General features: G+C 35.5%; 3 protein-coding genes and 2 long non-coding RNA genes across 26 annotated transcripts; 1 reads left to right on the top strand and 4 right to left on the bottom strand.

The window, feature by feature from the left end:
* Nucleotides 1–5129: 5129 nt before the first annotated feature.
* On the bottom strand, nt 5130–6933 carry LOC140875862 (protein PHYTOCHROME KINASE SUBSTRATE 1-like). The gene has a single exon (XM_073279684.1). It carries the CDS (start codon nt 6669–6671, stop codon nt 5223–5225), a length of 1449 nt encoding a protein of 482 aa, XP_073135785.1. The 5' UTR covers nt 6672–6933; the 3' UTR covers nt 5130–5222.
* A 755-nt stretch (nt 6934–7688) lies between these two features.
* On the bottom strand, nt 7689–11070 carry LOC140889809 (uncharacterized). Of its 7 annotated transcripts, none has more exons than XR_012152165.1 (5): nt 10801–11070; nt 9202–9267; nt 8887–8988; nt 8701–8765; nt 7689–8008 (listed from the first exon to the last, which is right to left on the bottom strand). It is a non-coding gene; the product is annotated as an uncharacterized lncRNA (long non-coding RNA). The 7 variants fall into 7 exon arrangements; XR_012152167.1 differs by adding exons at nt 9742–9814; nt 10467–10600 and having other exon boundaries at nt 7689–8988; nt 9202–9631; XR_012152162.1 differs by having other exon boundaries at nt 8701–8988.
* A 10040-nt stretch (nt 11071–21110) lies between these two features.
* On the bottom strand, nt 21111–22934 carry LOC140875994 (uncharacterized). The gene is made up of 3 exons (XR_012148631.1): nt 22774–22934; nt 22480–22554; nt 21111–21620 (listed from the first exon to the last, which is right to left on the bottom strand). It is a non-coding gene; the product is annotated as an uncharacterized lncRNA (long non-coding RNA).
* Nucleotides 22935–23613: 679 nt separating this feature from the next.
* Nucleotides 23614–27339, top strand: LOC140885405 (probable hexosyltransferase MUCI70). Of its 15 annotated transcripts, none has more exons than XM_073292395.1 (9): nt 23614–23740; nt 23832–23894; nt 24071–24526; nt 24921–25007; nt 25310–25659; nt 25911–26122; nt 26235–26491; nt 26578–26756; nt 26840–27339. In XM_073292395.1, the coding sequence occupies exons 3-9, from the start codon at nt 24307–24309 to the stop codon at nt 26888–26890; spliced, it is 1356 nt and encodes a 451-aa protein (XP_073148496.1). In that variant the 5' UTR covers nt 23614–23740; nt 23832–23894; nt 24071–24306; the 3' UTR covers nt 26891–27339. The 15 variants fall into 15 exon arrangements, with proteins under 15 accessions (XP_073148496.1, XP_073148504.1, XP_073148543.1 ...); XM_073292403.1 differs by having other exon boundaries at nt 24084–24526; XM_073292442.1 differs by having other exon boundaries at nt 24264–24526.
* Nucleotides 27340–28071: 732 nt separating this feature from the next.
* On the bottom strand, nt 28072–34172 carry LOC140882709 (cullin-3A-like). 2 transcript variants are annotated; one of them, XM_073288867.1, is made up of 2 exons: nt 33655–34172; nt 28072–30275 (listed from the first exon to the last, which is right to left on the bottom strand). In XM_073288867.1, the coding sequence occupies exons 1-2, from the start codon at nt 33816–33818 to the stop codon at nt 28235–28237; spliced, it is 2205 nt and encodes a 734-aa protein (XP_073144968.1). In that variant the 5' UTR covers nt 33819–34172; the 3' UTR covers nt 28072–28234. The 2 variants fall into 2 exon arrangements, with proteins under 2 accessions (XP_073144968.1, XP_073144978.1); XM_073288877.1 differs by lacking the exon at nt 33655–34172 and adding an exon at nt 30752–30956.
* Nucleotides 34173–72089: the final 37917 nt, after the last annotated feature.

The following is a 72089-nucleotide window of genomic DNA, read 5'->3' on the forward strand; positions in this document are numbered from 1 at the left end:
TGAGCTTTTCCAATGTTAAATCCTCATCACCAAAACCACTTTATAGAAAATTCTTCCATGTTCAATATCTTTGTATATGAGTTGAAGAGAGCTCACTCACAAACATACGAGAGACATGCTTTGCAAGATTAGTTGAGTGAGAGTCTTAGCACATAGACGTTAAAGATTGTGTTTGTAGTCTTGGCATAAAGACGTAAAACATTATGCGGATTGTGAGGTTGAGACCTAAAATCGAGAGTGCCTAGGAGTTCTTGTTTAGGCATTGGATAAGTCCTAAATTGGATTGGGTTTGTACAAATGAGTTTGTATAAATCAAAGTCTTCTAGTGGATCCTTCCGAGGTGGAAGCAGGGGTGACGTAGGAGATTGAGCTCCGAACATCCATAAACAAATTTGTGTCTATTTGTTTATCGCATTTACATTATTATTGTCACTTTTTTAAGATACATTGTTGAAACATTTTATGTGTTCTTCATAGACCATAATATAACATACAAAATGTTTGATAAAATGCTTCAACCAAACTGTTTTTATTATTTGAACTTGCATTATTTCAAATTACTTTCAAAATGTTTATTTGGTTTCTACGAAGGATTATTTCGAGTGTATTCCGCTTGGTTTGAAAACCAAACTCGATATAATTCATCGTTGCTCGGTTTATTTTTGAACATTTCAAGAACGAGCTATTGTAGCTCTAAAATATTTTTTAGTGTGTATTCATCCTCCTCTACACACGTATTTTGATCCTAACAATTGGTATCAGAGAGGTTGTTCTTGAAAGATCATATGAAATTAATTTTGATCTTCAAATTTTTGTTTTTAAGATTTTCTAACACATATATGCATAGTTGACACTTTTTGACAGCTTGCAGCGACTTTGGAAAAAATGACATAACTCTTTGCTCGAGTGTCCAAACAACAAACCGCCTTTTGCGTTGCAAACTCGTAGAGGATCGCAGTGGTATAAAATTTGCAGCCTGTTCATGCGCGGAAAAATGCAGTGTATTCGTTGAAGACAGACCATGTGCGTTGTGGCAGAAACTGGAAATGGACATAGAGATGGTGTTTTTGTCAAGAAGCTCAAGGATGTTGCACTCATCAATAAAAAGGACTTATTACCTTGACAGAGCCACACACCATCAAGAAAACTTGGTACACTCATTTTAATATTAGCTTTTAAAGAGTTTTTGAGTTTGATTGTCATCTTGATATTCTACTTGTGCTAGCATGTCTTGAGTTAAAGAATGTCTAGTCATTTTTCTTACAATTGTGATTGTGCTTAGTGACTAAAGGGACACTTAAATGCTTCATGAATATTTCAGTTGGCATATCAATCTTGATTTTGTGATGCTTGATAGTTTGATATAATTTGGTTCAATCTTGATGAAGCTTGCTAATTGTCAACTTGTTTATTTGTTGTGCATTGCATTTTTTTTTTAAAAAATGTCATTTAGTTATCCCTCTACTTTTATCGATTTCAAAGTTTCAAAAATATAGGGGGAGAGCTATTTATATTTTTAAGGGGGAGAAATTTTTTTTCTTAAAATACACCTTTTTTATTCACACAAAAAGGTGGAGAAATATGTTAGATAAAAATAACGTTCATATTTTTATCCAAGTTTTGTGATCATAAAAAAGGGGAGATTGTTGGGTTGTGAAACACAAACAATCTTGATTTTGATGATAACAAAACTTGTTATTGTGTTTCTAACATATTTAATCAAGTGTTGTAGTTAGTAGATCAAAGTTGAAAAGTTTGAGCTGGAACTCAAAGTTATTCAAGCTAGCGCTGTTCAGTAAATCGATCATATCTCACAGCTCGGTGATCCAAATGACTTGAGGCCAAAACGGTTGGAAATCTTACTCAAATATCTACAAGTCATATCTCAGGATAGAAGAGTTAATTCGGACGTTATCAAGGAGAAAAGTTGGTCGCAACATCGAGCTGGATGCAAATCAGATCAAAGCTATAGCAACCAGATCAAACAGACCAGTCCTGGTATTTTGGCCATAACGTACAGCTCACTTATTCAAACGGGATGATTCAGTATGTGTTACGAAGCTACGACAATGATCTACAAATCAATTTTAAGAATATCAATCTGAAACGGATCTTAAGAAGCAGATAAAGCACGATGAAGTTTCAAGATCTGCACAGAAATTCTGCAGAACAGAATTTCTGACATAGCTTAGTATTTCGAGTATATCTCTCACATACGAACTTGAAATCGAGCGATTCTAGATTCTGTGGAAAGCCAAGAGAAAGGGATACAACTTTCATGTTCATCACCTTGCCCATAAATCAGTGAATCAAGAGCTATAATCAAATGAACAGATCAGATGAAGCATGGCCAAACCAGATCAAGTCAACAAGACCAGATCGAAGTTGCTCTATACCAGATCAATTGAACCACACCAGATCAAAGCTCGACCAGATCAAAGTTGGACCAGACCAGATCAAAGCTTGACCAGACCAGATGAGTTTGACCAGATCGAATCGGTCAAACCAGCCCGATGAACAGTAAATTCAGCTCAAACTTAGAAAAGTGCCGGCTACTCAAATATGACTGTTGCAACTTCAGAAAGTGTTCAGAAACATCCCAAACGGTCATATTATTGAATCTAACGTTCAAATTATTCTTGGAGCTTATAAATACAACACTTTGAAGATTAAACACAAGCTTGGGCATGAGATTCAAAGCGTGGGCAGCCTACATAAAAAAAACAAGCTAGAATGAGAGCAAGCCCAAGGTGTGAGAAACTAGAAGAAGAGATGAGCTTTTCCAACGTTAAATCCTCATCACCAAACCCACTTTATAGAACATTCTTCCATGTTCAATATCGTTGTATATGAGTTGAAGAGAGTTCACTCACAAACATACGAGAGACATGCTTTGCAAGATTAGTTGAGTGAGAGTCTTAGCACAAAGACGTTAAAGATTGTGTTTGTAGTCTTGGCATAAAGACGTAAAACATTATGCTGATTGTGAGGTTGAGGCCTACAATCGAGAGTGGCTAGGAGTTCTTGTTTAGGCATTGGATAAGTCCTAAATTGGATTGGGTTTGTACAAATGAGTTTGTATAAATCAAAGTCTTCTAGTGGATCCTTCCGAGGTGAAAGAAGGGGTGACGTAGGAGATTGAGCTCCGAACATCCATAAACAAATTCGTGTCTATTTGTTTATCGCATTTACATTATTATTGTCACTGTTTTAAGATGCATTGTTGAAGCATTTTATGTGTTCTTCATAGACCAAAATATAACATACAAAGTGTTTGATAAAATGCTTCAACCAAACTGTTTTTATTATTTGAACTTGCATTATTTCAAATGACTTTCAAAATGTTTGTTTGGTTTCTACGAAAGATTATTTCGAGTGTATTCCGCTTGGTTTGAAAACCAAACTCGATATAATTCATCGTTGCTCGGTTTATTTTTGAACATTTCAAGAACGAGCTATTGTAGCTCTAAATATTTTTTTAGTGTGTATTCACCCCCCTCTACACACGTATTTCGATCCTAACAATCATTTATTTATTTTGCAAAACTTTTTATTAATATACTATTTGAAACAAATTTGGATTTTTTCTATTTATTTAAAATATTTTATCAAAATTTGTCAAAATGCTATATAATTTTTACCATAAATATTTATTTATTTTTCAAAACTTTTTAATATAATTTTTCGTTTGCAATAATATATTCTTTGATCGAATATTATTACAAAATTTTATATTGGATTATTGAAAATACATGGATGAAATGAAAAAAAAATCATATAATAACATATGAAATTTATGTATAACAAATTTTGTGACAATTTGGCACAATTAATAGTATAAAGGGAGTAAAGTGGAAGTTATAGGCTAATGAATAAATTTAAAATGTGAAAAAAATTAAAAGAAAACTGGCTAATGAACAAATTAATTAAAAAAATAACTCTTAATTAATCTCATTACTTATTTAAATAAAAATAATTTATATTTAATTTTTAACAATATTGCTGCTCAATTTTTTTATGGTGTGTAACAGTTAGACATTTCGATTTGTGTCATTTAGTAGTCAATAAACATTTGGGATTTTTTCACCTTCCAAAAGTAAAATAGTTTACATTATAAAAATATTAGCCAAATATTGTGTGTGAAATTTTATATTATATAGTATACATAGTTTATCAATAATTAACTTTGATGTAATAATTAGATATAAATAAAAAATTAAATTGATATTCATTACTATGCAATAAATCACCTCTTAAGGTTTGACTAAATTTTTAATCTTTTTTTGCCCTTGTTTTTATCTCATTTTTCCATAAATTGCCATAAATATTTTTTGATTCCTACACAATTTGGGGGCAAAGTTATAAATTCACAATGAAAAACTTTGTCAACCATTCATACTTTTATAATAGAAATAAATAAAGCATATATAGCTCCCAAAAACTTGAGGTAAATAAATATATATATGATATGTAAATGCATGGGTCGTTGGCGGATATATGTGAACCACAAATAGAAACGTACGTACGTATCTCTTTCCTCTTGCATGGTTTGTATGATTTGAGTTGTATTATTGCTATGAATTAGAGGCTTTAGGTTGGTTTGAACAGCTTACACGTGTCAATCGGAGCCACAATTGATGCTAATTAGTTTTTAGGTATGTCGGACGGTCTTATGGATGGATCTAAATATCTTATCAAACAAGTCGAATATTCGGCTCTTATCTACAATAAAAAATAATACTTGTGACATAAAAAATAATATTTTTTTCCCTCATAAATCGTATACATATATGAGATCTCTCCTATAAAATGGATTCATGAGACCCTCTCATTAAAAATTTGTGTTAGTTTTTTAGCTATAGCGTGCAACGAGTTATAATTTGATATCGAACTTGAAATCTAGTCCCAAACATACTAATTTATCCTTCTTTCTCAAGAACTCTTCTACAAAAAATGTTATGACATGCACAATATATACCATGTTTGGCCATTTAAAAACATGGGTAAAATCAATCAATTCGGAGCCTTGTAGTCAATACCATTAACTGAATCAGCCAAACAGGTACAACCAAAAAATTGGATATGATCAAATTCCCGTAGTTTGGATAAAAACGAGCCTTAATAAACACACTTGTTCTTTCCCATTTACAGTAATATATTCACTCAAGAACTTGGTAAAAAACTACTGGCAATTACATGGAACATGAATATGACAAAGATTGCTAAGTGTACAACAGATGCGCAGCGGCTCCGGCGTGCGGTTGAGATACAACACATGCTTCGAAAGATTGCTGTCTTTTTCTTGGATCAAATCCTGGAACCTTAGACGACGTGTCTGATTTGAGGGGATTTCTTGTGTTTGATGTCCCCTTATGATCATGTGATTTATGTGCGTCTCCGGCGACTCTAACAGCTTTCTCACTTTTACAGCCCGAAAGAATGCCCGTGCGCCGTTTCGGCACTTGTTTGAGTGGGCTGTTTCTTGGATTCGGGCATGGTTTTCGAGGATGATTCGGGGTGACGGTGACGGTGGAAGTGGTGGCGGTGCTGGTGGCGGTGGCGGTGGTGGATCTCAGCTCTTCGAAATCCGAAAAGACGGAGAAATCCGCCGCGCTGGCCGTGACAACGCTCCACTCTATACTGGCTTCACTTGGGGCGTAGCAATTTCTAGGTGTTATGCAGCCCGACAGGCCACCCGATGCCTGCCTGGAAAGGAATGAATTACCTTTCGACAGGCTTTGGATTTCGAATAGATCGTCGCTGTCGTCGCTGTCGCTGTCGCTGTCGTTGTTCAAATCGCTGCAAATCGGAGGGATATTCTTGATTTCTTCGGTTACTCCTCCTGGAACAAGTGCATCCCAAGTCAACATTGACAGCTTCTTGTCCAGGCTCAGGCTGTTCTTGCCCCTTCCCAGAATCGGGGACGCGAATACATCCAACGATTTTCGCTTAGGGGCATCGTCTAATTCTTCGGCTTGTGTTTGCATTATTCTAGCTGCTGCCTGATTTCCAGCCTTGGAATTGAAAACAGGGAAGCTAAAATGGCCCTGCTCTTTCATCTCGGATTCAGGAAACTTGGCTCTCGAATCATGTTCCAACGACAGGGATTTGATCTTAACCGAATATGGATCACTGCAGGTTTTAACCAGATTACTACCACTCTTAATGGAACAGTTAATATCCCTGTCGAAATCCCCTGTCTCCACAGAATTCTTGTCACTACAAGAACAGCTGCAGCCAATGTTGGCAAGAAAGCTCTTCCTTTTCATCTTCTTGGCCTTCTGGTTCTTCGGACCACAATGCAACATGCCGCTCCCACTGTTCCAGCTGCTCGACTCAGATCGAACACTCGGGGTGGCGGCGGCTACCTGATCCGGATCTTTTGTTACAGGCAACAAAACTTGAATGGGGTCATCTTTCTTGGACTCGTCTCTGTTCCCGACCTGAATCGGGCTATTGTAATTAGCCGTGCCTTCATTGAAGTACTTCTTCGCGTCGAAAACATCGATCTCTCGATCTTCTGTCGTTCTAATAGTCCTTCCAAGATTATAAGCATGATTATCGCGTTTGGAAGCTCGTAATTCGAGCACGAAGGTTTCCTCCACTCCATCCAAGTACGAGGAAAAGGAACTGTCCCTCAACTTGGTGCTACTTTCTGAAGCAGTACTCATGTTGTAAAATTTCGAAGAAATTTGGAATTTAGAGAATTTTTTTGATGTAGATATGAGGAGAGAGTTGGGATACAAACAGGTGAAAAAGTGGTGTCTCAAAGGAAACTTTGGCTTAATTTGAATCACATCATCTGCGTATTATATATGCACAAGCTTAAGTACCCTTGAGAGAAGACTGCACAAAAATGGATAAAATTGTATTAGGATTTTGTCATAAATCTTGGCATGTTCTTACATGTAATCCTCCTATGTCATTGTGTTTTATCTCTTATTACGCATGCACTCATCTATATTTAGACAATACATATCATGTTGATCCTTTTTACTTTTTTAGGCTTTTGTATATCAACATTTGGTCTCAATCAGATACATATATGGGGGGAAAGATGTTGCCTTTGATGAATGAGAGTCATCATTGAAAATCTTGAAATTGCTTTTTTAGATAAAAAATAATATATATAACCGAAGGGGGGAAATGAGGGGAGAATGGACTTTAGAGGGATTGAGACATAAAACACTATTTGATTTTGATCGCATCACATGGCGAGTCGACCACTTAACTTGCCCTCATGTGATCTGATTGGGTTATCCATTTATTTATTTCTTGGTAATTAACACTGAAAATGAGTATATTGATTTAATTGATTTAATTTTAAGAGAGCATATATCAGTGGATCACCAATAAATACATGTTCATTGCTTTTTTCGAATATAAAAAATAGTCAAAACAACTAGCCTTTTTTATTTTAATTAATAACAATAACCCATTTATCAAAAAGGTTAATTGGAACGATTAAATGGATGGATTAGATGTTCGAAATTTCGCTGTCTTGAATGAAATACTAAGTTGATAAAGGCCAAGAAACGAAAAATGTGGGTCAAGAAATGGATACCGACACTCGTGTTAGCTAAAACCTATAAATGCTCGAAATCAATACAGCTACGGCCTATAATTCCAAATCTCAATTATATCTGAATGGAAATTCAGAAGATGACACCTCGCTAGGCCCGCCCAATTGCAGGAATATTTAATAAATGCTATAAAAATCTAAGCAAAACTCATTAAATATTTAAATTTCAAGAATCTTCTTGGGAAATGACATGACAAAAATAATCATATTTGAATAATTGGTCTACAATGTGCAATAAATTCGCGAGTACATTGTAACTTGGCTCGATCTCTGAAACTCCAAGCAGTGAAATGCATTTTAAATTCATCTTCGGATGTATCCATACGAGCCTTTCAGCAGCTACTCTCACTTTCATTAAGTGATGAATCAAAATCTACCTCAGCGTGTACTCGAGTCCAAATGAACTCATTTCAAATTTCGAGCGAGCTAAAAATATTGATATTGGAACATATCAGCAACATCCAAGCAATATGTTGTATTCCAACATATCAGCAACATTCAAGCCATATGTTAAAGACAAAATAATAGTAGTCGTTGTTGAGTTGAATGAGTATTTAAATAGGTAACTAACTGATCCGGCGGAAGAAAACAATCTCAGAAAAATGAAAGATGGCGATGAAAAGCGCATGAGAGAATGATATGAAGGTCCACAAGAAGAATATATAATCCTATCATTTTCGGGATGTGATTAGCCAAATGTACAACCAATAATATCTCTACATATCCTGCATGGATGCAATGGGTCAGGAGGTCCACTATCCTTGACTGATTGTTAATCCTGGCCATCTAATGAATGAGTTGGGGACTCATAATTAATGGGATTGTGAAGTTGCTAACTATCGATCGGTTACAAGTATGGGCGAAAGAAACTGATTTTAATGGCAGAAAACAGCTAATAACCACCAACATTTAGTTGCACCGGACAAACATTCTTTCTGGAATGATTGAAGTTATCTGTACGAATATCAATAGCTGTGTGTGGAGAAATGACACTTGAATTGTCGTAAAGGATTGGAATTATACAGTTACTGATTGTTGAATTTTTTTACACAATTAAAAGCATCTTCGTCTAGACCATCAATTTGCAAGAAACCATAGATAACAAGAATCAAGATCACCTTTCACTTGTGCGCTGGCCACTTCAATGAAAAAACTTCGTTTTGGATTCTTGTATATCATAACACTTGTATCAGGAATGAATCGAGTTCGAAGAATTTGGTTTGTTAGTAACAAATGACATTTGACAATGAGTATAAGATCATATGAAATTCCTTGGCACGTGATAAGAGTATGGGTTTCTTTACCTTCAGCCTTGGCAGTGGTTAGACCAAAGTACAGAAGATCTCCCCTTATGATTCCTTGTAACGACGCTTCTCGGGTAGCTTCCTCGTCTTGTCAGGAGGCAACTTAAAATAAAGGTTAAAATGTTAACTTTGCATGATGCTGGATTAAAAAATGCAAATACCAAACAAGAACAACCACAAATTCAGTGGCTTGTACATTTTTCTTGAATCATAACACTAAACAAAAAACACTAGCCTTGAAGAGTTATTTTTTTATACCATGTTTGCAGTGTAAAAGCAGATGAAATCAAGTTAACTTTGGCTGCTGATGTTTACCTCAACATCAGAAAACATGACCACAATCCTCAAACCTCCCTTCCTCATATAATGCACCTAGAACATCTGCAGCACATGGCCACAGAGCCGGAGAAATCATTATTCATTTGAACTGTTAGTCAGGATGATTAAAATAACACGGATCTATATGTAGAGTAACTAGATGAAAACTAACAAAATGCTCAGTGTGATGTGAGCATCATTTTTAGTTGTGCGTACAATTCATCTAACACTCCTAATGCATGAAAAATGCTGAAAGTACATTGTACATAAAGAATTAACATGGTTTAAGTTTGATAATATAAAATCCAAGAGAATGTAAGAAAAAATAGATGTTTAGTCTATAGATCCTCTCCCTCTCTCTCCTCCGTAGTTGAGCCAAAGATATCAAAGCAAATGTCCGTCATTGATAAGTTACGTATCTGAAATTCTGTCCCACAAAATTAACTAGTATATTAGTATAGGGCAAGTGAGAATTGAGTGATTTCTCAACTGTACAGATTCTAAACATCATCAAGAACTGAAGAAAGTCATTCTTACCAGAAAATACAGATTCAGATGTTCCAGCAAGTATAACTAACCTAGCAAGATTTGTCGACCACTCTACCTAGATCTGATCAATTAGCAAATAAAAATCACTACATTTTACAAGGAGATTCAAAGATGCTTCCATGCACCTTATGCTCAGTGGAGCTTATAGAATGAAACAGCAGTAAAAACTGGGGGCGAAGTCAGTACTAGTCCTATGATAAGGCAGAAAAGAAGCAAGAAACCGATCCTTATACTTTAAGTAAAACAATTTTAGAAATCCAAACATCATGAAAGAAATAGCATACCACAACCATCGTGTTAGTCAAAGAAAAGGGAATAATTGGAAGACTGGTAACTAAGGGTTGCTACAACAAATTTCACTCTTACTTTATCTAGATATGTAGCAATGGTTCCCTTTGTGTTTTTATCTTTTCACTAAAACATTGACACACACGATTCTCTATCTTGCGCAAGTACGAATTTACAGATGAGGAGTCAACAAATCTCGTAAATTTATGCCGTATTATACATGCCAAAATGACTCTTATCAGGAGAAGCTCTTTCAAATGGAAAGAACAAGCCCAATGCATCCAAATTAAACATCCAATTAAGTTCCATCAATATACTTTCTAACCCAACAAAGTACATGAAACATATGCGAACTGAATCTCAAAATCATAAATCCACAAAAAAATGCAATCAACACGTGACAAGAAAGATATAATGAACAGTACACTTGATTGCAATGCCACTTTGCATGGAATCTTTATTGTAATCCATCTCAGAAATTCCACTCAACTTCACGTCCTCCCATCAATCGAATAATCGAGCAAGGAAATCAGAGAAAACGAAGAACATCTTCTGTGAACTGACTATTCATTCATCAGCATTACAAAAACGTAGAGTCACATGTGTTTGTGTATAAATTATACGGCTGTCTGCTATTTACTTTCATCTAACTAGCTTGCTAACCATTTTAAACATCTGACTAATTACCTAATCAAGCAACCAACTTGTAGACATATAATGAGTCAACTACAAAAGACAAATGAGGCAACGGGTAAGTACCTGATATTGCCTCACAAATCTCGCCCTGATAATGAATCAATGCATAAAACCTTTTAGAAAAAACAAATCGAGATTACTCAATTAATATAACTCTATTAAGCCCTAACTTGTCCGTCTTCCATGATTAACAAAAAATTCAGGCTTTCACCTCCGGTGAATTGACGGAGGAATCGAATTGAATTCCGTCTTCATGAATTTAGAAACGAATGGTTTCGAGTGCGAAAAAGGGAGAAACAAAAAAGCGAGAAGATTTGGGGAACCGGAAATCATTTGTTCAGCTGAGCTACATATGAAAATGGGAAAATTGATTTTTATTTTTATTTTTTTTAGATTTTGATGTTTTAAGTTGTAAAATATTGCAAAATTTAAGCTTTATTACGTTGTTTTTAGTTTTTTTTTAAATAAAGTTTACTTCTTCTTTTTTTTTTTTTGATTTAATATGGTGATGTTTGTACAATATTGTATATGCTTTGAATAAAAAATAGTAAAATTGTTAAAATAAAAAAGTACAGAACTAAAACTGAAATTTGATATTAAAAAAAATCGGCAAAGTTGACAATTTAAATTTTAATAAATAGCCTTGGTCAAATTATTTTTACAAAACTAAAAATTACTTCAAATAAAAGAAGATTATTTTTTTTTAAAAAAAAAGGTTTAACATGATTATTTCACTAACTGCTCAAAAAAATTTATTTTCAAAAAAATTAATTTACCAAAAATAAATTTTTTCATAAAATATTTATATAATGAATAACTAACTTTTTTTGGGTAGTTATAATGAATAACTAACTAATTATTGTAAAAATTCAATTTGATTCCAATTTTAAAATTTATTTGTATGCGTAAAAATTAATTTTGTACATGATATATTTGTTAAATAGTAAATTGATATACGAATTTAAGTTAAAAATCTAATTGATATATATTCATCGAATTCCGATCAATTTTTGATAATATTTAAATATTTAAGTAAAACTCATTTGTCTTATTAAAAAAAAAGACTTTTTTTATTTTTTAATTAGATATATTTTTAAATTATATTTTAGAAGTGACAAATGATTTGGTTAAAATTTTTATTTGTAACATAATATATATTATATTAGATAGATTAAATAGATTATATTTTTCAACAAGAAAATATTAGATTGATTAATTAAGTAAAATATACCGTATTTAAATAATTATAAATAAATAAATATATCGATAATATAGAAAATAAATATAATATATTTTATATAGCAAATTTTTTTAATTGGCCAATCATGTGGGCTCCACATGTGGAACCCATATGATTGGCCAATAAAAAATTGACTCACTATCCATGGGATAGTATTATAGCATCGACACACTTGAGATTTCGACACATCATTTGTCAAATAAGACTTTGAAACTTTTTTTAGTCAAAAGACTATTAAGCAATAGTTGACCTACCAAATTACTTTTACTCATTATATTTATATATACTATTATATAAAAGTTGATGGTTTTTGAATAACCATTTTTTGATATGTCATGACACACTAAAAATATCTTCTAATTTTACATTTTTTTTCTATTTTTTCTCATCTATTTTTTTGAATATAGTAGATAATATATTGTTTCATAAATAAAAATTTATAAAATATCATATATTATATCACACACGCAATTGTGCGTGCTTCTGTCGCTAGTTACTGTTATGTAACTGTTGAATATTGTACCACATCGATTGGATAGAGTTTCTGGGAGCCCTTAATATAGACAAGAGCAACTCTCACCTCTTGAGCTAGCTTTTGAGGTGAGTTAGGTCCAAGTCTAATTTTTTAACATGATTTCAGAGCTCAGGCCCTCCGTGTGTGTTGGACCGCCCATAATTGGGTTGCCTATAGTTAGGTCATCCGTTAATATATCCACGCTCCAAATGTTCAGTCCTTGGCGTGTGGGTGTGTGTTGAATATTGTCTCACATCGGTTGGATAGAGTTCCTGGGAGTAGGGGTGTTCATCGGTCGGTTCGGTTTTAATTTGTTTAATTTCGGTTCGGTTTTTCGGTTTTCGATTTATAAAAAATTTAATCTGAAGTCAAACCGTTCTACTTCGGTTCGGTTTGGTTTTTGTACTATAATGGACCGGTTTATACAGTTCGATTTGGTCGGTTTGATAATTAATAATACATAACACAATAAAGTTATAGTCATATAATGAAAAAACAAAAAATAACAAACAATACAAGGACAAACATAGAACCGCATTTTTATAATAATTTAAAAAAAAAACAACTCAAAGTTTGATACGGTTATTCCGATTTTGATACAATTGTTAAAATTAATAATATAAATACATTTTAAAATATAATATGTTTTTTTACATGATTTCTTAGTAAAAACTTTAAAAATAAAGTTTAAATACCTTACAAAAACAACAATCAACTAAAAATTACATAAATAACAATCAATTAATCAACTATAAATTACATAAACAACAACAATGATTAAATAAAAAACAATCAACAAAATATTATTCAAAATAATTATTCATTCCATAAATATCATCTCATAACATATATAATATAAATAAAAAATATAAATAAAATTATTAATTTAATTCAATTTCGATTTTTTCGGTCGGTTCGGTTTTGACATATATAATCCAAAACCAAACCAAATAAACTTCGGTTTTAATATTTATATCCGAATTACAAAATACGGTTTTCGGTTCGGTTCGGTCTTTGATTTTTTCGGTTTGGATTTTCAATTTTTTTGGTTTTATCCGAAATATGAACACCCCTGCCTGGGAGCCCTTAATATAGACAAGGGCAACTCTCACCCGTTAATATTTTCACGCTCCAGATGTTCATTATTTGGCGTGTGGGGGGTTGGTTTCTTGGTACCCCAAAAGTATAAAAAAAAATATTAAAAAACACACAATAAATCATTATCCTCCACTATCTCAATTTTTTTTTTCATTTAGTTATTTTTCTCATTTTCCTCCCAAATTTTGTATGTAATATATAATATATTTATTTTATTTGAAAATTAATAATAATTTATATTTATTTATTTATTTTTAAATTTCAAATTATTCGAAAAAATTAATGAAGTGAAAAATATTTAATAGAAGTAGTGATGTTTTGGTTACTATTATTCATCCAAAAAAATTATTTTTTTAAATTAAAATTAAGTATAATAAAAACAACGTGTCCTAATATGCTCGTGTATATAAATAATAAGGCTCCGTTTGGACAACAATTTTAAAAACGTTTTTGTAAAAGTGTTTTTAAAAACTATTTTATAAAAATGTTTTTGTAGTTAAAAAGGTGTTTGGACAACTATTTTATAAAAACAATTTTAAAGTTAAAAATAAAAAAATAGGTGTTTGGAAATCTATTTCATAAAAATTTCTTATTTTGTTCTCATGTCTATGATTGAAAGTTTTTTTTATTTTTCTTTTTTTATATATACTTGTGATTGATTTTATTTTCATTCTTTTTTATCATTAATGCATAACTAAATGTATAAACATTAAACAAAAAAATTTCTCCAAGAGCTAAAATTACAATTACGAGGGTTCGTCACTTCAACTTCAGATTTTTTAGAGCAAACTTGTAATATTATTAACTAGGAGAAATGTCCAAAATTAGTTACACTAATTATATACACGAAGAGTAACACTCCTGTGAGACAGTCTCATACGTGAGACGGGTTAAACATACCCATATTTACAATAATAAGTAATACTTTTGGCATAAAAAGTAGTACTTTTTAATGGGTGACCCAAATAGGATACCCGTCTCACATAATTAACCCATGAAACCGTCTCATGGGAGTGTTTGTCATACACGAAATAGTAAATTAAACAAAGTTTAGAAATGTATACAAAGATTATATCATAGAGAGACATTTGCAAATAAAATGTATACAACAAAAAACCGCTCAACAATTGAAACGTCCTAAAACTACTACTGAATTTTTTTTTAAAACTCTCTTATAATAAAATAATGAATATAAATATATATATGCCCATGCATATATATATATATATCATACTTAAAAATAACTTTACTTAATTTAAAATACATAAACACAATAAATATAATAAAAGTACACACATTCAATTAAATACTTAAAATTAATTACTAAATAATATTTCATAAAAATTTCATAATAAAATTTCTAATTAATACTTCCTACACAAAAATCCATGCAAACTAAAAATAAATAAATAATTAAATCTAAAATCCAAGCATACTCTCAAAAATCTAAAAATAATGAAACGTGTGCGGAAATACGTATTTTAAATCTCAACATAAGTATCATAATTGAGCGATGATCACGGGTTCTAGCCGCCTGGATACTCATACGCCCTCGTCGCCAGTCGGGAACACATTATCCTTATTGACATTTTGCTCATCTGCACCATTTAAATCTAATGAGCCTAGAGGCTCAGCACGTTCTATCCTTACATAACAAAAATCCATGTCGGTGGCATCATACTAAGCGATTGATCAATCTATAAACCAACGTACGCGACGGTGGGGTTTCCACCTCTGTGTTGCCACTTCACCAGCCCTCTCAGCTGGATCCATAAGCTCATCATACTTATACATCATTAGGAAGGTCACCAGGCCCAGGTATCCCGGCCTCCAACCACATCACTTTCCACCTTCACTTCAACTTTCATAAAAATATATTTTTCTTAACATACATTTAAACTTATCATAAAAATTCTTACATGATTCATGAACTAAAAAAAAATCTCATTTATTTCTTTATTTCATGAAAATTCACCCGTAAATATATATTTTATTTATTTTCTTAAAAATCATACTTATATATCTAATAAAAATGCATGCATGAATTAAATATATATTTACGGACCTTTTAATTTTCCAAGGACTTGTTTAAGCTGCTGACCACTTAACTTAAACCTATAAATTCCTAGACTGACACAATAAGTAATTAGCCCAACATGACCTGGCCCATTAATTCTCATGGACCCCTAGATCCATGTAAAACTAATAAGCTCACTAAAACATTAATTAAATCCATTAAATTACTTAGAATTAATCAAATAAATTATTAACTAGTTTATTAACCTATAAATTAGACCATTAAATTACTAAACCCGACACATCTTGGCCCAATAATTCTCATGGATCACACGGCCCATGACAAGTTAGTGGGCTCACTTCATTAATTAATTAAGCCCATAATTAAAATTAAACTAGTCTAATTAATTAATTAACTCGAGCCCAATCTCATTTATTATTAACTTAATCTCTTATTTAATTTAAAATAAAAATACTCGAGTCTAACTAATATAACTCAAACCCGGACCAAACTAACTTGACCCATTATATTTTAGACCTGACCCGGACCCGAAAAACCAAGCCCGGCCCGCCAAAACACAAGACGCAACCCTAGCCTTCCTCTCCCAAAGCCCAACTCACGGCAGCCCTGAGCGGCTTCAGAAAAACTGATCGTGCCGCCTGCTCAGGCCACCTTTGGCCGTGAAACCACTGCCCATACTTAGCTAACATCCAGGCGGTTCTAACGCAACAAATTTGACTTAAAACCAAGCTCTGTAGAAGGAGAACAAACCAAAACAACAGAACCCCTCTGCTGCTGTACGCGCAGAACGCGACTCGACACTTCAGGCTGTTTGGCCGCCCAGCTCCGGCCACCACCTGCCGGAGCACTACCTGGAATACCTTCCCCAAGGTCTGGCTGTTTTAACCCCACCAGAACCAGACCCTAACTCACCCTATGGACCAAGAACGAGCCATTTTTCTGAAACTGCTCAACCTGCACCAAATCTGTCTTCTATAGTGCACCCAGCCTAAACCAGCGATTAAGCCACATGAACCACCATACAATCACGACCCTAAGGACCCTAACTCAGCCCTCAACCAATGTGGTCAGCCCCTCAAATAGCCTTAGATCAGAATATATGAAGAAACATGGGTTATGTACCTAAAAACGTGAACCATGCATGATCATGTGAAGAATTTCATTCAAAACCACAAACGCATACATAATATGATCATTCATGTTTAAAAAGAACTGTGTAATATGATTTAAATGGTGTTCAAGAATGGATTCGAGACGTACCTTGATAATTATTTAGACGAAACGACGTAAACGACGCGTATCGGGCTCGCCGAAACGAACGGATCTTCTAAATAATCCAAAAACCTTCAAAGATCGGCTATGAGGCTGGGAAAACTCTGATGGAACGTGAAAATGGTGGAGAAGAGGGTGATGGAGGCGGCTTAGAGAGTTTAAGCGTGAGATAGGGTAAATCTTTTTTTTAAAAAGATAATCTGGGTTTAATAAATAAATAGATAATTAAGATAAATATATACTCTAAACATATAGAATTTTAAAACTCTTAAATACAATATAAATTTGATATTTAACCTTAAATTCCAAAATTATAATTAATGGGATTTTTAAAGCTTAATAAAAGTCATTAAAATGACTTATCTTGGGTAAAAACGGACCTATAAATATATATATATATATATAAACACTATAATTTTCTTGAAATAATACCTTAAAATAATATTTTAAGGCTACAAAAAATCTCAGAAAATATTTTGGGTGAAAACTAACATCTCGTCCGTCCACGGTTCCGCCTACGCGATCATAAAATAAACTTTCTCAAATAAATTCATAAATAACATCATACCGATTTAAATGCCGAAACAATATTTAAAACATGCCAATAAATCAAATAATTCACATAATAACATATAAAATTAATTTAACACATTTTTACATTATTTTAAAATTATTAAATCTCCTAGTTATGCATGCGGATTTACGTAGCAAATTTTCGGACGTTACAATTCTCTCCCCCTTAAATGGAATTTCGTCCTCGAAATTGGATTTAACTTAGTCGTCTAATAACAAATGACTAAAAAATTCTCAAAACTAATTTTCAAACTTAAATCCCAAAAACATAACTTAATTTATATATCTAAAATTCAAATTAAATCTAAAAAAAAAATTTTAACTTGTCAAACTTAAATCTAAAATAATAACTTAATCTACAAATCTAAGTGTCAAACTAGCTTACGTCTCATAAATTATCAAACTTAATTTTCTAAACATATATCATTCTAGTCATCCTGGTGTGTAATGCGTCTCAGAGGCATACTCCAATTTCCATAAATTCTCTACGTAACTGCATTGCATAACTAAATATTTTTAACTTTAATAATGTCATAACTTAAAATTTTCATTTTCATAAATCATTAAAACAAAAATCATGTGTCCCATGCATAAAACATAATTTAAAACATTTAAAACTTACAGACTGGCTGTGCGGCTTCTGAGCTCCTTGTAGCAGGCTATTTACCCTCCAAGAACCATGGCTCTGATACCAAATGAAACGTCCTAAAACTACTACTGAATTTTTTTTTTAAACTCTCTGATAATAAAATAATGAATATAAATATATATATGCCCATACATATATATATATATCATACTTAAAAATAACTTTACTTAATTTAAAATACATAAACACAATAAATACAATAAAAGTACACACATTCAATTAAATACTTAAAATTAATTACTAAATAATATTTCATAAAAATTTCATAATAAAATTCCTAATTAATACTTCCTACACAAAAATCCATGCAAACTAAAAATAAATAAATAATTAAATCTAAAATCCAAGCATACTCTCAAAAATCTAAAAATAATGAAACGTGTGCGGAAATACGTATTTTAAATCTCAACATAAGTATCATAATTGAGCGATGATCACGGGTTCTAGCCGCCTGGATACTCATACGCCCTCGCCGCCAGTCGGGAACACATTATCCTTATTGACATTTTGCTCACCTGCACCATTTAAATCTAGTGAGCCTAGAGGCTCAGCACGTTCTATCCTTACATAACAAAATGAAACCACACACAAGCACACATCATATAAAATACGTAAATATAAATATACGTGCATGATCTTAAAATTATATGCATATAAACATAAAATAAAGTAATTATACTGATTTATCATAAAGCTAAACATATGTCATCATACTTAATAAATCTCATAAAATAACTTATCATGATTTCTTAGTTCTCAACAGGTCGTATCCATGTCGGTGGCATCATACTAAGCGATTGATCAATCTATAAACCAACGTACGCGGCGGTGGGGTTTCCACCTCTGTGCTGCCACTTCACCAGCCCTCTCAGCTGGATCCATAAGCTCATCATACTTATACATTATTAGGAAGGTCACCGGGCCTAGGTATCCCGGCCTCCAACCACATCACTTTCCACCTTCACTTCAACTTCCATAAAAATATATTTTTCTTAACATACATTTAAACTTATCATAAAAATTCTTACATGATGCATGAACTAAAAAAAAATCTCATTTATTTCTTTATTTCATGAAAATTCGCCCGTAAATATATATTTTATTTATTTTTTTAAAAATCATACTTATATATCTAATAAAAATGCATACATGAATTAAATATATATTTACGGACCTCTTAATTTTCCAAGGACTTGTTTGAGCTGCTGACCACTTAACTTAAACCTATAAATTCCTAGATTGACACAATAAGTAATTAGCCCAACATGACCTGACCTATTAATTCTCATGGACCCCTAGATCCATGTAAAACTAATAAGCTCACTAAAACATTAATTAAATCCATTAAATTACTTAGAATTAATCAAATAAATTATTAACTAGTTTATTAACCTATAAATTAGACCATTAAATTACTAAACCCAACACATCTTGGCCTAATAATTCTCATGGATCACACGGCTCATGACAAGTTAGTGGGCTCACTTCATTAATTAATTAAGCCCATAATTAAAATTAAACTAGTCTAATTAATTAATTAACTCGAGCCCAAACTCATTTATTATTAACTTAATCTCTTATTTAATTTAAAATAAAAATACTCAATTCCAACTAATATAACCCAAACCCGGACCAAACTAACTTGACCCATTATATTTTAGACCCGACCCGGACCCGAAAAACCAAGTCCGGCCCGCCAAAACACAAGACGCAACCCTAGCCTTCCTCTCCCAAAGCCCAACTCACGGCAGCCCTGAGCGGCTTCAGAAAAACTGATCGTGCTGCCTGCTCAGGCCACCTTTGGCCGTGAAACCACTGCCCATACTTAGCTAACATCCAGGCGGTTCTAATGCAACAAATTTGACTTAAAATCGAGCTCTGTAGAAGGAGAACGAACCAAAACAACAGAACCCCTCTGCTGCTGTATGCGCAGAACGCGACTCGACACTTCAGGCCGTTTGGTCGCCCAGCTCCGGCCACCACCTGCCGGAGCACTACCTGGAATACCTTCCCCAAGGTCTGGCGGTTCTAACCCCACCAGAACCAGACCCTAACTCACCCTATGGACCAAGAACGAGCCGTTTTTCTGAAACTGCTCAACCTGCACCAAATCTGTCTTCTATAGTACACCCACCCTAAACCAGCGATTAAGCCATATGAACCACCATACAATCACGACCCTAAGGACCCTAACTCAGCCCTAAACCAATGTGGTCAGCCCCTCAAACAGCCTTAGATCAGAATATATGAAGAAACATGGGTTTTGCACCTAAAAACGTGAACCATGCATGATCATGTGAAGAATTTCATTCAAAACCACAAACGCATACATAATCTGATCATCCATGTTTAAAAAGAACTGTGTAATATGATTTAAATGGTGTTCAAGAATGGATTCGAGACGTGCCTTGATAATTATTTAAACGAAACGACGTAAACGACGCGTATCGGGCTCGCCGGGACGAACGGATCTTCTAAATAATCCAAAAACCTTCAAAGATCGGCTATGAGGCTGGAAAAACTCAGATGAAACGTGAAAATGGTGGAGAAGAGGGTGATGGAGGCGGCTTAGAGAGTTTAAGGTAAATCTTTTTTTTTTAAAAAAAGATAATCTGGGTTTAATAAATAAATAGATAATTAAGATAAATATTTACTCTAAACATATAGAATTTTAAAACTCTTAAATACAATATAAATTTGATATTTAACCTTAAATCCCGAAATTATAATTAATGGGATTTTTAAAGCTTAATAAAAGTCATTAAAATGACTTATCTTGGGTAAAAACGGACCTATAAATATATAATATAAACACTATAATTTTTTTGAAATAATACCTTAAAATAATATTTTAAGGCTACAAAAAATCTCATAAAATATTTTGGATGAAAACTAACATCTCGTCCGTCCACGGTTCCGCCTACGCGATCATAAAATAAACTTTCTCAAATAAATTCATAAATAACATCATACCGATTTAAATGCCGAAACAATATTTAAAACATGCCAATAAATCACATAATTCACATAATAACATATAAAATTAATTTAACACATTTTCACATTATTTTAAAATTATTAAATCTCCTAGTTATGCATGCGGATTTACGTAGCAAATTTCCGGACGTTACAACAATTGTCCCCTTGATTTCAAGAGCCATCCACCACCTTAGGCCTTTTGTAATTCTTCAACAAAAAGAGCTACGAACAACACAAACTGAAGAAAAAACCTAGCATAGGTTCCTCCTATTCTTCAGAGTGCATTGCCTCACTCTTTGCTCTCTTTCCTAAACTAAAGAGCAGCAACACCTTAAGGGCTCTCACTTTCGTTACTATCATTAGCCTCCTCTCTGTCTTTTGTTATAGAAACATTGGCATCTTGAATAGGACCAAGCTCTCCACCAAGTTTCTGTGAACTTGGTTTGGAGTCATTTTTATTTGGGGGATCTGCAGGGTCTACAGCAGCACACCATATGTATAGGCCAAAAACGCATATGATCTGAGAAAGGACAAGGTAACAACATAAAAATATAGGAAAAGCATATCAGTCTCAATGTGCTCATTAAACCATCAATTCAATACACATGATGCAAATGCTGGTCTCATCCGGTACATAGATACAGTGAGGCACCACATGCAGAATTATCCATAAAAGTTATAAACGAAGATAACAAGGTAGACATGGCAGATGGTGCAGATATTATTTTCTTGAAACTGGCTTAGGGAATTTCTATTTCAGGTGAGTGACTCAGTCAAAAAAACAAGAACCAAACTTTCAGATACAAGTTTCTTTCGAGATGGACAAAAAATTATATTATAATGTTAAAAGAAGAATGCGATGCGCTCACAAGAGGAGTATAAATCCCCATGGCTATGTATTGGAATAACATCTTTCCTAGAAAATTCTAACTTCATCGTCTCCAAAATATGCTCCTTAACTCCCAAAAAGCAGAGTCCACAACCCAAATCCTAGATTTCCGTTCTTTCAATCTTAGAACCCAGAAGTCATTAACCAAACCAGCACTAAAACTCCAAAAGTTTTGATATATGACAAAATCAAGAATAATAAGTAACCAAACACTTACCTCTACGTCGTCCCAATCAAACATGGTCATCAAATCAACAGGAACCCAACAAAGTTTGTGTTCACAATCTAAACAGTTAGAATTTAAACATTCTATAGATAATGTGAGGAATGTGTAAAGTGGTGAAAAAATGCACCAGCCAATGTTGCAACCGTATCACTAACCTAGCTTGACAACATTAACAAATCCGAAGGCACAAGAACAATGAGAAACAATCTGATAATTTTGATCCACTAGTAAAGGATAATGTTCAACAATCGAACAAGAATATACCAAGCCGGATACTCGCATGTTCATACCCAATCTTTCCATTGCTTCGTTCAAGCATGAAACCACTTCTTTCCCTGCCTGTAAAACAGATTTTTACACGTTTAATGATGTAAATATAAATATAATATGAACAAATATACACTTAACGGTTCCAGAAACAGCAAATCCCTTTGTTCATTTGATGAGAATGCCTGAATTGATTGAAGTCTGCTTCATTGGGAAAGAAAATGTGAATCCCAGAAGCGATGAAGTCGATAAGCTCCTAATCAAAAGCAAAAAATAATAAAAAATGCATACCGAAATCTCATGGTGTGATAGTTGAGTGTGGGAGGCTCAAACATTGCTGAAGATTTTGGCGCCGAACGCGGCGCCGGCAACGATCGGTGAGAGATAGGTGAAATGGGAGACAGAACTAGAGAGAAAGTTACACTATGTTTGGATCACGGCAATTGGACGGAATTTGGTGGGATTTGGAATTGGAAAATACCGTTTTAGTGTTTGACAACTTGGGATTTTAAAATGAGATTGGTATTTGGTGGGATTTCATAGGACTTGACAAAATTGGTCGGATTTCACGGGATTTCAAGTATTTGAGTTTATAAAGCAATATAATTATTTTTAATAATAAATTCATATACTTTACTTATAAATTTTAAGTTTTTTTTTATAATTTTTTTATAAAATATCATTTATCCAAAATTTATACTATCAAATTCCAAAATATATTTTAACTTTTTGCCAAACACAAAATGAAATTTCAATTCCATGGATTTTAAAATCCAAATCCAAATCCAAATCCAAATCCAATTCCAAATTCTATTTTTTAGACATCCAAACACACTGTTAGAGTTACGGAAGAGTGATTTGGGAGTAGAGTGACCCATTTACGTGATATCCGACCCTGACCCATATGACCCAATATTTTGACCCGCGTGTTTCTTGAAAAAACACCAAAAAAACATCTCATACTTGTTTTTCAAAAAGTGTATTTGAGAACACTTTTTATAGGATATTTTTAAAAAATGTTTTCTAAAAATCTTATCCAAACACATTTTAAAAATTTTTTAACTTGTAAAACACTAAAAAATGTTTTTTAAAAAGTTGTCCAAACACAGCCTAAGATTTTACATTTATCTTTTCCTTTCCGTTTGTGAGTGTAAAATGTGGCGTAAAAAACAAAAAATTACAGGCAGATCTCTGCGACTGTTCGTGTCTCCAACTCCAACTTCTCTCAACATTAACTGGATTTGGAATCTTCCATGAGGTTTTTTTTCTTCTAAATTTCTGCAAATTCTCTAGTATTTGAGCTGCAGATCTAATTTTCACGTCAAAATTGATAGCTTTACAATGCGCAGCTACATTCCTGAACTCGTTATCGAGAATTTCCAGTTTTTGTATACCGTTGGTTTGAATTTCTGGTAAGCTTTAATTCGCGGGTTTTAATCTTAGGAATTGATGCAAGTTTTACTGGTTTTCAGGTCAAATATAAGGAATTCTAAGAATTTTTTCGGTTGTTTCAAGATTGTATGTAGTCATGATGCGTATGTATTCTGAATTTTAGGTGCTGCTATGATGCATATAAAATGTGTTTTAGCTGCTAATTGCAGATCATGTATTTGGTTGCTTGAAGTGGAAAGCGTTCGTCTCTTTTGAGAATTTAAGCTCAAAAGATCGAATCAAGCTTGCATGATTTAAATATGTTAGTGTATTTTTTATGCTGTGTGCGTAGATCAAAATCTAGTTACTTATACGCGGAGCTTATAGGAACCATCCTCTATTCATTAAAGCAGATGAGCAGGTTTATAATTGAGTTGTGGGAGGCATGTATTGATGGCTAATTTCAAGAACACTGAATTGCTACCTGAGAGAAGAGGCATTGTTGGTGTGGTGAGTAAATCTCTGGATCAAAGTGAGCAAAAGTCACGGGCCTATCGTCGAGGGAGGAGGTTTGGTCGGATTTCTGGACAAGGATTCTTGTTTTGGTTGTTGTCCCTTGGAGTGTTCTTTTTCATGTATTTGGCTTATCTTGGTTTAAAGATGCATTTTCATGGTGAGTGAATTGCCTTTAAACTTCGCTGATCCCACCAGTAAAAACTTTCTTTTGGATTTGATAATTTTGATGTTTTGTAAAACTGCCATACATGCCCATATGCAAGACATTTCTTATAGTTAGAGGCGTTCTGCTGTGGATACCTGCTGACGATAATGTGAATCTTTTCTCCTCTAAGTTTAGTTTTTAATTTTTATCAGCTTTTTGTCAAAGTTTCTTTTAGGTGGTTGAAAACCAAGATGCTTCTCATAAATCGACGTTGCACTCAAAGTATCAAATGTTGATGTGCATAGAATCTTGAGTAAAACACAACATAATAATCATACATATTCTAACTTTGGAAAATTATTTGCTCAACAACGATTTTCATAATTTCTTATGTCTGAATATGCAGGAGATGTTTCTTCTTTGAGAGATGTAAAAGAAGAATTATTGGTAAAAAATGCTCCGGAGCAGCCACGGAGGAAGCCACATAGGCAACGTAAGAATGGGGTGATTCCGTGATTATTTTCTAGGTTTTCCTATTATCTCTCATTCAGGATCTGATAACTTAATTTTGCGCGGGCAACAATATATGCATGAGAAATTTTCTTAAAAACTCGTACAAGCTAAAGGGCGAAGTTTGAAATACAGTTTTAGCCGCTCGCACAGTATTAACTGTCACACGTACATTTGAGGTCCACAGGATCATATTCAGCAACACGAATAATATGTGTATCAAATATGATCCTTGGTAAACATAATGTTAGGATGAATTCATATCTTCATTACTTCGATTCTCAGGGTTCTCTGCATGTGAGGTACCATTTCTTGATTCAGTTACATATCTCCTTGAGCCCAAAGATAATGTGAAGTTTGCTCACTTCTCCTTGGGGTATATAGAAAGAGAGGAGAAACCCCCATTGAATGAAGCTCGGTTTGGTGGGCATCTAACTCCTGAAGAAAGAGAGGAATCCTACCATGCAAGTAATCGAACCATTTATTGTGGTTTTGTGAGCAAGCCTGATAGATTTCCAGGTACTGGATTTGATGTGGATGAGAAGGACAAAAAATATATGCATAAATGTATTGTCGTCGTGTCCTCTTGCATCTTTGGAAGCTCTGATTTTCTAAGAAGACCAAATAGCAAAGTGGTAACTAGTTTTGCCTTGTCCTCGATGGTTTTGTTTTTTTTTTGTTTTATTTTTTGAAGAAAACTCTAAGAAATCATATGATATTTTTTACATTATCCAGTTTTTGGTCTCGTAAGTCTAAATGATTTATGGATTCTGCAGTTTTGCATTAACTAAAAAATGTGCTGTTTAAGATATGCAAATCTTATATGGTATGTGGTGATTTGAATCTGTCAGTACTCAGTAGACTGACGCAAGCTTAATAACTGCAGATAAGTGAATACTCGAAGAAAAATGTTTGTTTTGTTATGTTTGTCGATGAAGAAAGTTTAGTTAAGTTGTCAGCTGATGGAAATATTCAAGATGAGAATGGAAACGTTGGCTTATGGAGGATAGTAATTGTAAAGAACTTACCATATGAAGATATGCGGAAAACTGGAAAGGTGCCTAAATTTTTATCTCACCGCCTTTTTCCTTCTTCCAGGTGATCCTCGGGCCAAAATGTATCTCTCTAAAACATGGATCTAATTTTTTTTTAAACATCAATTTTAATTTGACTAACGATTTAACTACTAGCTTGTGGATGTTCTAACTAGGTATTCGATCTGGCTTGATAGTAAGTTGCGGCTTAATGCTGATCCCATGCAGATCATTGAGTATTTTTTGTGGCGAGCCGGTTCAGAATATGCTATTTCAAATCATTATGCACGTCATTGTGTTTGGGATGAGGTGCTCCAAAACAAGCGGCTAAATAAATATAATCACTCTGCTATAGATGAACAGTTTCATTTCTACCAGTCCGATGGACTTACCAAGTTTGACTCTTCAGACCCACAAACACATCTTCCAAGCTGTACATATCGTTCATATCTCCATTTTGTTTTAATCATCATCGCGGTTTTTCTGCTAATTTTTACCGTCAACTTTATGTTTATGCAGTTGTGCCTGAAGGTTCATTTATTGTCAGGGCTCATACACCAATGTCAAATTTGTTTTCATGCCTCTGGTTCAATGAGATTGATCATTTTACATCACGCGATCAACTGAGCTTTGCATATACTTACTTAAAGTTGAGGCGGCTGAATCCCGAGACACACTTATATTTAAATATGTTCAAGGTCCGTTGTATGTTGAAGCAGCTGCCTTTGCATAAATTCTTGAATGACATTTCATGCCATCTTCCTAACATTATTCCTTCCAGGACTGTGAACGACGAGCAATCACAAAGCTGTTTCATCACAGATTACCTTAAGATTAAAGTCATCTGTACTCAATGTACCTTTACAGGAATGGATCAAATATCCAGTGTTTAGAGATAAATTTGTGCCCGGATCCACCGTCGTGAAGTTGCTATTCATCCTTCATCTGTTGCAGCAGAGAATGGGTGGATCCAATACCATATTCTGCAAATTTTTCATCAAGCTATCAAAGAATACAAAAGTTGTTCTAGTAAACCATACCTTCTTTATCTTTGTTCCCCAATAGTGCAAGATTCTAGTTTTGCCACTATACTTGTACGTGTTAGGTGAGTCTTACCCCAATTTTTTACTTTTTATACGACGGTGTGGACCAATTTATGCCTAACCAAGCATCTTGATTCTTAAACCCAATTCTTGAATGTATGAAGTGGGAGATAGACTTTGATTCTGTAATAACCATAATCTAATTAATTGGCATGATGAGTAATACTCATTTTACTTCTGCTACTTTACTCAGATATATCATATATGTACAACTTTTCTGAGGTCACTTGAATCTAGCCAATAAATTTTTAAATTAAAATTATAAAGTTTATATTAAGTGCTAGAATTCCTGAAATAAAATGACAAGAAAAAAACATTTAGCGTGAAGCTAAGCACAAATAACGTAAATGAATTTTATGTTCAATGGATAATATGTCGCATTTTGGTCCAAAGAGATCAACATAAATTTGTAATTTGGGATAGGATAAACGGTAAACTTGCTCCATATTTAGGTAGTGTTTGCAACCTCTAAAAATAAGTGATTATGGAGATTTTTTTAACAAATTTGTTAAGAAAATCTCCATAATCACTTATTTTTAGAGGTTGCAAACACTACCTAAATTACAAAATAAATGTTATTCCAATGATAATAGTGATAGATTTCATTAAATGATCATCATATCAGATCTTTTCCTACAAATCAAATCCATTAATCGCTTAAGCAACCAAAGTTTTTTCAAATTTCACATTCCAGAAAAAGAACATTGCTTGCTAGGAGCCATAGAGAGAACATAAAATCTTGAAATGCAATCCAAACTTCAAAATGCTAGCCCCTAGAAGGGAAGAGTATTTCTCGTAAAAACTGATCATGTCGAATTGTTGCACTCAGCGCTTTAAATATGCTTCAACTATCAACAAATACTCCAGTCCTAACTAAGCATCGCCCATTTCAAACAAAAATTAACTCAACAACTACCTTTCGCAAATAAACCATCAACAAAACTAACAGCAATTGAAACAGAACTCATAAACAAATGTATTCTGCATAAATAAACAATGAAAAATAGAAAGAAACGAACTGTAAATATCAGTTACAATTTCATGGTACAAAATAACCTGGAAAACACCCTTCTTCAGGCGAGATACCGGTACAATCGTCTATCCACAGTATCCCTCTCAAGAAAATCTCGCTCAATAAGGGATTCAATCCGTTTCTTGATCTCCCCAGGGTTAGCTAGAAACCGCGACTGCAGTTGTTTAGTGACCTCGGTGATGATATTATTGTGATCTAACACCCTTCTTGCCTTCATAATTCTCACTATTGCAGCCTCAATCTGTGGTTTTCTGTCCTCTTCAACCCTCTGTCGAGTCTCTTGTTTTTCAGGCTCGGATTCCTTTTGTGCTACCACGGTTCCAATCTTCACCTTACGAAGCTTGCTAGTAAACTTGTCATTGACAGAAAATATATCGTCTTCTCCTATATCCTTGCTCATGGGGTCTTTTCGAAGGACATTTTTACCTTTCACACAAGCTAAGGACTGGAGACATCTTTTCAAATCACAAGAGGAAATCTCAGTTGCCTGCTCAATCTCTCTATAGGTAAGACTATCAGCACTGTTAAACAGCATTAGAACACACATTTGATAAGTCGAAACATTTAGCTCGTATTTCTGGCCATTTCCAAAGGTTGCTCTAATATCAGCAGTGCCCATATTTGTTTGCCAGGATAATCTCCGACCCGTATGAGTTCCGAGGTAATATGATCGAAATTTCTCACACAAAGCCAACATTTCAGCTGGTAGGTTGCAGGTTATGCTGGACTGGGTGGGCCATGATCCAGTAGTCAAAACCTGGACCACCAGTGTAGGGCTGTTCCCCAACTCAGAACTGCAGGCTGTGTAGAACCCTTGCATTGTGTCTTGAGATGTCTTCATGTCTGTAAACATGCCTTCTAGTTTCGAAGTAAATTGATATCCACATTCAGTCTTCAGTTTAACAATCAGACTTCTCTCAGCATCATCAGATACTGTTTTTCCCGATAAGAGACGCTTTGCCAGATGTTGTTTGTAGTACTTCTCAAATACATCTTTTTCCTGGAGGTAGCGGAACAACATCATCACCTTGTCAAGAATAATCTCAATGTCCTCCTCTTTCACTCCCTTCAGTCCTTTACGGAGTTTATCATCCACGAACAATGATATATACTCGGGAGAACGGGGATTCAAGTTGATAAAATATTCAAAAGAAGAACTTAAGGCATTTTGGAAGGTCTTGTCATTGCCGAAGGCTACACTTATGATCTTATCGTACTTGTCCCTTTTCTCAAGGAGCAAGTCAACAAAGTCAACTGGATTCTTTGATTTTTCAGGGTCGGTGACAAGTTGTTTGCCAGTGTCTCTAATATGAGATGTCATTACATCTCTGATTGTTGAGAGACCATTAGTAACTCGACGAAATAAGCAGTACATCCTTCCCAAGTCCTCAAACTTGTCATCACAAAGCATATTTACTAAACCTGAATTTTCCATGTGAACTAGTCTAAGCATGTGATTGGCAATCATCTCTTTCTCTACAACATTAGTAATTTGGGATTCACTCAGTATGTCCAAGTAGTGGGATACCCTCTCAATTTCTTCATTTAGGCGCCTTTCAGCTTTCTTCAGGTAGTCCCCACAATCACTGCACTCGATAAACTCCTGGGATTCTGCCCTGTAGAAATCAGCTGAAACATCAAGAAACGGTTTCTCAAAATCTTCTTGGTAGACTGAAGATCCCAAATCAATAAGCATTGTGATTATGTTTCTCATAAGCCATCTGTCGATAACTTCACCTGTTCGTTCCTTGAGTATTAATTCAAGAAGTGTGTTCAAAAGCCTAGTTCTAATTTTACTGGAGTGAATTACTTCGTTTTTCCAAATAATGAGCCCTAATTCATGAACAGAAGTTTTCTGGGCATTAGGAATGAAAGTTCTATCCATGTACATCAGTATGTCCCGAATCATCAACAAAGCTTTATTATGATCACTCCATTTTGTGCTAAGTTCCTCCAGGAATGATCCACCCTGGGCAGCCTCAATACATTTGGACATTGTTTGAAGATGGAGCGTCATTGTTGACTCAAGTCCTGAATAAAGAAACTCCCCATATTTATGCAATACCATATTGTAAGCGTTTCTGCATGGATAAAAAAAAAACACAAGTCAGAGAACAGTTCATTTTTAGGTACAGAAAAGCAATGTGGGCATGTAGGAAAAGAAAATGGAAGGAACAAAGTCTTTTAGTAACAATATACGCATGAAATGTTAATATCCTCTTTTCTGACATTTATTAAGTTTCATCTCTCTCTGAGTTCTAGAGTACAGTCTCATCCAAGGAAAAATTGTAAGTCAGGTAGTGCTAAAGTTGAATTTCAGCAAAAACCTCAATTTTCTATATTCTATATTTGATATTTGAGTCATTCCGGAAAAAAGGAAAATTAAATATGATAATCCAACTAGGAGAAAAAAAACTAGAATACCAACTCTCAAGTACATTCGGAATGATTGAGTTCAAACTGGCAGAGAGGCAATTGGAACAAGTAAATAAAACCACAGTTAACATATTTCTCTAAATTCCGGAACTAACTAAGGTGAATCATAGAAACCACAGACCTATGGCACCTGATCTTATGCGAGAACCAGACGTGCTCCTCATTTTCTCAATATGAACCGAACCGATTTATCACATGGACGGACAGTAATCCTTTAAATCTAACTATTTAGCCATCAATAAATTGGTCGGAAATTTCCAAGTGTTGAGAACTCGGGAGCCCAGCAAATGCACAAAGAATAATCTGGCATATCATGATGTCAGGAAGTCAGCTTCATACAAGGTCTATTTCCTAATGTAAAATACTCTAAGAGCTATACAACCAGGAGACTATTTGGACTAGAGGAATCAGACAAACAGTAGCGGCAAACAGCATGGACAAGAAAATGATAAGATTAACTCTGATTAATGAATCACATGACATACCCATAAGTATGACCATAACAATTTGATTTTCATCTTTGATCAGGAAAACATGTTCATGTTAAATAAAAAATCAGTAGGTTAATAACTTCTTGAATTCTGATGATTCTTATTCCTTTTTGTTTTTTTTTTTGAAAAATGAATTCTGATGATTCTGAATCCCTTAAATATGATTTCCTTCCAAATTAACACTAGGTTCATCTTCCATTTTTGATATTCAAATCCCTAAAACATAGAATTTCTTTCTAATCAGCAACTCGAATTAATTCCAAGTTAACGTCGAACTCTACATCACCATCTGCATCGTCATTCCAACTTGATATTAGACAACACGTTTATAAATAGAGGTCTTAGATTGATCTAATATCAGCCGTATAATTAATTTATAAGAAGCTCATCAGCTAGGAAGGACAAAGTGCTAAAGCTTTTATGTTCAGTAAAGAAAGAGATAGTTAAATTCAAAACAATAAATTGAGAATGAGATCACTCTAGCATGCTTTTGTAAATGTTTTTATGCAAACGTTGAATCTCCACTCGAAAAATATTTTGAAAATGTGTTTTTTAATGACAGCAACCACGAAATGAAAGATGTGTTTTGGCAATAACACACTTGACATGATTTTAATCTTATTTTGAGTAAAGTCTAAATTTGACCATCCTGTGAATGTAAAATTTGTGAGGCTCTCCGCTGCTACGTAAGTTAAGCAGGTGATTAAAGACATCCTAAACCACTGGCCAGTTAATGCTGTTGTAGACCTGGAATAAGGGGTTAGTTCCGTCATATGTGATTGGTTGGCAGCAACGTAAAATATATGCATAATTTAATCTTATTTTGGGTAAAGTTCTAAATTTGACCACTCCTGTGAATACAAAAGTTGTGAGGCTCTCCGCTACTGTGTAAGTTAACCAGGTGATTAATGACATCCTAAACCAATGGCCAGTTAATACTTTTGTAGACCTGGAACAAGGGGTTAGTTCCGCCATATGTGATTGGTTGGCGGCAACGTAAAATATATGCATAATTATGATCCACGGGAAAGGAGATAATATTTGATATTATACCCTCAACAAGCATGACTAGGAGAAGTAATCATGATACAATCATTTGTTGATCAGTAAAATATTTCAGAAGTTTCATTGGTGCCTTATATGCTTAATTTCGATTCAGATCAAGTTAGAATCCGTTTAAAGTCGAACTAAATTTTTTTATATCTTTCAGAATTTTTCCTGAAAAATACATCATTATGCGTGTTCTCTTTCTGATAAAGCCACTGCCATTTGATACTTGTGTTTCCCGAAATATGCGCTAATTGTTTAGGTAAGCTATCAGTAGGACTTGAGTAGTGGGGGATCGGGAATTGACAATTGAAGAATTCAAAAGAAGGCCAAGATAGAGATAAAGTCATGTTTTGTTTCTGCAAGCATTAAGATATTTGATGTTATATTGTTTCTAGATGCATTGTCTTGTCTGTCACTTGGAATTATTCAGGACATGGTTAGGTATCTATTAACTTTTTGGTTGAGAGAATTCACTTCTATTTTCACAACAGCGAAATTTGTTCTATCCTGTTAAAATATAGTTGAGTCCATTTAAAAATATTCACAACACGAAGCTAGTTTTTGGTACAATCAGAAACGATAAATCCATCTTAACCATTATTTACACTGGCTGACTGGCAAATAAATTTTAATTAGGGTAAGTGTCATGCGAGAATGAGAAATCCGAAGTATATAGGCATTCTAGAGAAGTTTTGGAATTTGGACTTGCAATTTATTTAAAATTATGTCTACCCAAATAAACTTTATAAAAAATGCTTCAAACTGATCAAATACACACTTATTACTTAAATCATATAATAATATTGTTATCATGCTAATGAGGAGATGTGTGCATGAGGAGAAGATGTGTGCGCATTGTGCTGACTATAAGCCAAAGTCTCTTACTTGTCACTCAACTACCTACATACCCTAACCCTAGCAAACTACAAGCAACGTGACAACGGACTTTACTTCCTCCTCTTTCGACGAGGTAAACCCCCTTCAAAAATGAAAATTCCACAGAATTATAGCCAGTGGAAAAGCTTTGCAACCGGTTGTCACGGAAGCAGAAAAGGATCATATTATTATATTAATTAATATGCGACCACACAACAATAAAACAATTATAATCATGGTGATAACAGGTAACTGAATTGCAATCTTAAATATTACAGCATAAATTCAAGCACATGACTATGATTCAGCTCGGAAACATTCAAATATATAACCATTACAGAGATGATTTCAAAGCAAGACCGTACTCAAAATAAAACGGTTAAAAACAAACGCAAAAAATGTCAAATACCAATGAACGTAAAAGCAACTCAGCTGCTTAACAATTACCTTACCGCAGGTAACATAAAATTATAAATCTCATAGCAACTAAGTACTCTTACAGAAGACGGATTTGAAAATACGAATGCCAAATCAAACCCAATACGGACTTCAAATCAAAGATTAATTGGAAAAAGATAATCAACAAAAGATACTAATTCAAACAAACCTGTATAATTCTTCAAAGCTTAGTCCACTAGCATTATGATTATAAATTTCATTAATCGCGTGCTCTAAAATCTTCCAAGTCTTTTCTGGATACTTCGGATCTACCACCACCTTATGCTTAAACGCTTCAATCTGGAAATTCCTCTTCTTCTGCCCACTGCTCATCCTTTTGTTTTCTTTCTTTCGCGTTTAAAAAAGAGAGAAATTCGAATTGTTGAAATCCGATATACACAATCAATCCACAGGCCAGATGTTGCACGGAAAAATGGAAAATCAATAATTTCTGCTCATTTTTCAGCAGTTCACGAAAAAGAATCCCGGATTTGAGGTTTTGAAATGGGGAGGGGAAATCTAGGAGAAGATTAAGCTGTACGTCAAGCTAATCCTCCACAACAAGATTTGGATTTTTGATCGAGAAAAGCAAACTAAAATCAAATGATGAATTGTGGTTTGATGCAAAGTTTTAGAGGGTTTTGTGATTTTGCTCAAGCAACCATGCGTTGTTTGTTTGTTTGGGTATTTTTTTTTCTATCACGTTTAAAGGAAAAATAAATAAATTTATTAAAAAATACATTAAGAAATGAATTGTATCACTAGGCAAGTACTCTCACAAACTAGTCCAAGAAGGCGGTGACAAAAGCTTATCTGCTCCACCAACTTGAACACATTTTTAGGGGTTTTCATATCTTTATATGGAAGACAGATGGTTTCGATGCATATCTGAATTGAGGTTTTTTTTTATGAGGAGAAAGCTCAATCATATAAATTAAAGAATTAAAGTAGTGTTTGGGGAGCTTTTAGGAAGCACTTTTCAAATTTTCATTAACAAAATTTTACAAAATTTTAAATTTTTGTTAACAAAAAAGCTGAAAAATGCTTCTAAAAAGTTCTCTCAAACACTACCTAAGTCACTGTTTATAATATTGTAATCTGAATTGAGTTGTTTTTATTAAAGTATATTTTTTTTATATCTGAGTCAGCTGAGAAATCTGTCTCAAAAAATTGATTAATAAAACGATTTCAAAAGAATTTATTTGTGTTTTTTAATAACAAAACATAAAATTTTGATCGGATATAATTTTTTAATGTCATATTAAATAGTTCTATATTAAAACATGTTAATTTGTACTATGAAATTGAACTAAAAGTAGATGCTGAAAGATATAAATATTAGTTAATTAGAAATAGAAATAAAAAGTTAGATTTGGTTATCAGTTGTGAGATTTATATTTTATTATTATTAAAGAAAGACAAGTTGGACATACGTAGAAACACACTTTTATTGTTAATGACATTTGTTAAAAGAAATGAGTTGATAACAAATGAAATTGCAGGGAGGAGAGATGTTGAGCGACGACAACCCTAGGTGCTTTCTTCAACACGAAGCCGCCAGACATTAGGAATAAAACGTATGCTTCGGCTTTCATTGTTTTATCTCCACGTACGCTAAAGAAATCATTCATGTCGGGCGATGAGGCACCTTCGATCAAACCCATGATTCTTTGTAAGAACGCTCCTGGAGTCCCACTTTCGGGCATAGTCCCAAGCCGTTTAATCGTTTTGACCCTCTTCTTGAGTATCTTTATGAGGCGCAGGTGGTGCAGCATTCTCCTAAGCTACCAGATCAGGTAATGCTCTTATCACCCAAGACGAGGTCCTTGAGAAGTTTAATCCTTTGGTTGATAATCTTGCCAACGACCCGGTGCTTGTCAGAGACTTGATTACTACTGGTCACATTGGCTCTTCTAAGAAATTTGATGGTATTTGGCAGGGTGAATGGGTCGATAGGGTGTTTGTTCAAGAGGGATTGGATGATAGTGGTAATAACAACTTGGATCGAAGCAGTGCTGCTCATTCAGGTGGTATTCTTGAGGATGTTCAATTGTGGGAGGCTGGCCCCTCTGAGGCGGAACACGAAGTTAGTAAGAAACTAGAAGATGATCTTTGTTGTCCTCCTACTGGCTCGGAGCAGGGGGTGATCAAATGCATTACATTTGATGATGCCGTGACATAAAAAAATATGTGCAAGGTCATACTTCGCAAAAGCGGGGGCCTGGACGGCCACCTAAAAGACGCAATCATTATGTGCCGCCTGTGTCTTGAGATGGACAGATTAAGCAAGTTGTTGATTTGAAAACTCATTCTCAATGTTGAACGGTCTTATTTGGAATATTCGAGGCATAGGGAATAAATCTGTGCAGCGTAGGATTAAATTCTTGACTAAGTCTAATCCTTTTTATTTCTTGCGATTTTGGAACCGATGCATGTACTTAACTCAGGATTGGTTGAATGTTAAATTTGGGTTTTCTTCGGTCATCGCAAATAATAATAATAAGATATGGTTCTACAGTGCTCGTGATATTGTGACTTCTGTGCTTGTAGACCATGAACAGTTCTTACACTTGAAGATCTTTCCTCGGTTATTTCCAACAGACATTTTCCTGACTATTGTTTATGCGAAGTGCAGTAGGATTTTGAGGAGAGTCCTGTGGGAGAGGTTAATTGAGAATAAACCTCTGGATGGTTGTCCTTGGGTTGTTGGCGGAGACTTTAATATCAATACTCTAAATATTCTAAAATTAAATATTTTCGAATTAAAATTAAATAATTTCAGGCCTTATACATCATCTCCGGTCGTCTTCTTTATTACTCCTCCGACCCTATTCTCCAATCACTCTGAGTTCGCCGGATTTTTGGCCGTCTCTATTACAGGATTTCTTATGGGGCCGAATCGAGTTCGTTACACCGGCGAATCCTCTTCTCAAGGTACCGCAGAGGGCCGTTCTTCACAAAACCTCGCCGGCAAATTAGTTAGTCAAGTGGCTCATGATCGTTATGATTACGCAAAGGTAAACCGTTCTTCTATTTCCAAGAGCGACTTTGAATTAGATTTTGGTGATAGTGAAGTGTATAGTTTTATTCGGACCGTGATTGGAAGGTTTTCTGTAAGCAACCTCAAGCCGCTGTCGTACTGATTATGCGTGAATTCTACGCAAATGCTGTGGAGATGACGGATAGCAAAGCCTTAGTTCGAGGAAAATTGGTTTCTTTTGAGCCAAATGAGTTGAATTCGTTGCTTGAGACTCCAGATGTCGATGATTCACTATATTAGAACCTTAAAATCGACCCGGATTTGGATGAAGTAATTGCCCAAATGGCCTACCCTTGAGCTTCGTGGATTGATCCTGTTTCTTTCCTGTATTTTAAGGAACGTTATTTGAACTTGGTCACGGCCACCTGATATATATTCTTGACTCAGCGTCTGATGCCGATTTTGCACTCGAGTGAAGTTAATCTTGAGCATGTCTTATTGCTTTACGCTCTTGATATGGGTTGGTCAATAAATGTGGGACGCGTGATTCACAGCGAGATCCGCCGGTCTATTACTTCCACCGTCGTGGGTCTCTACTTTCCGATGATTATTACAGCGTTGTGTGTCCAAGCCGGTGTTCCCAAACGTTCCGATGAAGAATGGTTGCACCCCATGCGACCCATGGACACATCTGCCATTGAGTCCAAGAGACTCTACCGGGTCAATCACTTTGTGCAAGACGACATTGATACGTCCGCTTTCCTGCTGCTCTACCATACCCTCCATCCTTTCCATTTCAGTACGTCAATCTTATTCCCCCTCTTGAGGTCGAAGAGGAGGATGACGCCAACCAGTAAACCAGTGGAGTTTTTTTTTTTTTTTTTTTCATTTTTGCATTGCATTATCATGTTGTTTTTTGTTTGTGTTAGTGTTTGACGCATTGGGGACAATGCTTTGGTTAAGTGTGGGAGGGGTTGCATTTGCATTCATGTTTTGCTGTCAAAATGTAATTCTCTAATATATATTAGAGCCCTGTGCTGCCCGAAATCATGAAACTGGTTCTTTTGCTGTCAAAATGTAATTCTCTAATGTAATTCGACATATATTCATCCCAAATAAATTCTAAGATGATCAAAATACAAGATATAAGGTAGAACATGCATTTCTAAACATCATAACTTCATACATGATTTCTAGAAATGTAAAACAACATGTTCCAAATCTGATTTCCTATTCTTAAATCATTCTAACATTAACAATACAAAGATATAAGAGCAAATAGACATCTCTAATTCTTAACCCGAGTCTCCACTTCTAACTTCTTCAATCTTGAGCTATCCAAGTCTCGTCTGACTCGTTCCTGCCCCACCTATTGCAATGCACACATACAAAGACAAAGCAATAGCCGGATAATTTCGGTGAGAAAAACATCTCAGTATGAAAGACGTATATATAAGACATGTAACATATCAAATCAGTATTCTACTATCACAAATCATAAAATCCATATAACCTTACCTGCCGAATTTCATTCAAAGCAAACAAATCAATATCATAACGACACAGGTATAGGTTGAAGCTATCATTGTATGTTAACAACATATTTTGAAAACATGAAAATAAATATTATATTTAGACAGTTTGAACGTAATATATTTAATTAAAATGTCGTGACTAACTCTTGTTATTATAGAAATTTATAAAAGATATATTAGTTATGAAATATTTAGATAATATTTTTTATAAAATTTATATTTTAAATTTTTTTAAATGAAATATTTTTATTAAATAAACATTTAAATTAAATTTAATATTTATTATTGATTTACGTAAAATGTATAGAGATAATTTATTAACTGTATCTTATATTTTATTTATTTTATTTAAAAAAATATTAACATTAGTTTTTATTTAGTTAGTTATTAAGTCAATCTTAATTTTAATTAATATATTAAATTTGTTACATTGGAATATTATATGTATGATATTTTACAAATAAGGATGATCATATCATATGGGGTTCCGTTGGGTAGATACAGTTAATTATTCAAGGACTAAAAAATATAATATTGACAGGAGAGAGGAAAAGAGATTGTTGGGGAAAGTGTGGAAAGTTCTGGCACAGTAGTTGCAATGAGGAAAAGACATTGCACCATAAACAATAATAGCCCAATCGATCACACTAATAAGACATGCTATTTTTATTTTTTTATTTTTAATTCAAAATGGAGTCCGGGACAGAGAGATTATAAAGGTGCAAACGAATCGAACCTGTTCGTGAGCTTTACGAGCCCACTCGATAAATATTTGATTCGTATTCGAGCTTATCGAACTCGAGCCGAATTCGAACATGTTCGAATTTTTTTTCGAGCCAAACTCGAGCCGAAATTACTCTGTTCGATAGTTCGCGAATAGTTCGCGAGCCTTAATATTTAATTAATATAATATAATTATATAATAAATATATATATTTCAAAATTTTTCCAAATATTTCGAGCTTTCGAACCATAATATCCGAATATTTCACGAATAGGTTCGAATATTTCGAACCGAACTCGAACTCAAACTTCATTTCGAGCCGAACTCGAGTCAAAATATTTAAAATTATCGAACTTCGAATCGAGCTCGAACTCGAATATACTCTTATCGAGCCGAATTCGAGTCTTAAAATTTTACCATTATTCGGCTCGATTCGGTTCGTTTGCACCCCTAAGAGAGAATGGCAAGACATCTATCTATGTTGAATTGGGACAGTTTGTCCCGAATTATTATAAATTGATAAATATTTATAGAATGTAAAATTTTTATTATTTTTATTATTTATTTTATATTAATTTAATAAAAAAATATGTATATATAATATCAATATCAATCAAAATATAAATGAATATAATTTATATGAGTTATTTTAAATTGATAATATATATATAGAGAAAGTTATATTAGAATAAAATAAGACAAGAATAATTTTAAAAATCATAAATAAAATTTATTATATAAGACAATGAGAAATGCAAGACGATTGAAAAAAAAATGAAAAATTGCAAGCCGTTTGCAAATTCAACGTGGATTTGTGGATTAAAAAGTTGGTTAGTGGGTAGAGCCGTCAATTGTGATTGAGTCCATCGGGCCAACCCTTCCCGCCATATTGGATCAATGGATTGAGTTGAATAATTGATAACCCGTTTAGATTCGGCCGAAACGGGCTGGCCCGTTTGGGCCGCGGTCCAAGGCAGGGCGGGGTAGATCGACCCAGCTAATTTTTTTAATTTTTTTTAAATTTATATTATAATATATATTTTAAATATTTTATGTATGATTGATAAGTTTTAAATAATTTTTATTGTTTAAATATTTTACATATGATTATAAGTTCTACATGATTTATATAATTTATTATAATTTATGTTTAATTGATTAATTTTAAAAATGTATATTATTTATAATGATTTATTTATTTTAATAAGTTTTAAATATGTATATCATTTATAATTTTTTATGTATGATTTTTTAAATTTATTTGTATTTATTTGAATTTTTTTATTTTTTTGCGGGTTTCTGCCCAACCCGCCGAGTTGGGTTGGGTTGGGCTAGGATATTCCCAATCCACCATCAATTCGGGAATTAACAGGTCTATTAGTGAGATGTAGAATGAGAAGTGAGAGGTTAAAAAATTAATCAAAAAAACAATTAAAAAATTAATTAAAAACTAATTAAACATGAACCTGTTTTAATTAAATCGAAAGTAATAAATGAAAAAATTATTGTGTGGAGAGAAGACGAAAAAAATAATAATAAAGTTGGTGTCCTCAAAAACAGTTTTTATAAGCCCTCAACTATTATAAAATTGTAGAGATATAATAAAATAAATAATAAAAATATTCATTTTCCATTTATAGTATGCGTGTGTTTTGATGTGTCATCTTTTCTTATTTTGAGTTAAAATTTGATCCGGTTGATTTATTTCCAACATTCGTGTGTTATAAAACTCAAATATGTATTTTAACATCGTTATAAATTCGATATTTTCTAATACATATTTTTAAACACATTTAAATAATTTTCTCTAATTAATGCCAAATAAAATATAATTAACACATACCTTACATTTAAATCCTCATAGAACATTTAAATAATTTTATATAAGTCACTAAATTGATATCGCATAGACTGCCTTTTCCAATTCCAGTTTGCATCTTCTAAAAGGGTTGATCCCGAAGGGGACCCCATCCCACATGAGTCAGAGGCCCATTGGCTCATGTGGGGGTTAAATCGAGGGATGTGCACGAGTAGACAGGGACCTAAGGGAGGGAACAACATGGTCCAACCCCCAGAGCATACCCCCAAATATTTCAATGAGGAATATGCTCCACACGAGGATCGAACCCGCAACGCTGGTGAATTTTTTCCCATGTCACCTCAGGCCTTACCAACTCGCCTATGCCCCTGTGAGCTCCAGTTTGCATCTTCATCAAAGAACTACATCTCTCCTTATTATCTAATTTCTTCAGGAATGTACCATGGAATTCTGCAACAATAAAATTATAGAATGACGTAATTTTGAAATTTTATTCAATCAACCAGGAGGTATGCATGAATTCTCTAATTTTATTGTTGCAGCAGGTTTAGTGGATTCAGGTTTCGTTGGGTCGATGTTTACCTGGACGAACAAGAGGATCTAGAAACGCCTGGATAGAGTTCTGATTTCTTCTTCATGGGTGGCCTATTTTAATTCTTTTAAGGTGGAGCATCTGCATCGTGGTTCTTCTGATCATTGTCCACTTCTTATTTTGGCTCCTTTCCTGCCAAAAACTATGGCCTCTTTCAGGTTTCAAAATATGTGGCTTTTTCATCCTGGTTTTATGCAGACAGTTCGGTTAAATTGGAATAATCCTTGTGTTGAGCGAGGCCTTATTCGTTTGGTGATCAAATTAAAGAGGTTAAAATCTCATCTTAAATGGTGGAATCAGAAGGTGTTTGGTAATATTCTTGATAAAGTGAAGGCGGTGGATTCAGCGGCTGCCCAGGCCGAAGAGAATTTTGATTTGATTCCTTCGGAGGAGAATCATGAGGCTTTATCCTTGGCTCAAGCTAATCTGGAGTTTTGTCTTTCTGTGGAAGAAGTGTTTTGGAAACAAAAAGCATCTGCTAAGTGGTGTGTTGAGGGAGAAAAAAATACTAAATTTTTTCACAATATGGTGAATCGTCAGCGGACAAGAAATAATATTTATAGGATTTGGGAGGATGGGGTTGCCATTGATTCTCCCTTGCTTATAAAGGATTCTGGAGCGCGTTTTTTTAAGCAGTTGCTAACTGGTGAGCCATTTGCTTTTAATAGGGCTAATTTTGATCATATTCCTGGATTGATATTCGATGCAGATAACTGATGCTGGAATAGCCTATCTCTGAAAAGGAGGTTTATGTGAGTGTCTGTTCTTTGAATGAGGATAGTGCTGTCGGACCAGATGGTTTCTCAGCTGGGTTTTTTCGAAGATGTTGGGATATAATTAAAGATGATCTTTTTGATGTTGTTAGAGACTTTTGGTCGGGTTCTCCTCTCCCCAGGAGTGTTACAACTACAATTATTATATTGATTTCCAAAAATGAAGATGCCCAAATATGGTCTGAGTTTAGACTGATTAGCTTATGTAATGTGCTTAACAAGATTATTACAAAGCTTCTTACTATTCGGCTAAGTCGGGTACTGCCTAAGATTATTTCTCCTTCACAGAGCGGGTTTGTTGCAGGAAGAATTATTTATGATAATATTTTGCTGGCTCAAGAAATGGTTAATCATCTGAATTATCCGATTAGAGGGGGCAATGTTATTATGAAGCTGGATATGGCCAAGGCGTATGACAGAGTGCAGTGGGGTTTCTTAACCCAAATGTTTCGGGCATTTGGTTTTTTTGAGACGTTCTGTCAGATGATTTTGAGGTGCGTGAATAATTGTTGGTTTTCAGTTAATATCAACGGTTCTCTTTCAGGTTTCTTTGCATCTCTGAGAGGGCTCAGACAAGGGGATCTTTTATCTCCTCTGCTATTTATTATTGCTGCTAAATATCTTTCCAGGGGGTTGGACTCGTTATATGAACGTAACAGAATCCTTCAGTTTCGAACATGGCGGCCTTTTAGTCTGCCACATTTGGCTTATGCTGATGATCTCATTCTTTATTCTAATGGCTTGATCCCTGGTATCAGGACTATACGAGATTTTATTTCTCATTACGAGCAGTGTTTTGGTTAACTCATTAGCAATGCTAAGAGTGCCATCTTCACAGCTAAGAATTTTCCGCAGGAAAAGAAGGGGAGATATTATTCTATTACTGGATTTGGAGAAGGTGTGCTACCGTTTCGATATCTGGGTGCTATGATTTTTCTGGGGCATCGGAAGAGCTCATATTTTAATCATATTATAGCAAATTTCTCTAATAAGTTGCAAGGTTGGAAGTTGCAATCTTTTTCCTTTGGGAGTCGGTTGGTGTTAATCAAAAGTGTCATGTGTTCTAGGTCGATATATCTTTTTCAGGTCTTGCAACCCCTGGTACAGTTCTGCATCGTTTTGAAATGTTGTGTGCAAATTTTTTATGGGGATCGAATCCAGGGGGTCATTATACTCACTGGATTTCTTGGGAGAAAATCTGTCTTTCGATCTCTGAAGGCGGGTTGGATATTCGTAGACTCAAAGACATGGTTACTTCATTTTCCATTAAAATTTGGGTCAGATTCCGTGTAGTTGAGTCTCTTTGAAGCAGGTTTCTGATTATGAAATATTGTCGGACAGCTCATCCTGCAGAGGTACAACCTGTGCAGAACATGTCGCAAACTTGGCGTCGTATGTTGAAGATTAGAAGTCGAGCTGAACCGGCAATTGGATGGCGTCACTAGTAGAAAAGTCGCAAAAGACTTCGATTATTAACTGAAGTCGTAGATAGATAATCACCAAAGTAGTGTCACGTGAAGTAATAGGTACTGTTTTACTTCGCGTTATAACCGAAGTTGTAGACCTGAAATTACCGAAGTCTTTGGTCGGTTCATGGAGCCAAAACCGGTTCAGGATTCGGTCGATTCAGAAGTAAAAACATATCTTTTACTTCGGCAATTTCATTAATTAGCAAAGTAAAAGAAAGTCGTTTACTTCGTTAATTTCTGAAATTGCCGAAGTAAAAGATATGTTTTTACTTCGTCGATTAATGAAATTGCCGAAGTAAAAAATATGATTATACTTCGGCAATGATAGTAATTGACGAAGTAGAAGAAAGTCTTTTACTTCGGCAAAATTGCCGAAGTACAAGACATTATTTTGCTTGGTCGATTAGTAAAATTATCGTTCTACTACATTAAAATTTAGATACAATAATTACACAATATAAATATATTTTTGAAACTTCAAATAGACTAATAAGGTTCATAAATTATTCATCTCAAAACAACGAACATCCATAAATTCACAAGTATATCCACCAAAATAACCCAAAAATATGCATGTATCCATAAGTATTTCCACAAAACTAAAAGTGCATCTATAAAAAATAATCAAATTCTAACTCTATAAACACTAGGGAAAAAAACTATACATTAATCCATCCTTCAACATAGGATCTATCATATTTGCAGGTGTTCCCTCACGCCAATGCCTCCAAGCCTGAATCAATCCAGAGACATATATAATTTATCCTGAAATGTAAAAAATAAGATAGATCAGATTGAAATTCAATGACAGAAATCAAGAATCTCCTATAAACACACACATCTCCGATAAACACACAGCCAAAACAAGAGCCCATCAAATTTTGAAAATGAAAAAGTATCAGCTACCGAATTGCACTCATTTCACATCAACTTTGTGCATCGAACATAAAGCAAGCTCTCACCAAGTAAATGTACTGAAACTCCCTTTTCGATGTTAAAAAACGAGAAAGTTTAAGTTATATCAAATAATTTAGGGGTCAGAGTAACTGAACAGATCAAGTTAAAGCTGAGAAAAGTCGCGAAGATGATGCATAAACAAGTCCAGTGAATTAAGAAACCAACACTTTTCTTCTCACAGTTCTAAAATGAAACTTGGCTTAAAATAAGATCAATGGATAACAGTAAAAACACAAGATTGAAATTCAATGACAGATTTCAAGCACAAAACAAACAAGTTGTTAACATAGATGTAAGATTGGCGGTGTAGCTTTGTGTTAGTATCAGAACCACCAAAAACCATATGATCAGCACAAACCTAGACAAGTTGCTTATCACCCTCTCCTCTGCAGAAAAATGGTAAAATATAGTAGTGACATGTCTATTTAACTTCAGTGTATGAATTGCATGATCTGTATTGATTCCAATGCAGTAAACTTACTATGAGAAAAGACCATGGTTGAAAAGGCGAACCAGAATATCATGCCTACTTGATGCCAAGGAGGGCTCCTAAAATCTTCATTGATTCGATGTTCAAGAATCCAAATCAATGCGCCAATGAAGACAAATGAACAAAAACTTGTCAACCAAAGTTCCCAAGTAAGTGGCTTCAAGAACACCCATGCATTTTTGCTCTTATCGTCTTCAATCGGTACAACCATTGAAACGCCAGATTCTGTATAAGGTAAAGTGAAGTCGACGTACTGTGACCTATTAGCTACAATATTTACATCTCCAGCAGCGGCATCGAAATTATGTAGATTATCAGAGAAGAAATTTTAACATCCAAAAATTTAAAAGAAAAATCTTATAGCATGCTTCCTAGGCAGCGGAAATACTTACCCCAAGGAATACTTGATAAGCCAAATCATTGTAACTTCCTGCACCATGGTGATCAGGTTTTGCAAACGGAATGTATACATATGGTACGAGGTACCAAGAAGCTGGCTACGAGGTACCAAGAAATGAAGACGGTTCTTTTAGTCGTGAAACTATTGCGAGATCAATGACACTGGTTTTGGTAGCAGCGGAGGGGGAGAAGTTAAGGTCCAAGGCTGCAGAAATGACAAGGATTTTCAGCAATCAGGAGAGCGAGGAACGCTACATTAACAAGTTTCTGGAGCATTTGGAGAAAGATAGGTGTTCATCATGATTTTATGCAATAACACCGATTCATGTTTTTTTTTAGACTCCATGATATTTTAATTGAATGCAGAACATCAATTTATCATGTTGTTATATAAAATCATATCGGATATAGCATTTTCGATATAATATACAATGAACCATAATAAATGTATAGATCAAATATTGCCAACGTGCAAAGTTTATTTTATTGATGTGACAAATTTATGATCACTATGCAATTAGATATATAGTTGGTTGAAATCTAATATGCAATGCAATCAATTATTAAGGCAATATAGAATTTTACCAAGAGTTTTCGAATGCCCAATTTTTTGAGTCTTGTGGATGGTCAAATTCGTCAAATATATGAGTTTTTTATATTAATAAAATTAGATTTTAAGAATGAATTGAAGTACTGTAAAATATGTACCTTTTTTCTTTTTTTTTTATAAATCACCAATATCTGGTGTGTTGGTGTTGACCTCTGGTTTTTCCACCAACACCCGATGGGTTGGGCTGGGTTGAATTCGTGGCCTGATCCATCATTAACATGATCTGCTTGCTCCCCATAAAAAAAAGGTAAGCAAATTTGTGGGCTGATCCATCATTGACATGATTTGTTTTAAGGAAAAAAAGGTAAGAAAATCTAAAACAGAGATTTTTGATCCTAGTATTGGTGGCATAACATTCCAACACAATAATTTAATAAAGCACGTACTCTGAAACTTGAAGAAGTCCTGACATGGCTTCAATCCTTGATCAGGCAAAGGAGACCACACCACCCTCGATCTATAATCGTCACTGTTCCCAAACAAAGCATTGCATTATATCAATAATTATCCACTCAAAGTAAATGGAAAATACATAAAGAGGAAAACAAGGCGCACAATCACTCGTTGCATAGCACCATTCAGTAAATTCAAGTGCATGGGCTTCGGAGCATTCCATTCCTGAAAAAGAAAAAAAAAACGAATGAAAAATTCAGAGTTAAAAAAGAGTGCAAATGAAACTAAAAGTGAGAAATTGAAGAATTTCATACGGAGAGGAGTGAAGGAAACACACGGGACAAGGGAGAGAAGAGAGAAGGGAAAAAGTTTGGAAGGAGAAGGAAAAAGAGGGGGCAAAGTGCAAATATCATGTTCTTCATATTTGTCTCGTCGCAATCTCCGTTAGAAAAACCTAGATAATTAAATATTTACTTGCAATTTTATCAGGTTTATTCCACCTGAAAAAAAAAACAAATATTTTGATCATCTATAAAATAAATCGAATGTGCGTAGCTAGGTCTATGAAATTTCTTGATCATGGATCCTGGTTGATCAGGTAAGAAATAAGGGTGACTTTTCCATTAGTCTACGCAAATTAAATTTCAGTGCTCTCTGATAAAGCCACAGCATGCAAGCTCTAATAATTTGCTTTTGGAAAAACTGAACTGTGTCTCCGCTTCCACTAAACAAAAGCAAACAATGCAAAAAAAGAAGAACCTACCACTAAAAAACTCAAGATCAGCAACAGTAGACAACAAAGAATTTGTAAATAGCACATCTAACTACAACAAAAGGCAGCAAAAACACAGAAAAGTTAAGAAATCAGATGGTTTAAACAACTACATTCGCACATCTAAGTACATTTCATATTCTGATTCAAATCGAACCATACCAACACATCACATATGAGTGAAGCAAAGCACGTAGAAGAATGTAGTGCCAACTAAAAAGAAATTAATTTGAATTTTTAGTTATTTATATAAATTTAATTGATGAGATTTTAAATCATCCTCACGTAATGGTAATTGTAATGAATTTCTGATATACTAATATTAATATATACTAATATACATGATTCAAAACAGTAGGGGAAAAGAATTACTGATCCACTTTTACACTGAATGTTTGGGTTGCTCATATTATAAAACTAAAAATTTAAAAACTTAAATTTTGTAAGCTTTTTCTTATGAAAAATAGAACAACAGCAGCATTGCTGTTTTTTTTTTTTTTTTCTGAAACAAAACTTTGCGGATTCTGTGCTTTAAAATTTCCCTTTCCATGTGTAAATGAGCAAATTTGAGCTAATCTATTTTAATTCACATGCAAGTACAAGACACTGTGGAGAAGAAAACTTTCAAGAATCCTCAAACTCATGATCAAATAGAATATACAATAACATAAACAAGAACAATAGAAAATCAAATTCAAGAAATAACATCATAAATGGCCTCATGGGGAAAAAATCAGAAAAAAAAAATAAGAGGAACACAACTAACCTAGATGAAGCTTTCCAATCCCAAGAAGAGGAACACTGTGCAGAATATTTGAAAACAAAGGAATTGTACCCTTATGAAAGTTTCCAGTCCAAATCAATAGCGGCAAGACTCAAAAAGATGGGAGGACAAGAGGACAGTGAGCGATTGGTTACTAGTAAACACCTGTGGAAGAAAAAAAACCACAGATCTAAAAATCAAAAAACACAGATCTATGTACAATATCTTCTCTGTATGCGTTAGGTCTTTTTTAGGCAAACAAAAAACGCAGATCTAAAAACAAAAAAACAGAACCATGTACAGCATGTGAAAATATCTTTGTACATCATCTTCTCTTTAAACGTTGTCTTTTTTGAGCAAACAAAACTTAGATCTAAATAAAACACAAATCTATAAAGAAAAAGGCGAAGAGAATAGAACAAACCAGTACAGATTTTTGCAGCCCGAATAGATCGGTAAAGACGATTATGAGAAATGCCTGATTCACGAAGCTCATGACAAAGAAATACGCATATGAACAGAGATACAATGTATAGCATGTATACAAACAAAAGCGAGAGAAGAGAGAAGGAGAAACAATTCAAAAGTCTTCACGTACAAAAAATAAATCTTACTTTTGTAGGTCTAAAAACACATACCACATTTTACAATAGTTGAGAAAACAACAGAAGAGGAAAAATCGTTTTAAACAAGAGAAAACACAAATCTAAAAACATAAATCACGTTTTACAGAGAAACACGCACGAATATTTTCAGTGAAACGCAGATCTAAAAATCTATATGGTAAAAAAACAGAGAAGAAAAAACTCCTTACCAGTACAAAGTATCAGAATCCCAAATAGGAGCAACACGAAATGTAGATCTGAAAAGATTGAGCACATTTGAATACAGATGGAAGCAAAACAAATTCAAAATAAAAAAACAGAAGGTTGAACCGTTTACACGTACAATGTTTCCAACTCAAAAGTAGAAGCCACACGACTCAGAATTGTCGAAAGGATGGTAGAACGGCTGGTGAACCGGCTGAGAAGAAAACAACCAGCTAAAGCATAAGCAAAGCGTAAGCCGCACAAGTAAGACTGTAAGAGCACAGAACGATCGAGAGAAGAGAAGAATTGCAAGCGTTTAATTTAGTAAAAGAAAACCACGAAGAGAAGAAAGAGAGGCGAGAAGCGGTAGCCGCCGAATCTCTCAACCATTCTTCTTTAAACACGTTTTATCTTGGTTAGTGTTTTAGAGGAGCGTGTATTTTTTTGACTGGGAACGGGGCAAAAACAGGCCCATCTCAACTTATTCATGCTTTATTATAAGTAGATATATGATCTCCACTTTGATCCTTATGTTCTCAAGGGCCATCTAATGCTCAAAAAAAGTTGCCATGCAAAAAGAAAATCAAGATACTTGACACAAGGTTACAGAGAACTGAAATAAGAACCACAGATTTCAACAGAACAATTTGAACTCTTGATGCACAGATTTATTTCTTCACATTTTTGCCCCATCATTAACAACAAAATATATGTTGGCCCATTTGGAGTCTTATTCCAAGATATCATAAATGGGATGAGTATTCAATGGATCAAATCACTGTCACATACATATAGTTGTCATTTCTCTGTTTTTATTAAACATGAACCAAAAATTTTCAAAAGATTGAATTGAATGGTTTGTGGGAACTTAATTGTGAACAAAGCTATAGTTCTACTCGCTTGGGATTTGTGTGGTAAGAAGTTCAATACCATTCTGATTCAAGAAGCCTAAGTCGTAAGATGTTATTCCTAAAATATGTGAACTCCCATTCTGCCAATCTGCTAGAATATGCAAATCAGAAGACATAATTACTTAACTTACGGCTCAAAGAGACCTGGGAAAGGCCATAGCTTCCAGAAGCACGAGTCATGATAATATCTTAGTCACTGCATGAAAGGCAATAGACAAAGGTATGTGAACCTTGATCTAGGAACAAAGGTGTGGAGAATGATTTTGTGTCCTCATTTCAACACAAACTCCTTTCATTTTAATGGAAGCTTCGTTTTCGAGCCTGACCGTGGCAAACCCCTCAGGTACCACCAGTAACATGTCACCTTGTTTTTGCACCTTAACAAATTGTATCTCGGGGACCCTGGAACAACATACAGATAATTGGATTAACATTTTAATCTTTGATAATCAATGTGTACTTACTCTGTAGAGAAGTTACAGATCAATCAAAATAATAACAAATTAAATAAATAATCAAATATGATTCCACCAAATTAAATTAGAATAGCTTTGAATCTGCAAGAACACGACATAACTCATGATTCCATAAAACTCGAAATTAGTGCCAAAAAATAGACTAAAATCAAAATGAAAATCGGAATGAAGATCACATCTGTATCGAAATAAAACAACCTGGAATGAAGATTCCCGATGTAAAGGATGCACGATGGGCACGAACGAGATGACATGATGCAACAGATTGAGTTTAAACTTTGAATTGGTTCCAAAATAAAAGCTTCAAACCTCGGGGTTTCGCGAGGGTGGTGTTGTGTCATTTTCGGCAGCGTTTAAGATGAGAAAAGCGGCCGGCTAGGGTTTGAGAAAAAGTGGGATCGACAGTAGGGTGATATAGACATACCAGGCGGAAGTGGCAGGGAAACCCTAAAGTTCACGATTGCTGCCGCTGTGTTTCTAACTTCACAAAACAACCCTAAAGTTTGCAAGTGAGGTGAAAGATCAAACCTAAGAAAATAAATAAGAGGCCGTGCAGCTTCGCCGGAATAAACGACCGATTGAGTGAGCTTCGAGGTCACGATTTACCTTGAAATATAAGTAATAGAAGATAGCCCCATCCATGCTCCATCTGAATCTATAATCAATTTTGAGTTCTCCGATTACACAGCGGCGAATAGGCAGCTTGAAGTGGCTAAAGAAGGGTTTTGGAAAAGGGTTTGGTTTAGAAGAAGAAGAGTGAGTGAAGAGTAATAGAAAGATTGAAAGAGGCAGTAAAAGACGTGAAAAAAAAACAGAGATTGAGTCTATTACTTCACCAAATACAAATTAAAAATTTTATTTTCATCTTTTTACTTCATCAAATTTAATTTAACGAAGTAAAAAGTTACTTAAAATTTAAGTGAAGCCCGTTTTTTTTAATTGATAAAGTATAAAGTTCATTTTACTTCGTTAATTTTATAACAGAAGTAAATAACTATGTATTACTTCAGTAACAGTGATTGCCGAAGTAAAAATTGGCGAAGTCTTTTAAGTCTTTTCTACTAGTGCGTATTGGTGATGGGAACATCAGTTTTTTGTTTGATTCGTGGCTTTCGGAAGGACCTTTATCATCTTTGGTTCCTGTCCAGGGCCAATCGTCCAGATTGGTTAATTGGTTCCTGATATATCGTTCCTGGAATTTAAATCGTTTACTCTTGATGGTCTCTCAGGATGTCCCTACTCGTATCATGGGGGTGTCAATCCATCCTAATTTGAAAGATGCTGCGATTTGGAAAATTTCGAACACGGGCAGGTTCTCTGTTAAATCTTCTTGGGAGTTGGTGCGGAATAGACATAATGTTGTTGAGTGGTTTCAAGGTTGCTGGTATGTTCTGTTTAGACCATCTATTTTTATTTTTTGTTGGAGATGGTATTTTAAGCGGCTGCCTGTTGATGATATTCTTTAGTCCAGAGGAATTTCTTTGGCATCTTTGTGTCAGTGTTTCCAGGATCAAGAATCCTTTGATCATTTGTTTTCCTTAAGTGATACTGCTACTCGTGTTTGGAAATTTTTTGCCACTCGGTTCAAGGTTCAGAATTGCCATAATTTTTCGAGTTGGAAGGTGACTGAGGCTTGGTGTCGTCGAGGTCATGTCAGAGAACTTATGCCTTTTCTGATTATCTGGTTCCTTTGGAAAGTTAGGAACGATCACAAACATAGGGGTGTTCGTATCCAATCGGAGAGAATTATTGTGCTTATTCATGATTTTATTATATCTCTTGGTCGAGCTGGAGTCTTGAAATCCAAGCATTGGAGGGGTTGTGAGGATGTGGCGATAGCGTTGGGGTTTGATTGTTGGATCACTAAAACTATTCAAGTTCGGGTTATTAGATGGTTGCGTCCTACTGCTGGCCATTTCAAATTAAATTCGGATGGCTGCTCCAAAGGAGGTGGGGAGTCGGGGATTGGTGGTATTATAAGAGATCATTTGGGCTTCCCAATCCTTGATTACCATGATTCGATTGGCATAGCTACTAACACCAAGGCAGAGCTATGCTCTATTATGAAGGGACTGCAGATGTGTATGCAGTTTAATTTGTTTCCATTGTGGCTTGAAGTGGATTCCATGGTGGCTCTTTCTATTATTAAGGCGGATTACTCGAATTGGGATCTTTCTGGTATTCAAACTCAAATTCAACATATCATTCTTTCTTCTACAGTCAAAATGTCACATGTCTATAGATAAGCTAATGTTGCTGCTGATGACTTAGCTAATCTGGGATTTATCAATGGATCGGCTATTTTATATCCCGAAGACTTTCATGATCTACTCAAAGGGATTTGCAGGCTAGACAGAACTGGACTGTCTTACATTAGAGTTAATTCTAGCTATTGATTCTTGGTTGTATTTATCGAATTCTAGCTTTTAATTTTATTTCTGAGCTCTTGTTATTGTGAGAGGTTCGGTCTAGTCCTCCTCTCATGTATTTTCTCTGTTATCTAATAAACGGGAAGGGGTCCGCCTAACCCCCCGCCACAACAGACGGTGTTTGAAAAAAAAAACAAATTAATTTGCAGCAAATTAATAATGTTTATGTTATTTAGTGAATTGTAAATTCAGTGTAATATAGTTTATACAACAAGCATTATAAAATGTACACAAATTATCTTTGTTCAAAAAATTTATGTGTTATAAATATAAAATTTATGTTTTTATAAATATAAATGAATTTATAGTTATTGAAAACATATTAGTATTCAATATTATAATTTTGTGTACATGAGAATTGTGAAAATATAATATAGAACTAATATTATTATATATTTTAAAAAAATTTGAGAGAAATATATATATATATATATATATATATATATATATGTATATGTATATAATCTATGAGGCTGACCACATATTTTACCACTACTCTATGAAAAAATAAAAATATAATATAGATAGTGTATTTTAAACCTTAAATTGTTGAGTCAAATGTTTTTTTCTTTTAAATTTTGGGATTTTATATTTTCACAATTTTTTCTTTTGTTATATTTTTTTGCTTCTTTGTGAAAGAAATAAATCGTCATTTTCAATAAAAATTCTTGTGGTGTCATCAATCCATTTTTATATATTTATTCTTTGATTATTTTATTGCATGACATCTTTCTCTCTCTCTTTTTTAGGCTGAAATTCTTTTCTCAGGAATAATTTCATTATATATCTTCAATCTTCATCTTTATGTCGTTATCGTCTTTTATTAATTATATGTTAATATCATAAATGATCAATACATTTTTGTGGACATCCTCTAATTTTATTTTTAATTTCTTATGGTTTAAAATGTGTTGATTTTTTTCTGCACGTAATGTTTTCGTTAATGAACTTTTTGCTTGAATTTTGAATGTCTTCAATTATAAATGCTAACATCTTTTTCTTTTATTTCAATCTTTTTTTTCTATTTTGAAAAGAAATATATATTTTTCTCTATTGATGTATCTATTTAAACAATATTTAATATCAAGATTTCATACAAATGAAGTTTTGTGGGGAAAAAATCTTAATTATTTTTTTAAAAAAAAATATTTTCTCTTCATCGATAATAAAATAAAACAAACACAAAAAATAAAAATAAATTGGTATTTCAGTCTTCTATAAATTCTGTTTCTGGAAAAAATATTTTCACTTAATCTACAAACATATAAAACTAATAAATTTCGGTGTTTTAATCTTCAAGGCAACTGAAAAATATGATTTATATTATATTATATTTATCAAAAATAGTTTTTCTTGGTGATATATAATAGATGATTAATAAAAAAAACTATATTATTAAACACCAAACGATCAACATAACTTTTTTATATTTCATATTATATCATTGAAGGCATTAAATTTCTATATATTATTATATATATTTGGTATAAATATCTTGCATATGTAAACTCATTCAAAAGATTATTCTACAAAATAAAACAAATCACATTCAAATTAAAATAAGATTTTGTAGAAAACTATCTGTTAACTTCATCGAGTGAGTAATGGCTTGATACTAATGAATAATTTTTGTAAATATTTATTTATAACAATTTAAAATTTTACCCTCAAATAGGTGGTTTTTATACACAAATCTATTTATAACTTATTGTCTACTAACCATCGATGCACACGCGTTGCGTGAGCATAATAATTTTATTATTATTTTTAGGAAATAAAACTAATAAATAACTATTTCATTTCCATACATTCTCAAAATTAAAATTTTGGGGTAAAAATATATATGTTCAATTAATCTACAAACAAATAAAAATAAAATAATTATGGAGTTTCAATCTTCTTGACACGTAGTTTGATAATTTTGAACTTCTCATAATAATTGGTGTAGGACCGAGCGCTTGCCGCTTTACCAAAAACTATAGTTGATGGTAACGGTTCAACTCAAATATTTTAAACCGTACATCAGCTCAAGCACCATGGTTCAATCGCTCTATCAGCAGGGACAATCATTGCATCCCAACAATATCCCTCCAATAGTTGCAATCCTTACAATCAATGGGAATCGAACCCATGACCTTGGCTCTAAAACCAACTGTAAGATCGAGCGTGTGCTGCTTTATCAAAAGATATAGCTGATGGTAAATGTGCAATTAAAATATTTTAAACCGTATATCAGTCCAAGCATCATGGTTCGATCGCTCCACCAACAGAGAAAATTATTACATGCCAACAATTGATTTTACAAAAGCAGCCTCACCAAATTTTTACGTGTGTATAAACGAAAGGCTAATTTGACCCCAATATAAAATTGATATTAGTTCACACTTTTATAATATGTATATGTATGTATGTATATAATATGTGTGTGTATGTGTATGTATGTATGTATATATGTATGTATGTATGTATGTATGGATGGATGGATGGATGGATCATGTATATTCTGGAAAACTGCCATTTCGATCTTTTATGTTTGTTACTTTGCGATTTCGGTCCTCTATGTTTTCATATTTTAGTTTTAGTCCTGCATGTTTTGATTTTTGAAAATTTTAGTCCTTTTTATTTGAAAATGCTTACGTGAAACTATACACGTCAGCTTCACATCAGCACTGTATTGGTGCCACATCAGCGCCATATTAGAAAAATGACTAAAATTGCTAAAAAAATAAAGATATCGGACTAAAACTGAAATCTGAAAATATAGAGGATCAAAATCACAAAGTGACAAACATACATGACTAAAAAAATAATTTTTCCTGTATATTATTTAGACATCGTTACCATTATATAACAAAGACAAAAAGTCTTTATTTTTTAAGATATATTTAAGATATGAATCGACTGATCATGAAAAAAATATTATTTTTATGTTAAAATATTATTTTTATAGAGTGTTTGGTAGAGCTTATAAACTCTTGAAAACAGTTGTAAAACAACTTATACTGTCTAAATAAGTTGTTTGACAGATTATAAATTGTTTTTAAAAAATTAGGCTCACACCTGCTTTTTTTTTTTCTAAAAAAGATCTGATTTTGATATTTTAATTTTTCATCTTATCCTTATATATTTTATTAAATTCTTACTATACCCTTTGCCCATTTTTGTACATAATTTATCGAATTTTTCTAAATTAAAATTAAAGATAATTTTATTTTTTAATATATGTTTAACGTCTATAATAAATTTAAAACTATATTTGTATATATATTACTATTTACATTAATTTCATATTATTATAATTTTTTTGATAATTTTGACAATAAAAAGATCTTATAACACCAAACACATCAACATCTTTAAGTTGTTTAAAATAAGTTCATTCAAAGACTTTAATAACTTACTTTTAAAATAAAACCTGACAGCTTATAAGCTCCTAAACAGCTTATAAGATTCTAGAGCTTATAAGTTATTGTTAATAAGTTTAACCAAATACCCCCTTAATTGCAAATAAAGATCAAATCAATACATCTCACAAAAAATCTACCCTGTAACAAATCAATTCATAGCAGGCTTTTATTCGATTATTTTGGCCACAACTGAATTTCTATTTTTCTTTTATTTTTTAAAAACAAAAAGGAACTTGACCGAGTTTATTGGTTATCAAATGCGAGATTACATTTTTGTTATTTAGATATTATTGGAATATATTGTAAATATATTGTATATTATGTTTCTTTTTATCTTCTAATGTTTGCGTTACATATAAACATCCCGTGTATTCATTCTTTGAGATATATGAAAAAATTATTCTCTTATTAGTTCCTACATGGTATCAAGAGCCTACGACCTATGCCACTGAAACCTAACCCCAACCGCCGCCGCACAGCCACCGAAAAAATCTTCATTTTTTTCCTGTTTGGCTCTATGGCTGCCACCGGAATCGTTACTTCCGATCTCCTTCAATGTTGCTGCCCATGCACCCTTGAAGCTCACATTTTCCAATTATCTCTCTTGGCATCTGCAGTTCACAACCTCCTCATAGGTCATGATCTTCTTGGCTTTATTGATAGCTCTCATCCTTGTCCGGCCAAATCAATCACAACCACCGCCGCGGCCGCGGCCGTGCCGCCGCCATTGCCACGTCAACCGCCACTACCACTCAAACGCTGAATCCTAAGTACAACTCCTGGATGCACCAGGACCATTTGATCCTGAACATCATCATTGGATCGTTGTCTCCTTCCTTCATTCCGTTTATTGCAACTTTTACCATTTTCGCTGCTTTCTGGAACACCCTTGCTCTCACCTATGGCAAGCCCTCTCATGGCCGCATCACTCAACTAGGTCAGCCGTCTGGTCGAGTCTTACATCAGTTAGTTGTGTCTAAATCATTATCGTCTTTTAATTATCCCCGCGTCAATTTAATTTTAATTCTTTTCAGTAAAATACAAGTCATAAATTACCCTTTCATGACTCCTATCTTTCTTCGCAATTTTCCCTTGATTTAGTTTTCTCTGATTTTTGCACTTCCTCAGTTCTCTCATGCGATGGTTATAAATACTATGTTATATTTGTTTATCATTACAATAAATGTATATGGATTTATCCCTTAAAACAAAAATCGAACTTTCTTCCTGTCTTTTGATGTTTTAAATCTCTCGTTGAGAAACAGTTTAATCGTCTTATTCTCACCTTATACACTAAAAATGGTGGTGAATTCATGTCACTCAAATAATTTTTGGTTTGCATGGTATATCTCATCTGACCACCCCCTCACACCCCGAGCATAATGGATACTTCGAACGTCGTCATCGTTACGTTGTAAAAACTGTCCTTGCCCTCATTCACCATATGTTGGTCCCTACTCGTTTATGAACGTTTGCATTTGACACTGCGGTCTATCTAATTAATCGGTTACCTAGTTGCAACATTTCCTACAAGTCATCCTTTTAATGTATTTTCATTGATCCTTGTAATCTCTCCAAGCTCCAGATCTTTGGCTGTATGTGCTATCCGTGCCTTCGCCCATATTCTTCGCCTAAGCTCTCCCATCGCTATTCTCCCCGTGTCTTCCTTGGTTACTCCCTGTAGTGACCCGCCCGGATCACCTACTAACTAGAAATATTAAGCATGCAATTAACTTAATATAAAAATAACAGTAATTATTCAAACTTAACAAAGTTTATTGCAAAAACTTGAAAAACAACTATTTATAAGATAAACAGGCGGAATACAACCGGCATAACAAACCCAAATGTTTTCACCCAAAATATATATAAATGAAATTGACTGTAGCATAAAAATTCTGGAATCTCCAGAACATGCAACTAACTCTAATTTGATACACCTGCTTCATCCAGCTTGAGACCGGCCCCGTGGAATGAGGTGTCCAAGACAATACCAAGGATGTGAACGAGTGATTCCCAATACGTAAATATGAGTATACGATACTTAATATGACGCATGCAGCATGATGACTGGGGTGGACTGGTCAACTACCAAGTCCTACTCAGACTATGTACCAATAAGTATGTAGCACCATTTGGGACTCCAACCGCTGCGTAACTCACACACTCATCTAGATCACCGTAGAATCAGTATCCACTCCGTACGGTAACTCTCGATGTCAGACAATATAAACATGTATAATCATGTGTAGGGATAAGAGACCCTATGAGAATGGCTATCTCGAAATAGATGCGGCTCAACAGGTATATGCACATGCAAGATATGTTTAAAAAAGTAAAACATGTATCATGACACATAAAATGCAACACATAAGTATGCATTTTGAGCTGAAATATCAGTCAGTACTTACGTACCTGTATTAGTAGATCAAGCCTAGAAGAGTCTAGTTTCCAAGTGACTGGTCAACTACCAAGTCCTGCTCAGACTAGGAACCAATGAGTATGTAGCACCATCTGAGACTCCGATCGCTGGGTGACTCACACACTCATCTAGATCACCGTAGAATCAGTATCCACTCCGTTTGATAACTCCCGATGTCAGAAAATATAAAAATGTATAATCAGGTGTAAGGCTAAGAGACCCTACAAGAATGGCTGTCTCGAAGGAAATACGGCTCAACATGTATGTGCACATGCAAGATATGTTTAAAGCAGTAAAACATGTATCATGGAACATAAAATTCAACACATACGCATGCATACTCAGCTAAAAATCTCAGTCAGTACTTACATACCTTTAGTAGTAGATCAAGTCTAGAAGATTCTCGGTTCCAAGTCTACAGTCAAATACTCATCGTATCACTACACATGTTCTACAAGCCTTAACTAAGCTAACATATATTCCTATAAGTTAAATAGGATTCTCGGACCATATCTTTGTCCGTTGTTAGCCCGTTGATGTTGAAAATCTAGTTTTTACTCTCAACTGGATGTTATTACTAAAGCACCTCACTTATACCATCGGGCCCTCAATATACTACTGAATCAAGAAAGGTAACTCGGAATTTGTGATTCAAATATGAGGCTCAAGACCCCCATTTATAGAATGAAATCTGGTGGAGCTCGGTAGTTTCGAATTGGGGTTCGATAGTTACGATCTCTGCATGCTTGACACATTTTCGGTCGTTGGAGATCAGAAGTTCCGATCCCACCTTCGGTGGTTCCTAACTCTGCATGCAGTACACATGTACAATTCCATTGCTTAGTCATTGTGCCATGTCATCTGAAGCTCCGATCTGTCACTTCGGATGGTTCAAACTGTGCCACATGTCAGTTCACCTCGTGACTATTCATGGACAAATTGGCTAACAGGGTTCAGACGTTCCGATCATGAGTTTGGACGTTCCGAACTGCACCATTTCTTTAGAAGCTGATCAAGTTGACTTCGTTGCTTCCAAAATGTGTATAGTTAGGATCTTTTGAACTGCCCGGTGGTTCCAAAGTCCGGATCTCATATTTTATAGCTTCAATTGGATCTTGCTTAATCCTTGATTTCTTGAGTTAGTAACTCTTAATCATGTTTATCATTTAATTATCTTAAAACAGGGTATGAGTTACTACACTCCCTTACCCAGAGTGCCTATATATCTCTGTCTTGAGTCTTTCTCTAACAGAATATTTGTCTCGCGTCATGTTGTTTTTGTTGAGTCTGATTTTTTATTTGTTAGTGGTGTAGTGACCTGCTATGTGATCACCAATTAATCAGAAGCTTAAGCATGCAATAACTTAATTTAAACAATATCAGATAAATCACAACGGAAAGTTAAACAATCATACAAACCCAAAGTACTTAATCTGCAATTATTACAATCATATCGAATAAAATTCTTAGTATCTAACCAACCAGCAAATACAGTCAAACAGCCCTACCGATACAAACTCCCAATAGCTGTAAAACCTGAAACTAAGTCCTCCCTGAGCCTCCTGCTCTGTCCAACCTAAGGCATGTCCCATGGAATGGGGTGTCCAAGAAACACAAAAACATGGACGTGAGCGAACTACGTTCAACACGAGAGTATAAGTATACAAATACTATATGAGCACAAATGTAACGCCTCGTTTTTATCTTAAATGAGTTTATTAGAGTTAATCGGAGATTACAGAGTTCTTGAGCCGATTTGATTTTGATCAGGGTCCTTTTTGCAAATTTTGGAAATTTCAGGGACTAAAATGCAAATATTGTTTTTGATATATTATCTACACTTGGAATTGATTGGGAAAAGTCTTCATCTTCCTCTCCAAACCGATATCCACCATTAGAGACGCCTCAAACCCTCTTCAAGCTTTCAAAATCCAGTCCGAGCTCGATCCGTCCGTTAGAAATTAATTCTGAAGGCAGATTAGCGATCACTGCAGCGAGAGCTCCGTTATATCGTAAGTATTTCTCCGATCGGATATGTTTTGTTTTTCGGAGGTTGTTAGAATCGATTTAGATTCTAGTATGTTGTTCTTGGCGGAGTTCTGATCGTTTATTATCTGTCGGTTTTGAATTAGAGCGACGTTTGGATTTGTTATGATTTTTGGAAGCCATTTTCAAAAACTTGGATTTTGAGATTGATGGGGTTGCCTTGTTATTGTTGTTTTGGGCATTGTTATGAGGTTATATCGTTATTGAACGGCTGTCTGCGTTTTTGGTTTGTTCAGTTTATAGCCGTTATGCCGTCGGTTTGAGTTTCGAGATTTCGAACCCTTTGAGTTGTTGCACTTTGGCTCGTGAGTAATCGTTGTTGTTGATCATCTCTTATCTTCGTACAGATTCGTTGGAGTTTGTCGAGCCTTGTGTTAGCAGCATTTGGTCGTCGAGAGTTGGACGAAGAACGGTAAAGAGAATTACCTTGAACCATAGTTGTTGTTTAGATTGTATAGTCTTTGATACAATATTTTGTTGTAGCTTTTCCAGAGTTGGAACTACTGCATTGAAAGGTAAAAGAAGTCATCGTAGCGGGATAGCATACTCGAGACTGTTGGTTCTCGAGTTTCCCTTTCAAATCACATATTGCATCAATATTTGTTCTAGCATGTGGAACTTGTATTTTGGTTGTTATTTGAGTTGTTTATGTGGCTTATGTTTATGTTTTGTTATGCCTTCATCTTGAGTCAATTTTGTTTCTAGCGGGCAGAACCGCCCCTTTTTGTTTAGATGTTTGGGAACTATGATTGAGTGGCCTAGGTCGTAGTCGTTTCGCCTGGTGCTAGCATACTCATTATAGTTACTCAAAGTCTAGAGGAGTGGGATACGTGGCACCACCTCGATTGGGAGAGTCGATGAGTCGTTATGTGATCTCATCCTCGGGATCCCAAAAGCACAGCAGCAATCCCTCGTTTATCAGATTTGATATCTCGGTTTAAAGACATGCATTTCTTTACGTTGTTATTGATTTCGTTGTTGTCTTGAAAGCATGTTTATTGTTGTATTACTTGTTATGTTGCTTTTACTGGGATTATCATTCTCATCGGTTATCCGGCTGTTGCTTTGTTTTGTATGTATACTTGGAAACAGGTGGGGCAGGACCAAGTCAGCGAAGACCTGGTTAACATCAAGAGGGAGAGCTAGTAGTGAGACTCGGTTTAGAAGTCATGTCAGCATGTCTACCTAGTGATATTGGAACATGTTTAGATATCGAACTTCATCGTTATGTTGTTGTTGCATGTCCTCTACTTTGAACAGTTGTTGAACTCCAAAATTTTTTGTACTAGTTGGAAGAATTGAGTTGTAATGCATGTTTATGTTTTGAAGCACAGAATGGCTTGAATGGCATGGGTTAGCCTTGCTTTTGTGTTGTTATGATTATTGTTGGATTGAGTTTGAAGGAAAGGCATTCCATGTTCTGAATTTTTCTGGGCAAGGGGGTGCGCTCGATCCTAGATTATTGCAGGATTGAGCGCGGCCCCTGTGATTTCTGAGACAGAGAGTTTTAGAAAATGGTGCGCTCGATCCTGGCTTTTTGCCGGATCGAGCGCAGCACCCTGCATTTTTCTCGGCAGAGAGTTTGTAATTATGGTGCGCTCGATCCTAGGCTTTTATAGGATCGAGCACAGTACTGTTCTTTCAAAAAAAAAAAAATTTATTTCTTCTTGTTGTCTTACCTGATAGATGGTGCATGATAATTGTTTATATTATCTTAAGAATAGAAGATTAGAACCGAGGCCTCACATTAAGTGGTATCAGAGAGTTAAGATTCTTGGTCAAACTAGAGTGAGCGGGTAGATCGAGTCTGCGTGTATTGGCTCCTCGCATGTGTTTGAATTATTTTAGCTGTATAATTAATTCCATGCAAGCATGCTTTATTGTTTAGAATTATTTGAATTACATGGTTATGTGATTTACTTTTATAAAGCATGATCTACTTGAGATATAACTGCTTATGTTATCGACTGGTATCCGGTTTTTCTGAGCGGTTGTAGAGGGGCACCGGTTGTAGCGATTGAGATATCTTGTACCCTAACCTTTGTTATTCAGATGGGTCCTCGTCGAGTGATAAATAGAAACACACCGCCAGTTATCCCTGCGACTGAGCAAGCTAGCACTGAAGTTGATCAGTTGGATGCTTCAGCAACGCCTATGGAAACCTTGCTGAAGAGGTTTCAGTCGTTCAATCCGCCGTTATTGATGGGTTCAGAAAATCCAGTTGACTGCGAGAGTTGGTTGGATGATATTGATTAGCTGTTCGATTCCATTGATTACACAGATGATCGCAGAATCAGGTTAGTCATTCATCAGTTACGTGGGGTTGCTAAGAGCTGGTGGATCATGACAAAGAAAGCAATGGAGAGTAGAGGTACAGAAGTTACTTGGACACTTTTTAAATCTGAATTTTATAAGCGGTTTTTTCCTATCTCGTATTGCAAAGATAAGGGAGCAGAGTTTGCCAACTTGAGGCAAGGGAATCTGAACATTGAAGAGTACGTGGCTAAGTTCGATGTCTGTTGCATTTTGCACCGCTAATTGCCGGAGATGAAGAAGCTAAGGCAGATCAGTTCATCAATGGTTTGAACCCTGACGTCTTCATGTTGGTAAACACCAACATGCCTAACAACTTTGCGGATGCCATGAATCATGCAAAGGGAGCAGAAGCAGGCTTGTGGAGGCAAAGAGGTAACCAGGTAGCACCTCAGCAACAGAGGCAGTATCAGAACCCACCATCTCAGTATCAGAATCAGCCACCGCAGCATCAGAACCAGCAGCAAAGGTATGAAGGTGGAAATAATGGGGGAAACAGAAAAGATCAGTACAAAGCAAGAGGTAAACAGTTCAAAAGGCAGGGGAACAGTTCTTCTAGTTCCAGTGGTTCCAAGCAATTCGGTTCAGGACAGAGTTCTGGATCTTCAGCCATGTACTATAGCAAGTTTGGGGGAAGACACTCACCGGATCAGTGTGTGGGATTCTTTGGTAATTGTAGCACCTGTCAGCAACCGGAACACTTCTCTAAGGTATGCCCTCCGCGTAGCAGAGATAGAGCTCAGAGCGGAAGTTCATCTCGACCTGCAGCTCAACCCGAGAGGCAGTCTTCTGTAGTGCACTCGTTCCAGCCTCAGCAGCAGAACAGACAGGGAGGTAACTCTAGTGCAAACCAGCCTCCGAGACCGCAGGCACGAGTCTTTGCTTTGACATAGGATCAGGCTCAGGCAGCACCTGACGATGTTATAGCAGGTAACTGTTCAATTTTTGGTTATTCTGCTCATGTTTTGATAGATACAGGTGCTTTCCATTCCTTTATCTCTGAGAAATTTGTGTTATTGCATGTCTTGCCTACTGAGTTGTTGCCTACTATAGTAGCTGTTACTTCACCGTTGGGTGGGGGAATTATTTCTGTCAGACTAGTCAGGAACTGTGAACTTTGTTTTGAGGGGAATTTGTTAGAATTCGACTGTATTGTGCTTGGGTTGTCAGATTTTGATTGTATAGTCAGTATAGATGCTTTGACCAAGTACAGGGCAACAGTTGATTCTTTTCTGAAGGTTGTCAGGTTCAGACCTGAAATGGCAGACGAGTGGAAATTCTTTGGTAAGGGTTCTCGATCTAGAATTCCTTTGATTTCAGTGTTATCTATGAATCGTTTGTTACAGAGAGGTGCAGAAGGATTTTTGGTTTATGCGATTGATGTACTGAAATCTATCCCAGCTTTGGTTGACTTACCAGTGGTTAGAGATTTTGCTGATGTGTTTTCGGAAGATGTTCCTGGATTGCCACCTATTCGAGAGATCGAATTCAGCATCGATTTGGTGCAAGGTACTCAACCTATTTCCAAAGCTCCTTATCGTATGGCACCTATTGAACTGAGAGAGTTGAAGGAGCAACTTGAGGATTTGATTGCCAAGGGATACATCAGACCTAGTGTATCGCCTTAGGGTGCTCCTGTTCTGTTTGTTTGGAAGAAGGATGGTTCTATGCGGCTTTGTATCGACTACCGTCAGTTGAATCAGGCTACAGTTAAGAACAGGTATCCTTTACCCCGAATAGATGACCTTTTTGATCAGCTGCAGGGTTCTTCTGTCTATTTGAAGATTGATCTGAGGTCAGGCTATCACCAGCTGAGAGTGCGAGAGGAAGATGTTCCTAAGACCGCATTCAGAACGAGGTATGGTCACTTTGAGTTTATAGTCATGCCGTTCGATTTGACTAACGCTCTAGCGGTTTTTATGGGTTTGATGAACCGTATCTTTCAGCGTTATTTAGATGAGTTCTTCATTATCTTTATCGATGATATTCTTATCTACTCAAAGAACCGTACTGACCATGCAGAGCACTTGAGGACCGTACTGCAGATTTTGCGAGTTGAGCAGTTGTTTGCCAAGTTGTCTAAATGTGAATTCTGGTTAGATCGAGTTGTCTTTATCGGTCATATTATTTCTGAAGATGGGATTTCTGTCGATCCCAGCAAGATTGAAGCGGTTATGAATTGGCCTAGACCGACATCAGTACCTGAGATCCGAAGCTTCATGGGTTTAGCTGGTTATTATCGCCGATTCATCGAGGGTTTCTCGTCTATTGCCAAGCCTATTACCCAGCTGACTCAGAAGAATGCGCCTTTTGTCTGGACTGCAGATTGTGAGGCTATCTTTGTTGATCTAAAGAGGAGACTGACCAGTGCTCCGATTCTTTCTATTCCGAAGGGTACTGGAGGTTTCACAGTCTATTGTGATGCTACTAACCGAGGCTTGGGTTGTGTTCTTATGCAGCATAAGCATGTGGTGGCGTATGCGTCGAGGCAGCTGAAACCGCACGAGACTCGTTATCCGGTTCATGATCTTGAACTAGCTGCGATCGTCTTTGCTCTGAAGATCTGGCATCATTATCTTTATGGTGAGTCTTTCGAGATCTTTTCTGACCATAAGAGCCTTAAGTACTTGTTTTCACAGGCAGAGCTGAATATGAGACAGAGAAGATGGTTAGATCTGTTGAAGGATTTCGACTGTGAAATCAAGTATTATCCGGGAAAGTCGAATGCAGTTGCAGATGCCTTGAGCCGAAAGCTATGTTCTTTATCTCTTTCTACTATTGGTGTTTCTTAGTTGATAGATGATTGTTGCACTTCTGGTTTAGAGTTTGAAACAGATAGGGAGAATATCAGAGTGTTTGCTATTCAAGCCGAACCGGAGTTGTTTGTTGCAATCAGAGAAGCACAGAAGTCTGAGCCGAGCATTCAGGTTTCAGTAGAGAAAGTCAGATCTGGGCATCAGTCTGAATTCCAGGTTAGAGATGATGTTTTGTTTGTAAATAACCGTATGTTGTGCCTGATATTTCGGAGTTAAGGCAGCGTATTCTTCGAGAGGCTCATTGCAGTCGATTTAGTATTCATCCTGGAGGTTGTAAGATGTACAACGACCTGAAGAACCAGTTCTGGTGGAAGAGAATGAAGAGCGATGTGGCGAGGTTTGTATCTCGGTGTTTGAACTGTCAACAAGTTAAAGCAGAGCGAAAGTGACCAGGAGGTCTTTTGCACAGTCTACCTGTTCCTGAATGGAAATGGGATCACATTTCTATGGATTTTGTCACGAAGCTACTACAATCCGTTCGAGGATGCGATGCTATTTGGGTAGTGATCGACCGATTGACGAAGTCTGCTTGTTTTATTCCGTACAGGATGACGTATCGTCACGATCAGATGACTGAGTTGTATGTTAGCAATGTTGTGAGATTGCATGGGGTGCCGAAGTTGATCGTTTTAGACAGAGACCCTAGATTTACTTCGCACTTTTGGCATAGTCTGCAAAAGGCACTTGGTACTCGATTGCACCTGAGTACAGCTTATCATCCTCAGACAGATGGACAGTCAGAGCGGACTATCTAGACGTTAGAGGATATGCTGCGAGCGGTAGTGCTAGACTTTGGCACTAGTTGGCAGGATTCTTTGCCTCTTGTCGAATTTTCTTACAACAACAGCTTCCAAGCAAGTATCGGTATGGCGCCTTTTGAGGCATTGTACGGTAAGAAATGCCGATCTCCGTTGTTTTGGGATGACTTGTTCGAGTCACCAGTTTTGGGACCGGAGATGCTTAGAGATATGGCAGAGCAGGTTAAGATCATTCAGACCAGAATGAAGTCAGCTCAAGATAGACAGGCGAAGTATGCGAACGTCAGACGTAGACCTCTGAGTTTTGAGCAGGGAGACCATGTATTCCTTAATATTTCTCCTTTCAGAGGCACTGTCAGATTCGGTAAGAGAGGGAAGTTATCTTCGAGATTCATCGGGCCGTACGAGATTCTCGAGAAGATAGGCAATCTTGCCTATAGACTTGCACTTCCTCCGTCTTTATCTGGTATTCACGACGTTTTTCACGTCTCTATGCTGCGAAAGTATCAACAAAATATTTCTCATATCCTTCAGCCTAACGAAGCCGAGTTAGATGAGACTCTGAGCTATTTTGAACGACCGATTCAGATCCTTGATCGGAAAGAAAAACAACTCAGAACCAAGTTGATTCCGTTGGTGAAAGTGCAGTGGAGCCGTCACGGCATCGAGGAAGCGACTTGGGAGCACAAATGTAACGCCTCGTTTTTATCTTAAATGAGTTTATTAGAGTTAATCGGAGATTACAGAGTTCTTGAGCCGATTCGATTTTGATCAGGGTCCTTTTTGCAAATTTTGGAAATTTCAGGGACTAAAACGCAAATATTATTTTTGATATATTATCTACACTTGGAATTGATTGGGAAAAGTCTTCATCTTCCTCTCCAAACCGATATCCACCATTAGAGACGCCTCAAACCCTCTTCAAGCTTTCAAAATCCAGTCCGAGCTCGATCCGTCCGTTAGAAATTAATTCTGAAGGCAGATTAGCGATCACTGCAGCGAGAGCTCCGTTATATCGTAAGTATTTCTCCGATCGGATATGTTTTGTTTTTCGGAGGTTGTTAGAATCGATTTAGATTCTAGTATGTTGTTCTTGGCGGAGTTCTGATCGTTTATTATCTGTCGGTTTTGAATTAGAGCGACGTTTGGATTTGTTATGATTTTTGGAAGCCATTTTCAAAAACTTGGATTTTGAGATTGATGGGGTTGCCTTGTTATTGTTGTTTTGGGCATTGTTATGAGGTTATATCGTTATTGAACTGCTGTCTGCGTTTTTGGTTTGTTCAGTTTATAGCCGTTATGCCGTCGGTTTGAGTTTCGAGATTTCGAACCCTTTGAGTTGTTGCACTTTGGCTCGTGAGTAATCGTTGTTGTTGATCATCTCTTATCTTCGTACAGATTCGTTGGAGTTTGTCGAGCCTTGTGTTAGCAGCATTTGGTCGTCGAGAGTTGGACGAAGAACGGTAAAGAGAATTACCTTGAACCATAGTTGTTGTTTAGATTGTATAGTCTTTGATACAATATTTTGTTGTAGCTTTTCCAGAGTTGGAACTACTGCATTGAAAGGTAAAAGAAGTCATCGTAGCGGGATAGCATACTCGAGACTGTTGGTTCTCGAGTTTCCCTTTCAAATCACATATTGCATCAATATTTGTTCTAGCATGTGGAACTTGTATTTTGGTTGTTATTTGAGTTGTTTATGTGGCTTATGTTTATGTTTTGTTATGCCTTCATCTTGAGTCAATTTTGTTTCTAGCGGGCAGAACCGCCCCTTTTTGTTTAGATGTTTGGGAACTATGATTGAGTGGCCTAGGTCGTAGTCGTTTCGCCTGGTGCTAGCATACTCATTATAGTTACTCAAAGTCTAGAGGAGTGGGATACATGGCACCACCTCGATTGGGAGAGTCGATGAGTCGTTATGTGATCTCATTCTCGGGATCCCAAAAGCACAGCAGCAATCCCTCGTTTATCAGATTTGATATCTCGGTTTAAAGACATGCATTTCTTTACGTTGTTATTGATTTCGTTGTTGTCTTGAAAGCATGTTTATTGTTGTATTACTTGTTATGTTGCTTTTACTGGGATTATCATTCTCATCGGTTATCCGGCTGTTGCTTTGTTTTGTATGTATACTTGGAAACAGGTGGGGCAGGACCAAGTCAGCGAAGACCTGGTTAACATCAAGAGGGAGAGCTAGTAGTGAGACTCGGTTTAGAAGTCATGTCAGCATGTCTACCTAGTGATATTGGAACATGTTTAGATATCGAACTTCATCGTTATGTTGTTGTTGCATGTCCTCTACTTTGAACAGTTGTTGAACTCCAAAATTTTTTGTACTAGTTGGAAGAATTGAGTTGTAATGCATGTTTATGTTTTGAAGCACAGAATGGCTTGAATGGCATGGGTTAGCCTTGCTTTTGTGTTGTTATGATTATTGTTGGATTGAGTTTGAAGGAAAGGCATTCCATGTTCTGAATTTTTCTGGGCAAGGGGGTGCGCTCGATCCTAGATTATTGCAGGATTGAGCGCGGCCCCTGTGATTTCTGAGACAGAGAGTTTTAGAAAATGGTGCGCTCGATCCTGGCTTTTTGCCGGATCGAGCGCAGCACCCTGCATTTTTCTCGGCAGAGAGTTTGTAATTATGGTGCGCTCGATCCTAGGCTTTTATAGGATCGAGCACAGTACTGTTCTTTCAAAAAAAAAAAAATTTATTTCTTCTTGTTGTCTTACCTGATAGATGGTGCATGATAATTGTTTATATTATCTTAAGAATAGAAGATTAGAACCGAGGCCTCACATTAAGTGGTATCAGAGAGTTAAGATTCTTGGTCAAACTAGAGTGAGCGGGTAGATCGAGTCTGCGTGTATTGGCTCCTCGCATGTGTTTGAATTATTTTAGCTGTATAATTAATTCCATGCAAGCATGCTTTATTGTTTAGAATTATTTGAATTACATGGTTATGTGATTTACTTTTATAAAGCATGATCTACTTGAGATATAACTGCTTATGTTATCGACTGGTATCCGGTTTTTCTGAGTGGTTGTAGAGGGGCACCGGTTGTAGCGATTGAGATATCTTGTACCCTAACCTTTGTTATTCAGATGGGTCCTCGTCGAGTGATAAATAGAAACACACACCGCCAGTTATCCCTGCGACTGAGCAAGCTAGCACTGAAGTTGATCAGTTGGATGCTTCAGCAACGCCTATGGAAACCTTGCTGAAGAGGTTTCAGTCGTTCAATCCGCCGTTATTGATGGGTTCAGAAAATCCAGTTGACTGCGAGAGTTGGTTGGATGATATTGATTAGCTGTTCGATTCCATTGATTACACAGATGATCGCAGAATCAGGTTAGTCATTCATCAGTTACGTGGGGTTGCTAAGAGCTGGTGGATCATGACAAAGAAAGCAATGGAGAGTAGAGGTACAGAAGTTACTTGGACACTTTTTAAATCTGAATTTTATAAGCGGTTTTTTCCTATCTCGTATCGCAAAGATAAGGGAGCAGAGTTTGCCAACTTGAGGCAAGGGAATCTGAACATTGAAGAGTACGTGGCTAAGTTCGATGTCTGTTGCATTTTGCACCGCTAATTGCCGGAGATGAAGAAGCTAAGGCAGATCAGTTCATCAATGGTTTGAACCCTGACGTCTTCATGTTGGTAAACACCAACATGCCTAACAACTTTGCGGATGCCATGAATCATGCAAAGGGAGCAGAAGCAGGCTTGTGGAGGCAAAGAGGTAACCAGGTAGCACCTCAGCAACAGAGGCAGTATCAGAACCCACCATCTCAGTATCAGAATCAGCCACCGCAGCATCAGAACCAGCAGCAAAGGTATGAAGGTGGAAATAATGGGGGAAACAGAAAAGATCAGTACAAAGCAAGAGGTAAACAGTTCAAAAGGCAGGGGAACAGTTCTTCTAGTTCCAGTGGTTCCAAGCAATTCGGTTCAGGACAGAGTTCTGGATCTTCAGCCATGTACTATAGCAAGTTTGGGGGAAGACACTCACCGGATCAGTGTGTGGGATTCTTTGGTAATTGTAGCACCTGTCAGCAACCGGAACACTTCTCTAAGGTATGCCCTCCGCGTAGCAGAGATAGAGCTCAGAGCGGAAGTTCATCTCGACCTGCAGCTCAACCCGAGAGGCAGTCTTCTGTAGTGCACTCGTTCCAGCCTCAGCAGCAGAACAGACAGGGAGGTAACTCTAGTGCAAACCAGCCTCCGAGACCGCAGGCACGAGTCTTTGCTTTGACATAGGATCAGGCTCAGGCAGCACCTGACGATGTTATAGCAGGTAACTGTTCAATTTTTGGTTATTCTGCTCATGTTTTGATAGATACAGGTGCTTTCCATTCCTTTATCTCTGAGAAATTTGTGTTATTGCATGTCTTGCCTACTGAGTTGTTGCCTACTATAGTAGCTGTTACTTCACCGTTGGGTGGGGGAATTATTTCTGTCAGACTAGTCAGGAACTGTGAACTTTGTTTTGAGGGGAATTTGTTAGAATTCGACTGTATTGTGCTTGGGTTGTCAGATTTTGATTGTATAGTCAGTATAGATGCTTTGACCAAGTACAGGGCAACAGTTGATTCTTTTCTGAAGGTTGTCAGGTTCAGACCTGAAATGGCAGACGAGTGGAAATTCTTTGGTAAGGGTTCTCGATCTAGAATTCCTTTGATTTCAGTGTTATCTATGAATCGTTTGTTACAGAGAGGTGCAGAAGGATTTTTGGTTTATGCGATTGATGTACTGAAATCTATCCCAGCTTTGGTTGACTTACCAGTGGTTAGAGATTTTGCTGATGTGTTTTCGGAAGATGTTCCTGGATTGCCACCTATTCGAGAGATCGAATTCAGCATCGATTTGGTGCAAGGTACTCAACCTATTTCCAAAGCTCCTTATCGTATGGCACCTATTGAACTGAGAGAGTTGAAGGAGCAACTTGAGGATTTGATTGCCAAGGGATACATCAGACCTAGTGTATCGCCTTGGGGTGCTCCTGTTCTGTTTGTTTGGAAGAAGGATGGTTCTATGCGGCTTTGTATCGACTACCGTCAGTTGAATCAGGCTACAGTTAAGAACAGGTATCCTTTACCCCGAATAGATGACCTTTTTGATCAGCTGCAGGGTTCTTCTGTCTATTTGAAGATTGATCTGAGGTCAGGCTATCACCAGCTGAGAGTGCGAGAGGAAGATGTTCCTAAGACCGCATTCAGAACGAGGTATGGTCACTTTGAGTTTATAGTCATGCCGTTCGATTTGACTAACGCTCTAGCGGTTTTTATGGGTTTGATGAACCGTATCTTTCAGCGTTATTTAGATGAGTTCTTCATTATCTTTATCGATGATATTCTTATCTACTCAAAGAACCGTACTGACCATGCAGAGCACTTGAGGACCGTACTGCAGATTTTGCGAGTTGAGCAGTTGTTTGCCAAGTTGTCTAAATGTGAATTCTGGTTAGATCGAGTTGTCTTTATCGGTCATATTATTTCTGAAGATGGGATTTCTGTCGATCCCAGCAAGATTGAAGCGGTTATGAATTGGCCTAGACCGACATCAGTACCTGAGATCCGAAGCTTCATGGGTTTAGCTGGTTATTATCGCCGATTCATCGAGGGTTTCTCGTCTATTGCCAAGCCTATTACCCAGCTGACTCAGAAGAATGCGCCTTTTGTCTGGACTGCAGATTGTGAGGCTATCTTTGTTGATCTAAAGAGGAGACTGACCAGTGCTCCGATTCTTTCTATTCCGAAGGGTACTGGAGGTTTCACAGTCTATTGTGATGCTACTAACCGAGGCTTGGGTTGTGTTCTTATGCAGCATAAGCATGTGGTGGCGTATGCGTCGAGGCAGCTGAAACCGCACGAGACTCGTTATCCGGTTCATGATCTTGAACTAGCTGCGATCGTCTTTGCTCTGAAGATCTGGCATCATTA

This window comes from Henckelia pumila, chromosome 1 (genome assembly GCF_033568475.1).
Source record: "Henckelia pumila isolate YLH828 chromosome 1, ASM3356847v2, whole genome shotgun sequence".
NCBI classification, from domain to species: Eukaryota; Viridiplantae; Streptophyta; class Magnoliopsida; order Lamiales; family Gesneriaceae; genus Henckelia; species Henckelia pumila.

What these genes read in the sequence shown, in the direction of transcription:
- LOC140875862 (XM_073279684.1), bottom strand. Translation starts at nt 6,671, where the DNA reads ATGAGTACTGCTTCAGAAAGTAGCACCAAGTTGAGGGACAGTTCCTTT.
- LOC140882709 (XM_073288867.1), bottom strand. Translation starts at nt 33,818, where the DNA reads ATGAGCAGTGGGCAGAAGAAGAGGAATTTCCAGATTGAAGCGTTTAAG. An exon ending in AGCTTTGAAGAATTATACAG is followed by an intron (nt 30,276 to 33,654) that starts GTTTGTTTGAAT and finishes TTATCCATGCAG; the next exon opens with AAACGCTTACAATATGGTAT.
- LOC140885405 (XM_073292395.1), top strand. Translation starts at nt 24,307, where the DNA reads ATGGCTAATTTCAAGAACACTGAATTGCTACCTGAGAGAAGAGGCATT. An exon ending in TTTAAAGATGCATTTTCATG is followed by an intron (nt 24,527 to 24,920) that starts GTGAGTGAATTG and finishes CTGAATATGCAG; the next exon opens with GAGATGTTTCTTCTTTGAGA. An exon ending in ACAAACACATCTTCCAAGCT is followed by an intron (nt 26,492 to 26,577) that starts GTACATATCGTT and finishes ATGTTTATGCAG; the next exon opens with TTGTGCCTGAAGGTTCATTT.